Genomic DNA, 72,089 nt, shown 5'->3' on the forward strand with positions numbered 1-72,089 from the left:
CCTCTGCCCTTCTGCTCTCAGACCTCTGCGGCTTTTCCCCATCGCTCAGTGCAGCCATTATATGTAATAAGGATCATTCTTGTCCGGCTTTCATTCCGCCCAGCTGACAAGATAATAAACATGTGAGGTGGAAGGTTCACAATTATTAGATGTGTTGTGAAAAGTCTCCACAGCAAATTCAGAGAAAACTGCAGGGTGACCGCTTGTGAAACCAGCACAAAATCCAGCGGACAGCGCCTCCCTGCCCCCCGCCGGTCTCTGTATCCTGGCATTCAGCTATTCCATTTGGTGCTTATTCAGGGAGGAAAACAAAAATGTGATGTTCTTACACAGACGCCTGAAGACGCGACGTTCGCTGCTGTGACGCCCAGCTGCGCTTGGTATCACAGATCCTATAAGTGTGCATTGATGGATTCCTCCACAAGACGCCCTCATAAGCATTCACACACCTCCACCTTCCACCTCAGACCACCAGAGGCAGCCCGTTAGGGATATATAAAGGGAAGGTGGAGCCAGGCAGCCCAGAAAGTGATTCAGCAGTTTCCTGCTCAGACACAGAAGGACTCAGTGCAGTCGAGCCAGAGCCTAGCAGTTCCTGCAGAAAGAGTTCAGTACAGTCTGTAGAGTGATTCCAGACTAGAACTCAGCTCAGGATAGAGAGCTAGGAGTGTGCCGACGCTCTGAGAGCGGCGAAGAAGAGCAGTGTCCCGGCTGCAGTGTGTGTTGCCTAGTGAGGGCCCGAGCGGGACCAAAGGTGAGTGGAGAGTGAATACATAGGGGGCAGAGGAGCTTAATTAGCTCACCCCGAAGAATTTACCGGACACCAGGTCTGAAGCTTAGCGGGATCTCTACGACCCAGTAAGACATAACCGGAATCCCTGGAGAACTACAGGTCCCAGGATCGTTAGAGTGCTGATACGTAACAGAGCCGGGAGACACATAGGCCCCGCAAGCTGAGGAGCGTGTACTCCAAGAAACGGCCCTACCACAAGGTCAGCCAGCGCAGGACAGAGACAAAGTTAGGCCTAGCTCCAGGCAGGTCAGAAACTTACTATGCAGAGGCAAGAAACAGGAGGCCCTACACCCGCTCATTGGGGAGGATCCTGATATGCACCCTTCACCCTACAGTGCTCCGGGATGTGCCTGACTTTCCATCAGTAAAAGGTACTGAAGTGACTACCGTGTCCGTCCCCGTTCTTGCTCTGACCCGGCTGGGTCTCGCCTGTCCTGCATTCCCCTTGCATACGCTGCCCAGAGGCCTAGCTCCGCCTGTGGGGAGCTATACCATCGAGCAACCTTATCACCGGCCTCAGTGGACTGCCGCAGCGCTGGTGATTATCATCAGAAACCACAGGTGGCGTCATTAACGTTCATAAAATTAACAAACAACCACCCTTTTAAAGAGTGACCCCAGGGTACGGGCCCGGGAGCCGACCACCGCGACATCCCCAAGGCCAGGCAAAGGCCCGGGTACCGAGTCATCCCCATCCCCTGGGCTGGTCACTGCTTTTCATCATCCATGTTGGGCTGTTGTACGACGTGTGGACTACTCTGCTTGTTGGATTCTTGCATTACCACAAACACTGCCTTTATTTTGTGATTTCTGTGCCGCTTCCCATTTCTATTGGCAGCGTGATATACCAGCACGTGAGGGCTGCCACAATCATGTGTCAATAGGTTATTGATGGAGGCCGTGATACAGAGACTGTCCTGGACCAGGGAGGAGTTGGTACAGAAGCACCTAGAGAGGGGGGTACAGGGGCTTCATTTCAATTTTAAAACTTAGCTGGATTGTGTTTAGGTACAAGAATGGAAAGAAAAATAGAAAAAAAAAATTAAGAGTTTATTATTTGGCAAAATCGTTCATCAGAGGTTTGGCCACTACCAAAAAGTTTTTGATGAACTTACAGTAGCAGCTGGCAAAACCCAAAAAACTTTGTAACACCTTTAAGTCCTGAATATAATAACAATCCAGTACCGTCCGGACTTTTGCCAGATCCATGCAAAAACAGTGAATGATAAGAAATAACCCAAAAAAGGGACCTCTTGATGGAGAACATAAATTATTTGTCAAACCAGAGAAATGTATTATCTTTGAGTATCTGTAAGACCTGCCTGACATGTACCTGATGTGATACGAGGTGAATAAATTAGACTGTGGGGACCCCCAACCAAACCCCGACGCTCAGGCCCCCTACCGCCACCCCTTCCTTAACAATACAATAATGTAACTCTTACAACTGGATGGGTGAGGATAGGTCACAGCTTTATTAACTCTTTAACTCATTCCATTAGAAAGGCATTTTATTTCCAAAAATAATTCCGCTTGTTGCAGCATGCCCTGTGTCTCCACACCGGCAAGTTGGCCAACAAGAGTAACTTTCCAACATGTCCTTTCTATTTCAGGCCAAGGAGGATCCTGCGTACTCGTATGCAGGACTCCGACCCCCACCCATCATCATTAACGCTTGCTCCACTCCGTCCTGGAGTCCTGACAGGAATATGTCCAGTCCAATATCCGTAAAATGAACACCGTCGGGCCGTATGAGGCCAGCTTTATCTCCTTCCAGTTCTCGGTGTCTTATCACTACACCACCTCTTTCCTTTACAAATTTTGCCATCCGAATATTTATTAGCCGCCTTGTCCGTTCGATGGCTGCACTGTCTCGCGCACCTCGCCATACCGTTCTCGGCACAATCTCTAACCATATTATAGTTAGTTTACTAAAAAATGCTCTGAAGCGCTCAGTGTCTAGCTTCATTATTGCCATTAGTTATGCGCTCTTGTAATGACCGAAGTCGTTCCCCCCGGCGTGTATAACTAAGATAACCGGACCTGTTGCTTCTCTCCCTATGTTGATTACCTCCATTAGTACCTGTGGCCATCGCAGGCCTCTAATACCTCTCCAGTTGAAATATGTGTCATGAAACCCCATATTCCTCCCGCCTGGGCGGACTGTCGCCCTTTTTTCTGCCCAGTATATGTACGAGTGTCCTATCACCCACACTGTTGGCTTATCGTCACCTGTAAAAGAAACAAACCACGTTAGGATAACAAGTCCGGTCTTATGTATCTCGCAAAACACACGGATCGCCATCTGCCTATCCTCTGCACTTCCAGACAGTCCTGCTCTAGCTGCTTCCGTGGCCGTGCCTATGCGGAATGAGTGTGTCCCGTAATCTTTGGGGTGGTTCCCTGCTGATGTTAGGCATTTATTAAATATAAATTGGAACTGGTATCTTGATAATGGCGTTCCATCAATGTGTGATAGGAAGAAATTACTTTGTGGCCTGATGGCTGCATATGTTTTTTCTATTGTTACCGGACACAGTGTACTGTTTGTGGGTTTTAGAAGCACCCAAGTGCCCTTGCCCGTTGGGTCTGTTTTGGATTTGCGTATGCGTAGGCGTATTGCATTATTGGCTATGACTACGTCCTGGTGTAATAAGCCTCCACTGGTGGTGATTTTGGATCGAGGGACTAATTCGCTTATGCGTAGTGCCCCGAAAAAGGCGATCACAAATGCAGTAGACAGTAGTGTTGCTTCAAATTGTGAGTGGCATGTTAATGGTGTTAGGGATATGATTTTTGAGAGCAGATTTAGTGACACGGGATGTCTGCACTCCTGACTTGTCTGACCTCTTTTCCACCCTTTTAAGGCTTGACTGATGATGAATCTTTTTGTCACATCTCCCCAATTCAGTAGTTGGAAATGAAATGCTACTCCGGTCCGCCACCGCTGCGCTGACGCCCCTGATATTCCCCTCATTATTAGCTGGTGGAGAAATTCTATGGTTACATCTAGTCTGGCTTGTTCACATTGGTCAACCAGTCTGCCTGCTACTAGTCGTGTCCAGTCTTCCCATGCCTTACCGTATGCTTTCCACATTGACGGGGCGACTGACGCTCTGATTAATGGCATCAGCTGTTCGCCACTAGATCCCATGGGGAGGGTGGGCAACTGGTGCCCGACGGGTGGGCTTTGGGGAGGCGCTCTCTGAAAACCTGCCAATTGAATTGTGATAAAGCGTTAGCAGCAGCGTTAGATCCCCCCTCCACATTGTGGCTAGCGCGGACCCATACATTGTGTTTTAGGCACAGGAATGCTAGCCGGCGTAGTAGGCCTAGCACTGGGAGAAACGATGATGCCATCTTATTAATGCAGTGCGCTAGGCTGGTGTTATTTGTTATGAAGCGTATATTTTTGTTCGCTAGGTACGTGCCCGATATTTCTATGGCTACCACTATTGGGAAAAGTTCCAGGAGTGTCTGTTTTTTTGTTAACCCTTGTTCAGACCAATACAGAGGCCATAAGCCTGTGCACCACTGGTTATCTAGTATCGCTGCATATCCGCCCACTTCTGCTGCCCCTGTGAATAATGTTAGTTCAATGTTGGACTGTTCTGCTGACATAAATAACGTGTGACCATTGAATGATTGTAAGTATGTTTTCCACACCTCTAAGTCCGCCCGAAGCTGCCTGCTGATTCTGATTCTATGACTCGGTTTTAATGCACGTTTTGTTGCAAGGTATAAACGACGAGAAAAAACCCTTCCGACTGGCATCACCTGGCTCGCGAACACGAGGAGGCCTAGTAACACTTGCATCTGTTGTAGTGTTACTTTCCGTACTGTGCAAAATCACTCGAGGTGTAGTGTTTTTTGTATTTTTTCTGTTGGGAGGTGGAATAACCTTGCTGTGGTGTCGATTTCGATGCCTAAGAACGATAGCTTTGTTGTGGGGCCTATGGTTTTTGTAGGGCATAATGGGACTCCGAACCGTCGAGAGATGTTTGTGAATTCGTTAAGAAATGATTGGCATTGATATGAGTCTTTGGGTGCGACGAATAGGAAGTCATCTAGGTAATGTGTGACGGACCTATTGCCGGTTTCATACCTCAACACCCATTCTAGGAAGGAACTGAATAGTTCGATGTAATAACAAGATATTGAACAACCCATTGGGAGGCAAGTGTCGTAGAAGTATTCATCGTCCACTTGGCATCCCAGCAGGTGGTAGCAATCTGGGTGCACCGGTAGTAGGCGAAAGGCGGATTCTATGTCGGATTTAGCGAGCAGCGCTCCGGGCCCCGCATCGCGTACTAACATTACTGCTCTGTCGAACGACGCGTAGGAGACCGAGGCGTCTTCAGACGAAATACCGTCATTTACAGACTCTCCTTTTGGGTAAGATAAATGATGGATAAGCCGGAATGAACCTGGCTCTTTTTTGGGGATTATTCCCAGAGGGGAAACTCTTAGGTTACTGAATGGTGGTGTTGGGAAAGGGCCCGCCACTCTGCCTAGAGCTACTTCTTTTTGTATTTTTTGCCTAAGTATTTCAGGGTGCTCTTTTGCAGATTTAAGGTTATTTGCAAAGGTGGGCGATTTATTAAGTTTGAAAGGGATGAAAAATACCGTATGTGAAACCAAAACGTAACTGTCCCGCTGCGTCTTTCTTAGGATATTGGTCTAGCCAGGGGCCCATCGCGTTTACGCTCACCGGGGTCCTTGGATTCTGACTGTGGGAGTTTAATTGATAATTTGCTTGTGGGACGAGAACATCTTGCCGCGGGGTGGGCTGCACCGCAGGCTGAGCATTCATGTTTGTATCTGCATAAGGCGTAGAAACGACAGTGTCCCTCATTGTACTGCCAGCTGGCCCCTGGTCTACGTACTACCACTGAATTTTGGCCTGCTGTTGTCTGTTGTCCAGTAGCCGTTGTTGGAAAGGGATGGTGTTTCTGTGACAGCATTCATCGCAACCATACGTCTGTAGCTTTTACCCCCCAGCCTAACTGTGGTTGCAGGGCCAACCACCTCCGGAACTCTTCATCGTAGCGCCACCATGCTGAACCGCCGTGGGCTTTGTACGAGTTATACACCCTATCCTGGTATATGAATAGTTCCGAGCAGCGTTCCGGATGCTTTTGGCCCATGATGAACCCAGCACAGAAAACGCCTGTAACCAGTTACTCATCGTCATTGCAACCTTTTGTCTGTTTCTGTCGAATGGTCTGTCGGCTATCCTTTTCTCTTTGTCTATAGTATGTTGGTCAGCGGTTACAAGTGACCAAATGTCGATGCAGTCATTATTCCATATTTTAATTCTGGTTTCCTCGTCTATGTGTGAGCCCAATGGGCTTTTCCCGCAAAAGAATGTGTCCTTGTGTATGCTGGCTAATGGTGGAGTTCTTTTAGTAGAATTATGTATAGCGCCTGGTGGCGCGGATAGTTGTTCGACTATGGCCTTAAGGGCCGCTATTAAGTTGGTGTTACTATTTCCCATTTCAGTTATACTTATATTGCACGCACCCATTCCTGCGGCTGGAGGAGGGACTCCGATGTGTGGAGGGACTCTGACACCTGTCTCGCTCGGGGTGAGCGGCGTGCCTGTGCTCGTAGACCTGCGTGAAATCGTTGTATCGTGCAGACTGTAAGCTCTGGAGGGTGCTATTGTATAGTTTCTGTCCCCGGGAGGACGGGATCGGTGCAAGCGGCTGTTGGGGCTCGACGATGCGCTCGACATCTCTGATGCAGAGGATGGTGAGCGCCACCTTGAGGACTGCGACCTGTGACCCCTCCTGTGGGATGCCGATCTCCGCTTTGCTTGAGATGTCCGCTTCCTTCGCCGGTGACTTGTGTGCGATGGCATAGATCTGTCGTCGGAGGAACTACAGCGAGTTCGCCTAGAGTGAGTACGCCTGGAGTCTCTGTGTCCCTGAGGGTGTATGGGGGGTTCTGCGCAGTTTACATGTGTCCCACCGGGACATGTCGGTGCTATTTGTGGCCAGGGCAATGCTATAGCGGTGTCAAGCGCGTGCGTCGCTGCGCTATTATAGGGGTATATGGGGGAGGCGAGGATGGTCGCTGAAGTGTTTAGGCTCCGTATCGTGTCCATCAGTGGGGTATTGATACTGTGACTGGGCGCTGGATGGGCTGCGGTGATTACAGGGCCGCAATGTCCCCTGGATGTGTAGTGTCACGTGTTCTGTTTTGGGAACTTTTTCTTTTATTTTTAATAGGAGTTTTTCTGTGGGGGATTGTTTGGGGGGGAGGCAGAGCACAGCCCCCGGCAGAGGATTCCTGTCTGGAGCTCTGCTCTGCCACAGCCCCTGCTGTGTGTTGAGGGGGCGGGGAATGGTTACTAAGTGGCCCGCAGCTTCTTCTGTGAGGCTGCGGGGTGCTGTGCCTAAAGCGCTCTGGAGGACGGGAGTGCCTGCTGGACCTCCGCCCTCCAGGGCGCTCCTCGGCAGGATGCGGGACGGGAGTGTTAACAGGGGTGGGGAACAACAGGCTCTATGCTGTCTCCAGCGCCGGCGGCAGGCAGGAGACCTGAATCCCCTCTGTGCCCGCCGCCGACATGGAAGACAGCCCGCACTCATTTATTAGTGCAGTGGAGCCCTGCGCCCGCTGTGAGTGAGGCGCAGGGTCCACTGCCGCACTAGCTTCAGCTTCCTGCTCCGCCCCGCAGCTTTCTGGACTGGGGGGCGTGACCTGCGGGGTCACGTGAGGCGGACATGCGCCCCGCACATGCGCATCGAGCGCTTCCTGCCCTCCAGCTCCGCCTCCCCCAACATGCCTCTTCGGCCTAGTGGAGTCGCGCGCCCGCTTCCGGACCGCCACGTCTGCCCGCTTCCCCGAGTCAGCGCGCGCCTGCAGCACTACCGCAGCCACCTGCCGTCCCGTGCCGGGTTGAGTGGCCCGATGAACACTGTAAAGTTGTGCGGATGCGGCGGTCAGGTGAGGATGGGGATCGGGACCAGGCCGCGGAAGTAATGCAGCCCCCCGTTCCAGATGACCCGACCGCCGTGGAGGGGACCGTTGTATCGTGGGCAATTGGAGTGAGTAGGCCCAAGTGGTGAGGGGACTGGGGAATATGATGTTCCCATAAGGGGTTGAGGGCCAGGGGCAGGGTGATCTGGGGATTTAGAGCTTGGGGCCAGGGGGATGAGCGCTGAGCCCCGACATGAGAGCCTGTAACCAGCGCTCGCCCCCCTGTGCAAACCCAGCCTGGAGGGCCTCAGCAATCTGACCTGATCCTGAAATCTCCATGACATTCGACTCCGGGACCAGCAAAGAAAGGAAGTAACGTGGGATGTCCCGGTGTTTATGTATCCAGGGGACGGCTTGCAGCAGCCGTCCCTTTCGCTTCATTGGATCCTTCCGGGGGCTTCAGGATCACTGGTCAGTAAGGGGCAGAGAAGGGGGGGTCACCAATCGCCACGGCCCAGGGAGGGGCCACCACAGTCAGTGACTCCCTCCTTATTTAGTATGGAGTCTACCATTATGTCATCAAGATGGGTTTGTTGTGATCTACCTGCCAGATGAGTAAAAATGGGAGCATTAGTCAACCCAAATGCCATCACAAGGTTTTCATAGTGCCCCTCAGGAGTATTGAAGGCCGTCTTCCACTCATCTCCTCAATGTGAATGAGATTATAAGCCACCCTGAGGTCTAGTTTAATCAAATTGTAGGAGCCAAATGGTTTTCTAAAGAGGTCTGGGATGAGAGGGAGAGGATATGCATCCCAGACCTTAATCTGATTAAACTCGCAAAAATCAAGGCAGGGGCACAACCCCTAGTTTGTTTGTTTTTTGACAAAGAAAAACCCCACTGCAACGGGAGATGAAGAAAGTCTTATGGCCCTTTGGTAGACTTTCAGTGATCTAGTTTTTCATGGCCTGCCTCTCTGAACCAGAGATATTATATAACCTGTTTTTTTGGTAGCTTGGCCCCAGGAATAATATTGCCGACGCAATCATAAGGATGATGGGGAGGAAGTTCTTGACTCCCCTGTTCAGAAAACACATTCCTAAAATCAGACCCACCGTGGCTATCCGAGTGACCAAGCAGTGTTCTTGGCAATACTCGCTCCATTTTACCACCTCCCGAGTCTGCCAGTCTACGGCTAAGTGCCCACGATGCAGAAATGCTCTGGATTTTTCCTGAGCGTTTCTGCATCTCCCTGGCAGAAAAAAATGCATGCGGATTTTACATGTGTTTTTCCTGCCAGGGACAAGTGTAAGTGAAGTGTTTTTTCACATGCATTTCCGCATGCGGGTTGTCAAGCGCTTTCCAAGCGATTTTAGCATCACTTGGAAAGTGCTTGACAACTTGGTCACACTATATAAATACGTGCAACCAGCATGGATTTATATAGTGTGACCAAGTTAATAGTTGAAGAAAAAAGATTAAAAATGGTAAAAAAAACAAAAAACAAAAACATTTTACTTACCTTCTGATGGCCCCTGGTCTCTTGTACGGCTCACGGTGGTGTGAAAGGACCTTCCATGACGTCATTTAGTCATGTGACAGATCACGCGACCGCTGACGAGCCGTACAAGAGACTGGGCGCAGCGGAGAAAAGACAGGGGGCCATCAGAAGGTAAGAATAATGTATTTTTTTCTTTTCTTTTTTTTTTTTTTTACTACAGGTACCATGGTACCCGGGTCTTGAGGAGAGTCTCTTCTTCTCCAGACCCGGGTACCATCCACACGTTGAATCGCTTAATATCCGCATGTGCACATGTAGTCATGCGGATATTAAGCCATTCAATGGAGGCGAAAACGTTGCGATTACGCAAAATAATTGGTAGTGCTGCGGATTTTTCCGCACTGATAATGCGCAGCGGAAATTTCCGCAGCATGTGCACAGCACATGGGGATTATCATTGGGGAACATTGCAGACCTTCTACCAAGCGTTTAAGCGTTTCTGCAATGGAATTGCCGCTGCGGAAACGCTTAAAAGACGCATAGTGGGCACACAACCTACCACAGGATTGTGCAGCGTAAACCAAGGTAGTCCAAGGACCACAGGAGAGGGCAAGCCCTCTAGCACATAACAGTCAATAAATTTAGAGTGCAAGGCCCCTACCTGCAGATGTAGCACACGAGCGACAAGAGTAAAATACCCCTAGCTCAAGGGTGCAGAGTCAATGGCGATTATGGGTGTTGAGCCAGAAAATTTATGAGGTTTGAGGTCCTGATCGAACCTAGCGTCGATCAAAATAAACCCCGCCCCAATGTCCAGAAAGGCAGAAATTACCACCATACTTTTGCCAAGATGGATCTTGGACGGTAAAAAAAAAAATTGTGACCTACCCACAGAGGAAATAAGTACACCCCCGAGTTGCCAATTCACCCCGCAACTCGCGGGCGCCTTAGTTTTCCGGTGGGTGTTTAGGAATTTAGGAAAGACACACACACACACGTGCAACATCCCCCCAGAATACCCAGAACATGCCCCCACCAGCCCCACAGACCACCCAAAGCAAGCAGCATCCCCCAGAGCCCAGCACTGACCTCCTCCTGAAGCTTCACCGTATCACTTTCTGCATGAATCTCTGGCGTCTGGTGCTAAACTAGAACACGCCCATAATGCAGTCAGGACACGCCCCCGCAAACTACGTCATACCTGGAAGGAGCCCATACATTCTAACGTTTACCAGGGAGGAGGCTGCAGAGCGAGTTGTGGGTGGTGAGGCTGCTGAGTATTGGGGAGACATGGCGGATGACTGCGCACCCCACACTGAGCTCCCGGGGGGGCAGTCTCAGTCCGGGGGGGGCACCCTGGCTTCCTGTGGATGTGGTTAGTCCCCTGCAGCAATGGTCGGTGACGGGTCAGAGCCGGGGATTACAGGGGGCCGCAGCCTCTCACCTGTCAGCAGTTGGACTATAAACCAGGTTTCCAGTCACTGACAGTATGGCTGGAGCTGCGCCCATTATGCACTGTTAGAACTTGGCGATGTCTGCCATGTTTGGAGGTTCCTGGATTCTGTATTTTTCTGCACAGGGTTTGTCCATGAGAAAAAGGAACACAGAGCGCCAGTCCTGGCCCCAGGTTGTGTCTGGTACTACAGCTCCGGTCTAGTGACGTGACAGGTGCTGAGCTGTAATGCCACACACAGCCTGTACCTAGGGGTGGCGCTGTAATCCAACAGCTCTGGCTTTCTACTCTGGGACAACTTCTGTAAGGCTGAATTCACACATCTGTGCTCCACGGAGCGAGCTCAGATCTGACAACCGCTGGGTCACCAGTGCTGATCTGTGATTACCTCCTAGGAATAGATGTGGCACTGATCAGGTCCGGAGAGCCGGGCCGGGTCCTCGGATCCCACCACGGATGTGTGAATTCCTCCTTAAGTTAATATCTTAGTGTTAGAGTTCTCCTTTAGAATTTGTGTTCACATGAGAGTAATTTATTATAGTTTATTGTGTAACTTTCGAAAAACGTATCGATTACTAATCCTGAGTTACAGCCAGTGATAGTCTAGAGCTGCGTTCAGAGATCTGCAGGCTTCTGAGCTGAAATCTCCCAGCAGTCCTTGCTGAGATTACTATTGTTAGCGTTGCAATGTTAAGGCAGGTGCAGATAGCAGTGTTTTCGGTCGGAGTGCGATCTGACAAAACATTGAATCGCACTGTGACCAGTGTTTGTCCAAGGAGAAAAATCGCACATGTGCACGGCCCCATAGACAGTCTGTCCGAGGACAAAAATCACTATGCTTGAGTTTCATCTAATATTCGGATCACGTTCGGCCATGCAAGTTAATGAGTCCTTCGAAAAGATCGCACTGCACTCAGATGACATCTGAGTGCAGTCCCATTTTTCACGGATTGACGGAACGAAGAAGATGGAGAATTTTTTTTGACCTATGTCTTGTATCTTGTTTTGTGTCACTTTATGTACAGTTCTGGCCAAAAGTCTTGTGACTGATACAAATTTTGGTGTTCACTTCAGTGTTTTTAGATCTTTTAGTCAGATGTTTCTGTGGTTACTGTAGTACAATTATCAGCATTTTATAAGTTTTACACTTTTATTGACAAATACATCAAGTTTATGGAAAGATTCAATATTCAGTGTTGACCCTTATTTTTCAAGACTCGTTCCCTTCGCCTTGGCAGCTGGATATCGGCTGCTGGGCCAAATCCTGACTGACGACGGACAATTTTTGTCTAATCAGTGCTAGGAGCTCACTACATACATTTCTGTTTGTCCACCCGCTTTTTGAGGAGTGACCACAATCGAATTGAGATCTGGAGAGTTTACTGGCCATGAACCCAAAATGTCAATGTTACCCAGACACTTAGTTGTCACTTTTGCCTTGTGACATATTCTCCGTCATGCTCATATATGCATTGTTAATCACCAAAAATGCTCCTGCAGTGTTCTTAGGCAAAATTGTGAGTGAGCCCACTCCCTTTTGATGATGGATAACTCCACACATGACTCGTCTCGGGTGCTTTACTGTTGGCATAACACAGGACTCAAAGTAGCACTCAGCTTTTCTTCTCCGGACATTCATTCTTCCATATGTCCCTAACAGTTTGAAGGGGGCCTTCATCAGGGAAATAACTTTACCCCAGTCCTCTGTAATCCAATCACTGTAGTTTACTGCATTTTATAATCCTGTTCTTCATCTTTTTCATGGAGAAAAGTGGTTTCTTTGCTGCCCTACTTGACACCAGCACAGCCTCCAAAATCCTTCTCCTCACGGTGTGTACAGATGCACTGACGCCCGCCTGCTGCCATTCTTGAGCAAGCTCTGCACTGGTGTTGAACCAATTCCATAGCTGAATCCTATGTAGGAAGTGATACAGGGACTTGCTGGACTTTTTTCGGAGTCCTGAAGTCTCCACAGCAAATTAACCTCCCCCTATTAAGTTATTATTTTTTATAGTGCCATTTATTACATGGAGCTTTACATGTGAAAAGGGATATACATAGCAAAAAACAAGTACAATAATCTTGAACAAAAACGAATCACCGACTGGTACAGGAGGAGCGAGGACCCTGCCCGCGAGGGCTTACAGTCTACAATGAATGGGTGAGGATACAGTAGGTGAGGGTAGAGCTGGTCGTGCAGTGGTATGATGGAGCGGTGGTTACTGCAGATTGTAGGCTTGTCAGAAGAAGTGGATCTTCAGCTTCCTTTTGAAGGTTTCCACGGTTGGCAACAGTCTGATATATTGGGGTAGAGAGTTCTAGAGTAGGGGGATGCATGGGAGAAATCTTGCGTGCGATTGTGGGAAGAGGAGATAAGAGGGGAGTAGAGAAGGAGATCTTGTGAGGATTGGAGGTTGCGTGCAGGTAAGTACCAGGACACTAAGTCACAGTTATATGGAGGAGACAGGTTGTGGATGGCTTGGTATGTCATGGTTAGGGTTTTCATCTGGAGTCTCTGGATAATGGGGAGCCAGTGAAGGGATTGACAGAGGGGAGAGGCCAGGGAATAGTGGGGGGGACAGGTGGATTAGTCGGGCAGCAGAGTACAGTTATCTGACAGGAGAAAACAAACTCCTTTGCCATGCTTGCCGATGGGGCGAGGGGTGTGGGAAAGGTGGAATCCAACGTATGAAAGTGCAGCTGGAGAGGCCATGTCAGAGGGGGTGAGTCAGGTACCATTGATGCCAAGGAAGGAAAGTTTGTTAGTAATGAAAAGTTTGTTGCAGACGGAGAGAGCATTCCATAGAGCTCCTGTTAGTGGGATTGGGGAAGCTGGGGATGGGCAATGGGTATAGGGTTAGAAATGTTGCGGAAATTTGATAGATTGTGGATGAGAGGTAGAAGTGACTGTGGGGATGTGGTGAGGAGGGCCATGATTTGGAGAGATATCGCCAGCAGTGAGGAGCAGAAGGAGCGAGCGTGAGGTGGCTGTCTGTGTTTAGAGACAGAGGATTGTATGTTGAGGAACAGATCTGAGGAGGAGGTGAGATGGAGGGAGAGATGACCAGTTCATTACTAGGTGTAGGGATTAGAAGGGTTAGTAGAACGTGTAGGACTATAGGGGTGAGAGTGAAAACAAAGAGAAACATTTTTTACTCTGGCTGTGCAGTTACCTTCAGGTATCTTCTGGTTCATTTCTGGTCTAACTCAGTGCAGCACACTGTAAGGTGGCTGCCAGACAGGTCGTGGATGGGAGGTATGTGTCCCCGAAGTACCAAACTTCGGTGATGTAGGACATGGAGAAGCAGGCTCCAGAACACATAGTGCTGGGAGGGAGTTAATGGGCCCGGATTAAAGGGCCGGGTTTTAAGAGCAGCTGAAAGAGTTGGGGGGAAATAGCTGCTCACTTACCTCCAGTCCAGGTCTTGGAAGGCCTGATTTAAGACAGCTGCGCCTGTCTCAGTGGTGCTGTGTGTTGTGCAAGGTGAGCAAACCTTGCATGTGCTGCTCAGTCTGCTGGAGGCCGAGAAAAGCACTACATTTAAACGGCTGATGCCGTGCTGTATGGACTGGTTATTTTTAGTTTTGTTCTGTTATAGCAGTGTTTCCCAAACCTCATCCTTACGGACCCCCATAGGTCATGTTTTCAGAATCTCCTTAGTATTACACAGGTGAGAGAATTCCTGATGCCTTGATGATACTTCAGTCACCTGTGTAATACTAAGGAAATCCTGAAAATACGACCTGTGGGGTCTGTGAGGATGGGGTTTGGGAAACACTGCGTTATACCTTTTGTGTATCTATTGTATGGTGGCAGAAGGTGCCAAGCCCCCCCCCTGCTTTGGGCAGAGGGGGGGTATGTAAGGTTGCTGCCGGACAGGTCGTGGACGGGAGGTATGTGTCCCCGAAGTGCCAAGCTTTGGTGATGTAGGACCCGGAGAAGCAGGCTACAGCACACATAGTGTAGTGATAGGGTTTTGTGGTTAAGTAATTTCTTTGGGAAAAAATTAATATGCATTTTTTTTTTTTTTAACAATTCATCTGATCATTCTTCATAACAATCTACAGTTAATGCAAATTGACACTATAAAAACTGAAGCAGCAAACTTTATGAAAGCCAGAATGTGTTTCAGTCTCCAAACTTGCCGACTGTGTATTATTGTGTTACCTCTTTTGTATATTATTGTGTCACCTCTTATCTTGTGTATCGCTTCTCTTTTCAGTTTGTTAGCCACATGCTGCCAGGCGAGAGCTTGTGGGCACAATCATGCGGCTGGTGATTCTTGATGACTATGCCCTGGCCAGCGAATGGGCAGCAAAATACCTAAGTAATCGCATCGCCCAGTTCAATCCTGGACCTGACAATTACTTCACACTTGGGCTACCCACAGGTAATGTGCCTTTTATCTATCTTTATCCAGTTTTCCACGAGTTGGTTCCAGCGTTTTAGTTGTGGATTGAACTATTTTTGCACATGTGAATTACGAGAAGTCCTCAGGAGTAAGTCAGATGTGTACGGCAAAGCTTCATAGAGGAGGGAGACTCCAAGTTCACTGCTGAACATCTGCTCTCTCCATGTTTCGTTGCGATCTACCAGTGTATCCGTAAGATTTGGCCATTCTCTACTGTTATATGCAAGAGTGTGCCAATTTTCCAAAGAAACAAGGAGACTGAGTAGCTCAACAGCCTCTTGCCACTGATCGGCAAACAAATTTGGAGAAAATAATTGGACAAAGCCTGAAGGACGCGGTAATGCAGGGTTGTGTTCTGGGGGATCGATGAAGACATAAGAAGCATGATCTGTGCTGAACAGTATGGATGGTAATCCAAAGCCTCCATAACCAAGCTTGGCGTGGAAGGCACTCGGGAAATAGGAGTGTGAGTTGGGGGTCTCCCAGTGGTAATACAGTTGGAATCACTGCCTTATTAATACAACGGGGAACTGTTTTTATTTCAATTAACAATTTAAAGGGGTTGTCCGCACCCTACACTGATTTAATCCTAAATCTCTATTTAATTTAATAATCTACCGTATTTTTCAGACTATAAGACGCACTTTTTTCCTCCAAAATTTTGGTGGAAAATGGGGGGTGCATCTTATAGTCCGAATGTTGGGGGGGTGTGTGTATATATATATATATATATATATATATGTGGGGTGTGGGGGTAGCGGTGGAGGAGCGGGGCACAGGAGGCAGCAGCCGCCCGCTGCAGCCTACACTGTCCCCGCTGCTACAGCAAATTAATATTCACTGCTCCCCACGCCCATGGGGCATGGGGAGCACTGAATATTCATGCTCCTTAATAGCAGCACACAGTGTAGCCGCGCTGCGGCTCCTGCTGCTGCCGGAATCGCCTGTGCCCGCTATTAAAGGGCTTGAATATTCAACCTCTCTCCACGCCCATGGGCGTGGGGAGGGGGTGAATATTCATGTCCTTTAATAAGCGGGCACACGCTATAGCCCGGCAGCAGCAGGAGCCGCAGCACGGCTAAGCTGTGTGCCGGCTATGAAGGAGAGTGAAGTCACTGCTCCCCGCACACACAGACCCGGCATGGGAGTGACTTCCGGGAGCTGATCTTTCCATGTCAGCCGCGCATGGCAGTGACGTCATGCGCGGCTGTAAAATAATACTCTTTCTGTATTATTTTTTCTACTGAGGACTTCTCAAAGTATCAATATCACGATATTCTTATAAAAAAATGTATCTATTTATTCTTGGATTGTCCATTAAAAAGAATCAGATTGCAGCAGGTACATACAATAATTAGTTATAAAGTAATTGTCCATTTGTCCATAATTAGCTTAATTGTTGAGATTCACCCATCTTTCCTTGGATCCTGGCTGGTAAATCATGTCTTTATCCAGCACGTGTCCAGGCCTACATGTCAGATACTTCTCAGCATGAAGATTCTGTGTCTTGTGGGGTGGGAAGAGCAAGAGAGCCCCCCCTTTCTATACCATGGGCTTTTATAGCCAGTCGTATGGACACCTGTTCTACATATGGTGGTGAACCAAAAATACACACACAAATAGCGCATGTCAACTAGACACGATGGCTGATGCATAGAACTCAGATTTAAGAAAAATGATTATCGATTATTAATTATTTAACATTCCCCCCTTTTTGAGGATAAAAAGGACTGAAAAATCCTCAAAAGAAGACAGGTTTATCATTAGGATAACAATCATTTTTTCTTTCCTTCTTCCTTGGCAATATCATTAAATTTCCATAATAATAATAATAATAATATCAATATCTGATTATTGTTATATAATGATGTGAATTCATGTTATGGTAAGCCGTGACTAATATTCATTTAATATGTATAATTATACTTCCCTATATCTAAATTGAAGTAATCGCGGGTCCAATCGTCATCATCTGATGTCATCGGGTCGTCGTCTCGTCTTCTTCTTGGTTCTTTTATAACACGGTCTTTAGATGAAAACTCCTTTGAAATAAATGACAGCGTGTAGATATTGTACAGTCCATAATTGTATTCATCATTGTGCAGTCCATAAACTGTACTCTTTATTAGAAAGATCATGTGTCAACTGATAAGAAAACAAAGTCTATGGATGAAATGTAGCTTTAATATCTGTGCGATGTCACCTGGACTGACGTTGGATATTCTGGAATCTTCCCCGTGTCATCTGCACTGGTCTCATGTCACTTTTGGAACAGATGTGACGTCTTTGGTCAGTAAAGCAAGGGTTAACTTGACACTTCCCTGCTTTATATAGCCCCATAACCAGTACTCAGTCCTTTATATACAGGACACATATGCCAGTTATTACCTGTTCACCAGCTTTCATTGAAGCGTTGCAGGTGATAGGAAACCACTGGAACGTGATGAAACTTGAACACAACACAGTTCATATAGGATCATCGTCCTCTGCCGTCCCGGTGATCAGTGGTGTGAATTGTATTGTATGTAATGGACACAGTCTATGATCACTCAGCATTCACACCTGTTACCTTCTGAGACCTCCGGATATCGGTTGCGTCTTCTTGTAACCTTTGAGAGTCTCTTTGATTTATAAATATGAAAAGTCTTTATTAAGATAGAATTCATAATTGCGATGTCTTGATTGAAGTCTTCATTCCCTAATCTGATACCAAATCTGGCAACTTTCCTAACCTATAATATCACAGCGTACCATAGCAATCAATAATATCCATCTAATTATTATCAAAATATTAAAATAAATTATGTTTGGAATAATAAACAATAATAGATAATAATTCATTATTAATCAAGTTCTTCATGTGATAGAACATTTTTATGTCATAGGTGTAATTGCCTTTTCCAACCCATAGGTGTCAGTGTGTTTTGAAACAACAAGTGTTTATATCTTTATTAAACCAATAATACCAAAGAATGTATACTGCTGAACTAAAATGAATAAATATATGAATGTAAGAATGAATGAATGAATTGTTGTGTTTACTCAGAAAATGTAAACATTTTTCTTATATTAATTCATATCATCATTATATTTAATGAAGCAATATTCTTTGTACTAGACATTACCCCATTAAATATTAATGTGTTTTCTCAGTTGAAATATTGAACTGAATTAAAATCAAAAATTGAAAATTAAAACTGAAAAATGGAAAAATAAGAAAATAAGTAAGAATAAAAATGTAAAAATGAAAATAAAAATAAGGCCTTCATATGTTAATGACAAATGAAGAGTAATTATATTCTCCATAAAAAATACCTTTATATTTCCATTATCTGGATGATTTCATATTTGTCATAACCTTGTATCACCAAAAAATTATTAAACTATGCAACTTTGCATGTAATACCCTTCTTAATTATACCATTGTACCTTATAACTTTTTGACAGTTAGGGTGATTAATGAGTGGAACAGGCTGCCACGAGAGGTGGTGAGTTCCCCTTCAATGGACGTCTTCAAACAGAGGCTGGACAGACATCTGTCTGAGATGATCTAGTGAATCCTGCTTTGAGCAGGGGGTTGGACCAGATGACCCAGGAGGTCCCCTCCAACTCTACCATTCTATGATTCTATGATTCTATTATTGTTTCTTCTTTATTAAAATGTGTGAAAAAATAAGTATTGATCAAAAGTGATTATGTAATCAGGATCAAAAACACATTTTCCCCCTTAATACCAAAAAATATTATTTTGTAAAATTTATGTATATATCAGAACCAAATTAAAAATAATTATTCTTCTATGAACATTTTGCATAAATTTCATATCGATGAGTAGCATAGATTTGTCTACAGAGAGGTGTGTACCTATTTAGGTAACCATTAAAAATAATATCATAGTTATTCAAGAATATTATCATGTGGAAAATTATTCTAAATATAAATTTGCTTTGTAAACCATTTTGATGTGTGGTTGCTCTTATCCACTATTAGTTAAATCAAGAAATAATAATTATTAAAGAAATATAGAAGTATATATATATGTAGATAATACCTAATTATGTATTATAATTTTTTTTCAGAATTAAATATATTTTTGTACCTTCACATAAAGAAACATTTTTTTTTTCCAAACATACAAACGTACGAGGCCTCTGTCACATCAATCACACTTAGCAGCTGCTGATTTACTCATCTGTCACCTTCACTCTGACATTCACAGATCTGTTCAACTCAAACATTCCACATATGAAGTTTTAGATATATATATATTTAACCCAAAATTGTTGTATCCCAATTTATTAATGCGCATTGTCATATCAATTAAATATCTTAATATTCTTTGAATATTCCCCAAGTACATATTATATAATATGAGAGTAAGTTGCTGAAATTTCAGATACTTGAAAAAAAAACCTCTTGTTTGGCTATGTGCACACGATGCAGAAATGAAGCAGAAAATTTCTGCATCATTTCTGCATCTCCCTGGCAGAAAAAACGCATGCAGAAATGCGTTTTTCCTGCAGAATACATGCGGATCCACATGCAGATTCACATGCGTTTCCGCATGCAGATTGACAAGCGCTTTACTGGTGATTTTAGCATCTCTTGGAAAGTGCTTGACAACTAGGTCACACTATATAAATCCATGCAAACAGCATGGATTTATACAGTGTGACCCTAGAGAGTGTATATACTTACCTCCGATGGCCCGCGCTGTCCTGCTCACTCCGTTCTCCCGGCTGCCGGCAACTTTGAATTGAAAGACCTGCCGACGTCAGCGTCACGTGACCCGTCACATGACTCTGACGTCACCGCAGGTCCTACAACTCACTGCAAGTGCCGGGAAGCAAGCAGGAGCGCTGCGCGGGCCGACAGATGGTAAGTATATATATATTTTTTATTTTATTCTTGTTTTTACAGCTTTTTTAATGGTACCTGGGTGTGGATGAGACTCTCCTCTCCTCCACACCCGGGTACCATCCGCATATTAGAACGCACCAATTACGCAAGTACAGATGCAGTCTTGCGGAATTGGCGCGTTCTAATGCAAGTCAATGGCGGCGAAAACGCCGCGTTTCCGCAAAATTAAATGACATGCTGCGGATTTTTGAGCGCAGCGTTTACGCTGCGGAAAAATCCGCATCATGGGCACAGTACATGCGGATTTCAATTGGGGAACATTGCTTCCCTTCTACCATGCGTTTTTCATGCGTTTCCGCGGCGTTTACGCAACTGCAAAAACGCTGCGGAAACACATGAAATACGCATCGTGTGAACTCAGCCTTATAGATTCTTTTTTCACTGGCTGCCCGGTCTTAAGTTACATCAGCTGAAAATAGAATGAATAGGATCTATACTATTAGCTCAAAGTTCAAAGGCCGCAGCTGTCACACGTCATGCTGTAAAGCTACTTTAATTTGCACGAACACTTCATGCACAGAAAATATTAATTAATTAATGTTACACATAAATCATGCAATTTTCAGCTTCCTGTGTGAATAAAGAAATAAATCCATTTTAGAGTTGTTTGATCAAATCCTGCTTTGGAATGAAAACTCTAAGGAAATATAAGAAAATAAAATTAAATATCAAATTCATACAGAAACAGAATTATTTAAATATCTTATACATATATTGGTTGGTTCTAATGTAATTCAAAATATTGTTACTTAAATTTATATATGAAGTTCTAATTTATTAATTAATATATATATATATTTTATAAACATATATATAAATACAATTATACACAATCTCTACTTAGACAAGTGTATATATATATACATACATGAACTACTACCGTGTTTCCCCGAAAGTAAGGCCCTGTCTTACATTAATTTTACCCCCAAAAGTCCCACCCTGCCTTACTTTCGGGGGAGGCCTTACATTGGGAAAAAAAATGACGACAATTTTTTTTAACAATAAAATTAACATTTATTAACAGTCCGGCAACCCTCCCCATCCTCCCCCCTGCAGCATCCCCATACAGTGGTTCTGCCCCCCACTCTGCCACCACACATACTGACACATACGGTACCGGTACAGCCCCACACGGCACCCACACACATATCGTACCGGTACCGTACACACACTGACACATACAGCCCCATACGGCACCCATACACATACCGTACACATACCGTACACACACACACACACACACAGACACACACACACACACACACAGAGAGAGTTTCGGAACTTACCGTTACTTTCCTTCTGTTTCGATCTCCTCTGCGGTGCCGGGCTGACGATTCGGATGCCGGGGAAGCTGGACCAATCGGAGCGAGCCTGTAGGCGGTGACGTCGCAGCTGATTCGGCCAATCAGCTGCGAGCCGGCTGACTGGCCAATCACAGCTCGGGCTGGTGGCCAGCAGGGACTACGGTACGGAGCCTGTGACGAACAGGCTGATCGGCCAATCAGCCTTACATTCCCCGCCCCCCCGCCGCTACCCTGCCTTACAATCGGGGGGTGCCTTACATTGGCGGACCCCCCGAAACCCCCCACCCTGCCTTACTTTCGGGGGGGCCTTACTTTCGGGGAAACACGGTAGAAACTATGTAACTACAATTTTACTGTATAAGATTATAAATAAATATTGAGACATTGTAACACTTCTATGCTACATTATAATTACAGTTTTTCCTTAGCCACTCCCTAAACCAAATCTTCTGTCTCTCTCAAATATCTCCAGGAACGCCCTATTTAGGAAAGACATTTTTCTATCCTTCAAAACCTCAGAGAACTGCCTGTCCTTCTGTCCACATTCCATGACGTCACTGTGAGCCGGTCGTCTCACCTGACTCTGTCCATCAGTTTCGGCCATTTTCCTTTTTAGAGAATCACAGTTCTGACTGAGAATTAACTCATTCTGTGAAGAGATGGACCTTTGCACTGGCTGATATGGCTTATAACAGATATGAAATCTCCTGCGTATTTGATAGAGTTCACTATGGGGATGACTCAGTCTAGGAGAGTTTGATATTGGCTTTTGATAAGATTTTACCTTTCCTGGTTTTATAAAATTAACTTGATTTTTTTCCTTTTCACGATTCTCATGTTTCCTAACAGAATCCAGCAACTGCACACATTTGAATAGGGATTCTTTTTGTGACGCTATAACTCTAGATACTGGATCTAGGAATTTGAATTTTTGTACAAAACTTTTTATCATATGTTGTACTTTTCCATTTTTGATGAGAGCTTTGTACAACCGTTCAAATATGGACATGAATGTATATGTACATTCCTTCCTACCAATCCTTAGTTTCTGCAGATCTTCTATGTTGGGAAAATCCTTTGTGACACAATAAATCAAATATCTTAATCTGTCCGAATCATTTTCCCATCCATTAGGAGAGTCATTTTCACAGGGCATTAAATGTAAACGTCTGGACAATGTCACAGGAATCCATATTTTAAATAATTGATTCCTCTCCTCATTGGATAAATCAAACTTATCAGAGAAGCTCTCAAATGTCTCTGAATTTCTACAGGCATGGATTTTGACATCATATTTTGGCATGATTTTGTATAATTTCAGCAAATTTTTCCTCATTTTAATTTGCAGTTGAGCCTGGGTAATTCCTGAATTCTCTGATATTTTTAGTGGCTCTTGTACGTCCGCTCCTCCTACGTCACTCACGTCTCCTCCCACATCACCTAGTATGTCGGTTTCTCGTATGTCAGTCATGTCTCCTCCCATGTCAGGTTTCTGTATGTCCATCTCTTGGTCAGACCCAAGGTCACCTTCAGTTACAGACACGTGTCTTATTTCTTGTTTATTTTCCACATTACAGTCAGAATCAGTATCACCATCTGACATTTCTACACTATTTTTCTGCTTAGAAATCTCTAACACAAGACTATGAAAAAAATCTACCAAATGTAGAATATTTCTCAATTTCTGTTTGTCTCTATTTACCAATTTAGAAGTGAACTGTAAATTCTGCAATTCACATTCTTTGTATAAACTGAGCCACAAAACTTCTATATCATCTCCTACATTAACTTTGAAATTAATATTACTTTGTTTAGCAAAAGAAGAAATTATATCCATATTTTGCTTACCTTAAGATTCCTTAGCTTCTCTTTATCAGCACATCCTGTCTTCAGTTCGTCTGATTCTTTTCCTGTGTGATTCTGTTCCTTGTTAGTACCTCAGTCTATAGATCCTTTCTGCTTCTCGTGACAAATTAGTGAATTTACTGACACGTGAACAACAGCTGTTCAGCTCGTCAGGACTTCCCCCCTTGTTCACGGAAGAAATTCACTTAATTAAAAAAAAAACGAAAAACAGGACTGGCTGGCTCACCATTGTAAAATAATACTCTTCTCTGTATTATTTTTCCTACTGAGGACTTCTCAAAGTATCAATATCACGATATTCTTATAAAAAAATGTATCGATTTATTCTTGGATTGTCCATTAAAAAGAATCAGATTGCAGCAGGTACATACAATAATTAGTTATAAAGTAATTGTCCATTTGTCCATAATTAGCTTAATGGTTGAGATTCACCCATCTTTCCTTGGATCCTGGCTGGTAAATCATGTCTTTGTCCAGCACGTGTCCAAGCCTACATGTCATCTGCTTCTCAGCATGAAGATTCTTCTTGTGGGGTGGGAAGAGCAAGAGAGCCCCCCTTTCTGTACCATGGGCTTTTATAGCCAGTCGTATGGCACACCTGTTCTACATATGGTAGTGAACTAAAAATACACACACAAATAGCGCATGTCAACTAGACACGATGGCTGAGGCATAGAACTCAGATTTAAGAAAAATGATTATCGATTATTAATTATTTAACATTCCAAATGAATTTCCATAATTAACCATTTAACAATGATAGGGCAGCTTCAGATGGAATGGCTCCCCACAGGTGGAGCAGGCCTCAGGGCAGTGTAGAATAAATGGAGGTGCGCTGGGCGTTGTAGTGCAGGGAGGCAAATGGCACCGGCGAAAGAAAGGAGCGGAGGCAGCTCAGTGCAGTCATCCAAGATTTACTCACAGTTCTTAGACAGTCCACAGGTGCACTGTACTGGTGCAAGCCTCCCGCGTCGCGCCGCGTTCACCGGGCAGGGGTTCCATCTTTCCTCAGGCAGTTTGGGTGTACCTGGCAGAACCCCACTTTCTTATGTACCTCTCTAGACTGACTTCACGCTGGGTCTTACTCCCTCCTGCCCTGCGCTTCCCACTGTGAATCCTGTTCGGGTGGCTGCGAGGTCCGCCCTGTCCGTCGGAGTTGCACAGACCTGCTTGACCTTACTCGGATTGAAGTGGGGGTTTGGCTCCTGGCTATAGAAGTCAGAAGCCTCAGGTTTTTCCAGCCGAGGCCTGAAGCTGCATGACTGGGCCAGGGGCCGGTCCCCTTCTTGCAGCCTAGATCCTCCTGACACTTGGCAGGTTCGGGGTGTACGGGTGGCGCCTGCACTCGCCGTACTCCCCTAGGATCCCTTCTACAGAACAGAGCTTACTCCCTGCTCCCCTCCTGGGCCTCAGTCCTGGGCCCTTGAAGTGGAGCGGAGCTCCTACAGAGACTCTGCTCCCAGACTGTTCCTCTGAACCACACTCCTCAACTTCCTGCTCTTGTTAAGATGTCTACCTTTTTATATATCTACTGTATGAGTGCTCCCATAAACTACTTCCTTCACCCACACCCACTACTGGTTCCCCCTAACTTTGGGTTCCCCCCACCCCAGCCAGGGTCAGGGCTCAGCAGAAAACTACATTGCGTCTTGCCCCTCCTGCTGGCCTGGGGTAGTGTAGTGTTGGATGTAGGTGTTGGGGTTCCATGCAGCACTCCCTCCTTACCTGAGAGAAGGGAGACACCACACCTCTGGGTGAGGAGCAGTACCTCTGTGGCGACCAAACCCTCAGGGGCGCCACACTACTACATGGATGACTATGGAGATGCATTATACTTTATGGATGACTATGGGGCTGCATTATAGTACATGGATGATTATGGGCTGTGCATTATAATTTATGGATGACTATAGGGTGCATTATGTTTTATGGATGACTATGGGGTGCATTATATTTTATGGATGACTATGGGGGTGCATTATAGTACATGGATGACTATGGGCTGTGCATTATACGTTATGAATGACTATGGATTGTGCAATATCCTTATTGAAAAAAAACACCATCCTTATTGAAAAAATGACCAAGTATGCAATGGACCAGGCAACTGTTAGGTGGATTCATAACTGGCTTAGTGATCGGACTCAAAGGGTGGTTGTAAATGGCTTCACATCCAGCTGGATGAATGTCTCAAGTGGGGTACCACAGGGCTCCGTCCTGGGACCTGTATTGTTCAACATCTTTATCAATGATTTAGATGAAGGAATTGAGGGTAAACTGATTAAATTTGCTGATGACACAAAGCTAGGAGGGATAGCTAATACTAGAGAAGAGAGAGGGAAGATTCAAAAAGACCTAAATAAATTGGAGCAGTGGGCAGCAACCAACAGAATGGTTTTTAACAGGGAAAAATACAAAGTACTACATCTGGGCAATAAAAATGAAAAAAGCATATACAGAATGGGAGGAATAGAGCTAAGCAACAGTACATGTGAAAAAGACTTAGGTATACTAATAGATCATAGACTGAACATGAGTCAACAGTGTGATGCAGCAGCAAAAAAGGCAAATACAATTCTGGGATGTATTAACAGAAGCATACAGTCTAGATCACGTGAAGTCATTATCGGTCTTTACTCCTCTTTGGTCAGACCTCATCTGGAATACTGTGTACAGTTTTGGGCACCACATTTTAAAAAAGACATAGACAAACTGGAGCAAGTTCAGAGAAGAGCGACCAGAATGGTGACTGGTCTGCAAACCATGTCCTATGAGGAACGGTTGCAGGATTTGGGAATGTTTAGCTTGCAAAAAAGAAGACTGAGAGGAGACTTAATAGCTGTCTACAAATATGTCAAGGGCTGTCACATTGTAGAAGGATCATCTTTATTCTCATTTGCACAAGGAAAGACTAGAAGCAATGGGATGAAACTAAATGGGAGGAGACACAGATTAGATATTAGAAAAAACTTTTTGACAGTTAGGGTGATTAATGAGTGGAACAGGCTGCCAGGAGAGGTGTTGAGTTCCCCTTCAATGGACGTCTTCAAACAGAGGCTGGACAGAAATCTGTCTGAGATGATTTAGTGAATCCTGCTTTGAGCAGGGGGTTGGACCAGATGACCCAGGAGGTCCCCTCCAACTCTACCATTCTATGATTCTATGATTCTATATAATTTATGGATGACTATGGGGTGCACTATACTACATGGATGACTATGGGCTGTACATTATACTTTATGGAGGACTAATGGCTGTGTATTATATTATATGAAGGATATGGGCTGTGTATTATACTAATATGGATGACTATGGGCTGTGCAGTGTATTATATGGAGGACTATGGGATGTATTATACAATATAAAGGACTATGAGATGTCCATTATACTTCTTCTTTGGAGCCCCGTGACTTTTATGTACGCCCCTGATGAGCATAGTTTATTTTCTTCTATACATTAAAGAACAGTAGCAGAATGGGGAAAATGTACCAGGATGAGGGATATACTGTATATACCAGAATGGGCCCGGGATAAGGGACATATACCAGAATGGGCGATATAAATACCAGGATGGGGCCAGGATGAGGGACATATATACCAGGATGAGTGATATACAGTATATACCAGGATGGAGGACGCGCATATATATATATATATATATATATATAATATAATATAATATAATATAATAATTTATTCAAGATAGAAGGGGGACCCGGTCCAGATCTTGCACTTGGGCCCATACGACTCTAGTTACGCCACTGCATGCAGCTATAACCAGTCAGTCAAATGGGTACATACAGTACTGTGCAATATTTTTAAACAGGTATGGAAAACTGCTGCAAAACAACATCAAAGCATCAGGTACACTTGCATACAGTTTTGTGAAGGACCTCAACAAGGAGACTGTTCCCAATATCTTGGCTCACTAAAAAATAACCACAGATCTTCTGTGGATGTAGGCTTGGACAAAAATACTTCTGTCTCTCTATGTAATCCAAGACTGACTTGATGATTTTGAGATCAGTGTTCTGTGGGGGCCATATCATCACTTCCAGGTTCGTTGTTCTTTTTTATACTGTAGATAGTACTTAGTCACATTGGCTTTATGTTTGGAGTCATTGTCCTACTTGTTAGGAATTGTGGTTCTGTGCTCCCACCTGAGAATGGATCAAGTCCAGTGCTACGCTACTCCGGTTTGCAGGGGCCACCATTGTCCTGACTCTGCAGGCGAAGCTACTACGCATGCAGGAAAACCGCCTCAATCTTATGGAGCATCGCGCTCTGGAGTAGTAGGATTTGTGAGGACGCGGGATGCCGTATCTCCCGCTGATATAATGCCCGGTTAACATGGGATGCTGTGTTCCCCTGATTGCCAGGCAACACACGATACTGCGGTGTCTGGCACTAGGCAGTGGTGGGATTGGGTCCAAGCTGCTGTGCAAGTTAGCAGGGAGTGGTTGTCTTGGGATGATTGAGAGGTATTCAACACCTGATCATTAGGCGGGCTATTTAAACCTGTTCCCTGCTCAGTCCTTTGCTGTTTATTACAGTTTCAATGTGCTGTGGTGGTGAGGGGTGCTATCATTATTAGCTGTTATCTTTCCAGTGTTTTGTCTTAGGAGTCCTCTCTTTCCCTTTTAATTTTTACTAGGTGTTCTTATAGAGGTACCCACCTGGTTCTTGACTAGGCACCGGCCGTGTCACCAGACCCCAGCTGGCTGGCGACAGTGGGCCTGGGAAGGCTCTGCCAAAGTCCCCCTTCCATCACTGGGAGCTGAGTGAAAAGTGTTCCCGGTCCTAAAGAGCTCACCTAGCTGGGCAGCTTGCGCCAAGTGCGTCTGTCCCTGCGGATTTGCTGGTTTGGTGCCAGTCTTCCTGGGTCTTTCTGCGTTAGCGCATAACACTGCTGAATAATAAATTTAGAGCCAGTCAGACGCTTAACTGATGGTATTGCATGATGGATAATTATTAGTGTTGAGCGAGTATGTTCTGTTAACCCTTTCGGCGAGTATGCTTGGGCCGAGCACCGAGTAGTTACAGCTGCTCGGTGTTATGTTTAAATCACTCCCGTGTGCATAATTTGCGACTGTTTGACAGCTTTAGTACATGTAAGGAATGTCTATTTATTACACATTCCTCACATGTATTAAAGTTGTCATACTCGCCAAAAGTGTTAACAGGACATACTCGCTCAACACTAATAATTATCTGCTATATTTCTCTGCATTGAAGACACCATTCATGATGACCAAATCCCCAACTCCATTTGTTGAACTGGAGTTCCAAATATGCTAGGTCCCTCTGTAATGGTGTAGAACAGGGGTCCTCAAGCTACGGCCCGCGGGCCACATGCGGCCCGCGGAGGACTTTTATCCGGCCCGCCGGGCTGTGGGCAGAGGAGAGCGGTGTCAGCGCCCGCCCTTCCTCCCGCTTGCTCAGAGCCCCGGCAGCCCGATACTTACCTCTCCCCGTGCCTCCGCAGATCCGCTGTCTTCCTGGTCTGCGCTCCCTGTGACGTCTCAGGTCAGAGGGTGCGGTGACGTCTTTACACCGCGCCCTCCCCTGAGCCGTCACAGGGAGCGCAGTGCGGGACGTCACTGCCGCGACACTGGAGTCCGGACCTGAGCAGCGGCAGCAGGCAAGGAGGGAGGTGAGTATTGGATTTTTTTTTTTAATGTATGGAGGCATGGGACATAATATTAGGGGTGACATCCTGCCTGTGGCATTATATGGGGGGGTGACATCCTGCCTGTGGCATTATATGGGGGGGGGTGACATCCTGAACGGGGCATTATATGGGGGGGGTGACATCCTGAGCGGGGCATTATATGGGGGGGGGTGACATGCTGCATGGGGCATTATATGGGGGGGTGACATGCTGCATGGGGCATTATATGGGGGGGTGACATCCTGAATGGGGCATTATATGGGGGGGTGACATCCTGAATGGGGCATTATATGGGGGGGTGACATGCTGCATGGGGCATTATATGGGGGGTGACATCCAGCATGGGGCATTATATGGGGGAGTGACATCCTGAATGGGGCATTATAAAGACAGGGGGGTGATATCTTGCACGGGGCATTATATGGTGGGAGAAAGGGAAATCCTGCATGGGGCATAATAAGGGGGGAACGGCCTGCATAGGGCATTATAAGGGGGAAACAGCCTGCCTATTGAGGACCTATGCTGCCTATTGGGGACATTTACCTGCCTATTGGGGACCTATGCTGCCTATTTGGGACATTTACCTGCCTATTTGGGACATTTACCTGCCTATTGGGGACCTATGTTGCCTATTGGAAACATTTACCTGCCTATTTGGGACATTTACCTGCCTATTGGGGACCTATGCTGGCTATTGGGAACATTTACCTGCCTATTGGGGACATTTACCTGCCTATTGGGGACCTATGCTGCCTATTGGGTACATTTACCTGCCTGTTTGGGACATTTACCTGCCTATTGGGGACCTATGCTGGCTATTGGGAACATTTACCTGCCTATTGGGGACATTTACCTGCCTATTGGGGACCTATGCTGCCTATTGGGTACATTTACCTGCCTGTTTGGGACATTTACCTGCCTATTGGGGACCTATGCTGCCTATTGGAATCATTTACCTGCCTATTTGGGACATTTACCTGCCTATTGGGGACCTATGCTGCCTATTGGGAACATTTACCTGCCTATTGGGGACATTTACCTGCCTATTGGGGACCTATGCTGGCTATTGGGTACATTTACCTGCCTATTGGGGACCTATGCTGCCTATTGGGGATATTTACCTGCCTATTGGGGATATTTACCTGCCTATTGAGGACCTATGCTGCCTATTGGGGACATTTACCTGCCTATTGGGGACCTATGCTGCTTATTGGGGATATTTACCTGCCTATTGGGGACCTATGCTGCCTATTGGGGACATTTACCTGCCTATTGGGGACCTATGCTGCTTATTGGGGATATTTACCTGCCTATTGAGGACCTATGCTGCCTATTGGGGACATTTACATGCCTATTGAGGACCTATGCTGCCTATTGGGCACAGTTACCTACCTATTGAAATACCGGTTGATTTAACTTTACTTGTTCTTCATTTAAATATTGTATTTGTTCCTGTATTGTTTTTTAACTACAAAATAAGATATGTGCAGTGTGCATAGTAATTTGTTCATAGTTTTTTTTAAAAACTATATTCCGGCCCTCCAATGGTCTGAGGGACCGTGAACTGGCCCCCTGTTTAAAAAGTTTGAGGACCCCTGGTGTAAAAGATGTCTGAACACCCTCTCTGAAGACTCCTGACTGTATAGTTAGTGTGACCTGTGGTTTTATGTGTTTTATCCTTATGTAGGCTCCAGTTTTCCTCTGTACAGGGGTGGACATGGTTAACTGTAGGGCCAGCCCATAGTTTGGGGAGGAGTAAGTGGGCACCAGGAGTTAGTTCCTGTTTTAATAGAGAGTCTGAGTAGAGCTGCAGAGAAGAAAGGACAACTTCAATCGGATCTAGCCATAATTTTGCGTTTGCGAAGAGCAAATGTGACACCCCAGGGGTCTGGTTGCCACAGTGATAGAGATATTACGTCTGAGAGCAGGTGGGAGGTCTCTTGGTCAGGGATCCTATGCATGCCACACCTCCTGCCCAGTCCTGGGAGGGGAAGAACTTCCCCTATATAAACCTGGGGCTGAGGCAGGGTTAGTGAGTAGAGAAGAAGCAGAGAAAAGAAGCAAATATAGGAAGAAACAACAGGAGCTCTGTGGGAGCAGTGTACAAGGAGTCAGGGGCTGGCAGCTGCAGAGCTCGCCCTGACCGAGAAGATTTCTTACCGGACCCGGAGTCCGAGGCTGTGGGGACTAACTCCTGCCCAGCAGCAGAATCCGTCAGGCAGGGGATTCCAGGTCCTCTGGCCAAGAAACCTGAAGGCACGGTCACACGCATGGGACCAGCACCGCCATCGTGGAGCGGAAGCTACTAGAAGGCCCCGAGTCACCGGCCATACGGGTGAGCACCACACGGCACACTCAGGGACGTGGGCTACTTTTACCCGCCTCTAGCAAGGTAGCCAGAAGAGTACAGTTAGTTTGGGAGGCCTACAACTCCGCCTGGCCAGGGGAGATTCCATCTGCTCAAGGACTGACCAGGCCCCAATCGCTAGCCAGTACTCCAGGAGGGTCTATCTTTGTCACCAGTAAAGACCCTGAACTACACAGTACCGTCTCCGAGTGGTTCCTGCTACCCCCATCATCCACGTCGGCTGCCCTGAGGCCATACCCCTCCCGTTGGGGGTTATACTATCACGCTGCACAATCCTACCACCGGCCTCAGCGGTCTGCCCTGCAGCAGCAGCTCCCTGGCTGCACTCAACGGGTGGCGTAGTCATCTAACATCTACTGCTAAAACATCGCCGCTTAGTCTGACTCCCTGGGCACGGACCGGATCACCGCCACGAGACTACAACCCTCAACAGATCCGGCTCCGGGTAAGCTCCCGCGTGCGCAACGCTGCGCGACACAGGCCCAGGGGCGCGTCAACTTTGGCGTAGTCGGCAGGATCTCGTGCCCGCAACCACCGGGTACTGCGTGCCTGAAAAAGAGACTTTTCAAACTTACCTTCCGGCGCCATCTTCAGCCTTCTTCCCGCCATCGGTGAAGTTTCCCGCCATCCGGCGCCATCTTCTGCCTTCTTCCCGCCATCCGTGGAGTTTTCCCGCCATTGGACGCCATCTTGAGGACGCCGTGCGGGAAGAAGAGGGGGCGTGGACTCCGAAAGCGCGCGAGAACTGAAGCCCCGCCTCACGTCCGGACGTTGCGTAAGGTCCTGGAAGGAGCCCAGCAGACGCCGACGTCACAAGAGCGCGACGGAAGGTCCTCAACCCTGACGATCCACTGCGGAGCCGCGGCCTACGGAAGAGGATCATCGCAAGGTAGGCCACGGTCCACTAGGGGGGAGGAAGATGTCGGATACGGAGGAGAGCTTCACTGCCTCAACCCCTGCCAGCGCTACCGCTGCTGCAGTTATGCCCTTCACCATGCCCTATATCCCGGGAGCAGCTTGGCTACCCCAGTACTCAGGGGAGTCACATACCCTGCATGACTTTAGAGAAAAGCTGGATAGCCTCTTCCAGGTGTACCCCCTCACAGAAGAGCAAAAAGTGAGCATCCTGGTGGCCCAACTAACCGGGGCAGCCAAAAGGGAAGTAAAATCCTGGCCACCTGGGAGGAATACTGTCGCAGGGATACTAACCCGGCTGAAGGACACCTTTGATACCCGCACCTCAGCCGAGATTAAGCTTAGATTCTACGGGTGCAAGCAGCGAGCGCATGAGAGTATAAGGGACTATGCACTAAACCTACAAGAGGCCCTGAGGGCCATTAAGCAGACCGACCCTGATGGAGTGGGAAACGAGGACAGGCTGTTGACCGAACAGTTTATAGAGGGACTATATTGTAATACCCACCGAACCCAGTTGCGGGCAATGGCCTTACAGGATCCCCATCTGGGCTTTGCACAGTTCAAGGACAGAGCCATCCGGGTGCTCCGAGAACCGGCACCGGGTGGCGTTGTGACCCACAGGCGCCCTGCTATCACTTACCACCAGGAGGCGGCGCCCTTGTCGGCGGGGCCTGTGGGAGCTGATGCGCAGGCTTTGGACAATGACCCGGCTCCAGACCTACACCATCAGGTCCAAGAGCTAGCTAAGAGCGTTGCTGCGCTAACCCGAACTGTGCAGTCTTTACAGGCTTCCACCCCAGGGAAGATCCAGCTGGCATCCGGACCGGAGGACATCCCGTGGCGTCGACCAAGGAGGACCCCACCGGCCAGAGGAAGACCCAGTGACCGATACAGCGAGGACGGACGACCCATCTGCCGCCGCTGCAATCAACCCGGACATATGGCAAGGTACTGTTCTTTAAACGGGCACAACCTGGGGTAGAGGGCCAACCCCCAGGAAAAAGATCACCAGGCCCATCGAACTGGCGCGACAGATATGTGGGAGGACGTCCAGTCTTGCCTGTGGTACTGGATGGCATTCCCATGAGTGCCCTACTGGACACCGGGTCACAGGTCACCACCATCCCGTACGTGCTCTTTAAGCAGTACTGGAATGACTCGGATATTACCCGCTACCCTGACGACGACTTGAGTATCATCGCCAGCAATGGCCAGCCCGTGCCACAGATCGGATTTAAAGAGGTGACCATCAAAATCGGAAGAGTCGAACTGGCAGCACAGGGACTGATCATTGTAGATATTGACAAACATGAGAGTCACCCAAAAATAACTCTGGGAACTAATGTAATTGAAAATTGTCTTGCAGAGGTGATTTTCCTTCTACAGCAGGTTGCCAAGAACGCCAGCGCCGGCGAGCAGCGGGTGCTCCAGAAAGAGATCCGGGCACTGATGCGACGGCAACAGGTGGAACTCTCCGGCGGTGAGATTGGTAGTGTAAGAATGTGTGACCCTTTTCCTATTGCCATGCCCCCAAAAAGTGAAATGATGATTTGGTGCCGGGCAGCTATTGGTCTGAGAGGTAGGGATTACCAGGCAATGGTAGAACCAGTTTACTCAGACAGTAGGCCCACCATTTTGACAGCCCGGGGGGTGGTTGATGTACGCCATGGGAGGGTGCCCGTTCGCATAATAAATATCGGGGAGAGGGAAGTGTACCTGCCCCGGTATGCCACGCTAGCCAAATTATATACCATTAACCAAAATTCTATACAATCTGTGGAACCCTTGCCTCCATCTCACCCGGAGGAAGGTAACGGCTCTAAGAAAAACATGGAGGACTGGTGTCAGCAACTACATCTAGGTACTGACTCCACTCCCTCACACCAGAAACAAGGAGTCTATCGGGTGGTTCAAGAGTACGAGAGAGTGTTCAGTAAACACCCGTTAGACTTCGGGCGAGTCAAGGGGGTAGAACACCACATCCCCACGGGAGACCATCCTCCTATAAAAGAGAGGTATCGACCCGTACCCCCTGCCCACTACCAACACGCTAAGGGGATGCTTAGAGACATGAAGGAGGCTGGGGTGATCAGGGATAGCTGTAGCCCCTGGGCAGCTCCACTAGTCTTAGTCCGAAAGAAAGACAACACCATGAGGATGTGTGTAGATTACCGGAAAATCAACCGTATCACACACAAGGATGCGTACCCCTTACCAAGGATAGAGGAGTCATTGGCTGCTTTAAGATCTGCTAACTTCTTCTCTACCTTGGATCTCACTAGCGGGTACTGGCAGGTTCCTGTAGCAGAGGCGGACCGGGAGAAGACTGCATTCACCACCCCGATGGGACTTAGTGAGTTCACCTGCATGCCGTTCGGACTCTGCAACGCACCAGGAACCTTCCAACGATTAATGGAGTGCTGTCTGGGCCACAGAAACTTCGAGACGGTCCTGTTGTACCTGGACGATGTCATCGTATATTCTAAGACTTATGAGGACCACCTGAAACACCTGGCGGAGGTGTTCGAAGCTCTGGCGAGTTACGGCCTAAAGGTGAAACCCTCCAAGTGTCACCTCCTGAAACCAAAGGTGCAGTACCTGGGACACGTGGTGAGCGCTGACGGAGTGGCTCCCGACCCTGATAAGATCACCGCAATTAAGGAATGGCCAAGCCCCTCCAGCGTAAAAGAAGTGCGGCAGTTCCTCGGGTTGGTAGGCTACTACCGAAGGTTTATTCCCGGTTTCACCAGAAAGGCAGCACCTATGCAGGACCTCCTGATAGGCCAGTCCCGGAAGGCCAAGAACCAGAAGCCGCCCTTCAAATGGGAGGAGCTGGAAGAAGAGTCCTTCCGCCAGCTGAAGATGGCCCTCACGGGGGATGAAATCCTGGCGTACCCGGATTATAGCCAGCCCTTTATCCTCTACACCGACGCCAGTAACATCGGGCTAGGAGCCGTACTGTCCCAGATTCAGCAGGGGAAAGAACGAGTAATCGCCTACGCCAGCTGAAAACTGCGACCCACCGAAAGGAACCCCGAGAATTACAGCTCATTTAAGCTAGAGTTCCTGGCCGTGGTATGGGCAGTCACCGAGCGCTTTAAGCATTACCTCGCTTCTTCCCGGTTCACCGTGTACACGGATAACAACCCGTTGACACACCTGGACACGGCAAGACTCGGTGCCCTGGAGCAGAGGTGGATGGCCCGTCTGTCCAACTACGAGTTCACAATCAAATACCGGGCAGGACGCTCCAATACCAACACGGACGCCCTGTCCAGGATGCCCAACCTGCCGGACGGAGGAGAAGATCCGGAGGGACTGGAAGAAGTTGAACTCCCTGCGTTCCACCGTCATGGGACTATCCAGTATTCCCACCGGGTAAGGAGTAAGCAGGCTGCTACGTTGAACCCCTTACCCCACTACAACTGGGCAGAAACGCAAGACAGCGACCCTGCCGTCCGACTGGTGAAGGAGATGCTGACTCGGCCGGAGGCTCGCCTTGAATCAGACGCTCCGGAGGAAGCCAAACAACTATGGGCAGAGAAGAGTCGACTGTTCCTTTACAAAGGGAAGTTGTGCCGCAGAATGGTTAACTCCCGGACGCATGAATTACTCTGGCAAGTAGTGGTGCCACGAAGAGACGCAGCCATGGTGATGGAGGCATACCACGACGGAGCTGGACACTTCGGGTGGAAGAAGCTGGAGTTCCTGCTGCGCGAGCGGTTCCACTGGGTAGGCATGAGGGGAACCATCGAGAAGTGGTGCAGAGACTGTGGCCCGTGCAACCTGAGAAGGAAGGACCGTGCCAGCCAGAAGACTCCCCTGCAGTCCATCGTCACCCGGCAACCGTTGGAACTGGTAGCCTTGGATCATGTAAAGCTGACCCCAAGCAGAAGTGGCTTCGTCTACGCGTTAACCATCGTGGATCATTACTCCCGGTTCTTGGTTGTCGTCCCCGTCAAGGACTTAACGGCTCAAACAGCAGCTAGAGCCTTCCAGCAGCACTTCTGCCGTCCACACGGGTACCCGGACCAAGTGCTGACGGACCAGGGACCTGCCTTTGAAGCGGAGGTCTTCCAGGAATTTTGCAATCTGTATGGCTGCCGGAAGATAAGGACGACACCCTACCATCCGCAAACTAATGGACTTTGTGAAAAAATGAACCAGGTGGTAATGGATCTTCTAAAAACGTTGCCTCTGGAAGAACGCAGTCTGTGGCCTGAGAAGTTGCCCGATCTGGTGGACCTATACAACCACATCCCGGTAGGTTCCACCAACTGTACCCCGGCTTACCTAATGAGGGCGAGACCTGGTAAGTTACCTGTTGACCTGGAAATGGGAGTCCTGACACCCGAGGACACTTCACCAGAACCGGAAAGTACAGGAGAGCGTGGAGCGAAGTCTCTGTCAGGCTAGGGAAAGACAAGAGAAAACTTACAACCAATATGCTCCCGCCGTTCCCCTGGTACCCGGAGAGCAGGTCTTAAAGAGGAAAAGACGGCTCCACAAGTTGGACGACCAGTGGGAGAAGGACCCGTACACCGTACTGCCCTCAAGCCACGATAACCCGAAGGTCTGTACCATCAGTAAAGACGGAGGGGAAACCACAGCCATTGTATCCCGGGACCACCTGAAGAAGTGTCCCGAACAACTGAGGAACCCTGAAGAGGAACAAGAAGACCATCGACCCGTAGAGGAAAGGGAAGATATGGTTAGTACTGTGCTCGGGGACTTCCCTCGGTCTTGGACTCAAGTCAATGGTGCAGTTGTGGTACCCGTACTCACCTTCCTCCAACCGTCATCCCAAGCACCTACGGAGCAACGGGTAGAGCTGGAAGAACAGCCGGTCCAGGAGGCAGAAGACCCCACACCCGCAGACCAGGAGGATCAATCCTCTGCTTGCAGTGAGCCTGCCATATCCCTAGTGAGCCAGGGAACTCGTAGACAGCTGCCCAGTTTACCCTTGACAGCTCCTACACCCTGTAGTTCGGGGCCAGACAGTCAGCTCCGTAGGTCCACCAGAGCCACTAGAGGCCAGTTACCCGCACGCTGGAGGATTTAAAGTGTATAAATTGTTTTATTTATGTTTACCTGTGTATTGTTGCTTGTGTATAATTTTGTGTTTCTAGTTATTTTTAGGAGTCCTTGGTGGATCTTCCGGGAATCCTTGTACAATTAGTTGGAGCGTAACCCAGGATGGACTAGAGACTGTTAAGGACTCGGGGCAAGACAGACCCCTACCTGGTTACGTCTCCCTGTTTTGGTGAAATGGACACCTTTGTTTTCTTCAAAACTGCACCCGGTTGCGGACACGCCGTAACCATCTTTATGTGTTTTTCTTATTGTATTATTATTGTTTATACCTTGTTATGTTTTTCTAAAAATATGTTTAGTCCCGGAGTACTAAATTTCACTAGGGGGGAATGTGACACCCCAGGGGTCTGGTTGCCACAGTGATAGAGATATTACGTCTGAGAGCAGGTGGGAGGTCTCTTGGTCAGGGATCCTATGCATGCCACACCTCCTGCCCAGTCCTGGGAGGGGAAGAACTTCCCCTATATAAACCTGGGGCTGAGGCAGGGTTAGTGAGTAGAGAAGAAGCAGAGAAAAGAAGCAAATATAGGAAGAAACAACAGGAGCTCTGTGGGAGCAGTGTACAAGGAGTCAGGGGCTGGCAGCTGCAGAGCTCGCCCTGACTGAGAAGATTTCTTACCGGACCCGGAGTCCGAGGCTGTGGGGACTAACTCCTGCCCAGCAGCAGAATCCGTCAGGCAGGGGATTCCAGGTCCTCTGGCCAAGAAACCTGAAGGCACGGTCACACGCATGGGACCAGCACCGCCATCGTGGAGCGGAAGCTACTAGAAGGCCCCGAGTCACCGGCCATACGGGTGAGCACCACACGGCACACTCAGGGACGTGGGCTACTTTTACCCGCCTCTAGCAAGGTAGCCAGAAGAGTACAGTTAGTTTGGGAGGCCTACAACTCCGCCTGGCCAGGGGAGATCCCATCTGCTCAAGGACTGACCAGGCCCCAATCGCTAGCCAGTACTCCGGGAGGGTCTATCTTTGTCACCAGTAAAGACCCTGAACTACACAGTACCGTCTCCGAGTGGTTCCTGCTACCCCCATCATCCACGTCGGCTGCCCTGAGGCCATACCCCTCCCGTTGGGGGTTATACTATCACGCTGCACAATCCTACCACCGGCCTCAGCGGTCTGCCCTGCAGCAGCAGCTCCCTGGCTGCACTCAACGGGTGGCGTAGTCATCTAACATCTACTGCTAAAACATCGCCGCTTAGTCTGACTCCCTGGGCACGGACCGGATCACCGCCACGAGACTACAACCCTCAACAGATCCGGCTCCGGGTAAGCTCCCGCGTGCGCAACGCTGCGCGACACAGGCCCAGGGGCGCGTCACAGACATACTAGGGAATACATTTCAGCATTCAAGTAACAGTGGCAGCAGTACTCCATACCAAAGGCAAGTTGGGGCACCCACTGAAAAATAAATCATTTTAAAGCTAGTCTCAGTGTTAGCCAGACCTGGAGGTCTTTGTGAAGAAATATGGGATCAGTCAGGCTGGTACAATGGTCACAGCGCAATACATCGACCCATGTAGCCCTGTACTGGGAATATGAAGGCCCTCGGTGGAGCTTGTTGTTCATTTGCAAAGTTCTACACAAGTATTGCGCCACCGTCCTCAACCATCAAATGTGAACCTCTGTCATACTATACAGATGAAAGTTTAAAGCATTATTCCTGCTACCCATTGTACATTTTTTCCAGACCTAGTAAATGAGAGTTTATTTTCGGAAACATGTCTGTCTTCTTCTTTGCGGAGTTAAAGAGTCCCAGTGTCTCACCAACTGTGGCAGAACATAGTCTGAAGGTGCCATCAGCTGAATCCGTAACATGTGCACACAACGAGGAACCCCTTGTCTCGTCCCTTACACCTTCACCATACTTCATTGTTGCTTGCAGACCCTCTATATTGTTCCACTCTCCAGCCCTTTGACAAACTAACTGTCTTCTGTGAACGGCAAATATTTCACATTTTTGCTCATTAGTCCATAGCCAAGGCTGACATTTTTCGGCACCCTTGTTTCTATGACTAAGATATTGTTTTTGATTACAATTCTTCCTTGAAGACCACTTCTGGCCAGAACTTTGGATGGGATGGGAGCATTTTTGTGCCAGCTCTGTGCTCAGGCTTGGACTGGCCGACAGGAGAATCCTCCAGTGGACCCCTGTGCAGAGTGGCCACCACCCTTTTATATGAGCAGTACTTGGCACAATAAACTTTACTCACTATGTGCAGACAAAGGTAGCATCTTATTCATTTACCAATCTACCCAGTTCATGGTTATATAAATTTGTGATTGAGGATAATGTCACATTTGCATGTAGTTGAGAAGTGGGGCCCTAAAGTTGGACAGTGGGGGTCTCTGGCACCAGTCAGACACTGCTTGTGTCTCTTGTATTCGGTGTCTCTGTGTCCCGGTCTTCAGTCTTCAAGCAGGTAGTTTGTTGTGTAGGACATACACTATTTTAGTGCCCTTCCCCCATCACAGAGATTGGTCTCCATAAGGATGTGTGCCCACGATGCATTTTTAAACTTTTCCGCAGCAGCAAAAACGCTGCAGAAACGCTTAAAAAACGCATGGTAGAAGGCCTGCCATGGTCCCCAATGATAATCCGCATGTGCTGTGCACATGCTGCGGAAATTTCCACTGCGGATTATCATTGCGGAAAAAAACGCAGCACTACCAATTATTTTGCGGAAGTGCTGCGTTTTCGCCGCCATTTACTTGCATTAGATCGCATGGATTACGCATCACTGTATATGTAGATGCGCATTCCATGCGTTCTAATGTGTGGATCGTACCCAGGTCTAGAGAAGAGGAGACTCTCCTCCGGACCCTTGTACCATAGAAAATTGTAAAAAAAAATGAATAAAATAAGTATATATTTATTTTTTACCTTCTGGCGGCCCCCGATGAGCTCCTCCTCTCATGCCGGCAGTTCGATGGACTGAAGGAATTGCGCTGACGTCATAGTCATGTGACGGGTCACGCGACACTGACGTCGGCAGGTCCTTCAGTGTAACATGATCTGCCGGCAGCCGGGACGGTGAAGCTAGACACCGGGGGCCATCAGAAGGTAAGTAAATATTTATTTTTTGACATTCTCTTGGGTCACACTATATAAATCCATGCTGGTTGCATGGATTTATATAGTGTGACCAAGTTGTCAAGCACTTTCCAAGTGATGCTAAAATCGCTTGGAAAGCACTTGTCAAACCGCATGCGGAAATGCATGTGAAGAACGCTTCACATCCGCATGTCCCTGGCAGGAAAAACGCATGTACAATCCGCATGTACAATCCGCATGTACAATCCGCACGTACAATCCACATGCGTTTTTTCTGCCAGGGGAGATGCAGAAACGCTCAGGAAAAATCCGGAGCATTTCTGCATCGTGGGCACATTGTTAGAACCCTCCTGTTAGTTTTTGCTATCTTGTGTTTTGCAGTCACGTGACGATCTACCTATATATTCCAGCTCCTCCCTTCTGGCTTTGCTGGACTTCAGTGTTGTTTGACTGTTTTGCTAGCCTGGTGCTTCTGTGCCTTTCTCTGTTTGCTTGGTCCTCTTGGACCTCTAGTACTTTTTGTCAGTTTGTCTTTTGTGTTCTACAACAATTTCTGTTTAGGAGGTGTCCCATTTTTGTCCCAGTCCTTAGTTCTTTAGGGACCCCTACCTTAATTCTATAGGTCTTCGTTCAGACTAGCCGAGGACGAAGGTGGGTCTGTTCACTAGGAACAGGCAGCCCGCTACATCGTAGGGATTCAGCTTAGTCTTACTGTAGGGACAGCTTTCCCCTATCTTTCCTTAGTTCTTCTTGCAGATCACAACAGTAAGTCCAGCCCAAAAAAAAAACTAAAAGGAAAGAAATTCAGGGATCAGTATGGTTTCCGTCCAGGAGTTGGCTCAACGCGTGCAAGGATTGTCTCTGGAGGTGGCCGAGCTTCAGCAACACGTGAGTAGCTGTCCTGGAGCGCATTTTGTGGAACCAAAGGTAGGACTGCCTGATGTTTTTTATGGTAAACAGCAAGATTTTTTTCCTTTAAAAATGCTTATTTGTTATATTTTCGTTTGAGACCAAGTTCCTCTGGGAATGAATCACAGCGCATTGGTTTTATTATGTCACTTTTGCGCAAAGAACCACAGGGTTGGGCCTTTTCCCTCCAGCCTAATGATCCGTGTTTAAATTCTGTTGAAGAATTTTTTTCTGCTATGGGGCTATTATATGACGATCCTGATCGAATCTCATCTGCTGAATCAGAACTTAGACGTTTGAATCAGGGGTCTGATGATGTTGAAAATTATTTCACACACATCAGGAGATGGGCTTCAGAAGTTAAGTGGAATGATTCGGCGCTTAGATGTTTATTTCTTGCTGGTCTGAGTGAAAGGGTTAAGGATTTGCTAATTGCATTCCCTGCACCTGAGACTCTGCAGGAGGCTATGCAGTTAGCTGTTCGTATAGACAGGAGACTGAGGTGCAGGCTCAATGACGTAAAGACTCCTGTAATGTCAGGTCCTAGTCCCCAGAAAATCTGCACTGACGGCGGGGAACCGATGGAGGTTGGGGAGATGTCACTCCACTCTCAGGAAAAAGACTGGAGATTCGCTGAGGGATTGTGTCTTTATTGTGGTAAAGGTGACCATTTGATTAAGTATTGTGAGCGTCATTTAAGTAAAGAAAAAAAAAGGTCAGTTACGCCCGTATAGCTTGTTTATGCTCTGCAAGAGTATTTCTTTCTGGGAGTACTACTCTGCAGGGAGATTTGATTGAATTTCAGGTATTTGTGGATTGTGGTTCAGCACTTAATGTGATTGATAAAGGGTTTTTGGAAAACCTTAAATTGAAATCCAAACCTTTGTCATCACTTATTTCTGTGGTTGCAATTGATAACACTCCTTTGAACTGTATTACTCACAAGGTTGCAGTATTTTCTCGCACTATCAATGGAGTTCACCAAGAAATTTTGGACTTGGTTGTTTTGGATAATTTACCCTCTCCAGTTGTTCTAGGATTGCCTTGGTTAAAACTGCACAATCCTTTATTGGACTGGTCTACTAATGTGATTAAGTTTTGGAGTCCGAAGTGCTATGATAAATGTTGTAATGGTCGCTCTGCGGCTGTGGAAAAAGTGGAATTACCTGTACCTATTCAAGATTTTTGGAGGGTTTTTTTGGAGGAGTCGCAAGTTTTACCTCCTCATAGGGATTATGATTGCGCCATTGAGTTTGTTCTGGGTGCTACTCTTCCCAAAAGTCGCTTGTTTAAACTGACTATCCCTGAAAGAAAGGCCTTGGAGGAGTACAAAGAGACTAGCCTGGTTGCTAGTCACATTAGACCTTCTAAGTCGCCTGTGGCAGTCGGATTCTTCTTTGTTAAAAAAAAGGACGGCGGTTTATGTCCATGTCTGGATTTTCGTGAAATAAGATTACCGTACGCAATTCCTACCCGTTACCGTTAATTCCTGACTTGTTTAACCAGTTAGTGGGAGACAAGTGGTTCTCCAAAATTGATCTCCGGGGGGCATACAATTTGTTACGTGTGAAGGAGGGTGATGAATGGAAAACTGCTTTTAACACTCCGGTAGGTCATTTTGAAAATCTGGTGATACCTTTTGGTCTTACCAATGCACCTGCATTTTTTCAGAACCCTATTAATGACATCCTGAGACCTCTGATTGGTAAGAATGTGGTTGTGTATTTGGATGACATTTTGATTTATTCACCAGATCTGGAGTCCCATTGGCAGAGTGTACGTGAAGTTTTGCAGTTATTGGGTGATATTTCACTCTTTGCTAATCTGGAGAAATGTGAGTTTGCTGTGCAGAAAATTTGTTTTTTGGGCTACATTGTCTCCAGCGATTGCTTTGAGATGGACCCTGTGAAGGTTCAGGCTGTGCAGGAATGGCCTAGGCCTATTGGTTTGAAATCTATACAGAGATTTTTGGGTTTTGCCAATTATTACAGGAAATTCATTAAGAATTTTTCTGTAATTGTTAAACCTCTAACCGATCTCACCAGGAAAGGTGCGAATACGGCCCAGTGGACTACTGAGGCCATTGAAGTTTTTGAGTATCTCAAAGAGAGGTTCAGTTCTGCCCCTATCCTTATGCAGCCTGATGAGACCAAGCCTTTTTTGGTCGAGGTCGATGCTTCATCGGTGGGGGTCGGAGCAGTTTTGTCTCAGGAGAACAAGGGTGGAGTACATCCTTGTGCCTTCTTTTCGAAAATTTTTTCGGAAACCGAACTGAATTATGATGTTGGAAATCGGGAGCTGCTGGCTATTAAACTCGCGTTTGAACATTGGCGTCATTTTTTGGAAGGCGCTAGATTTCCTATTCAGGTTTTCACAGATCATAAGAATTTGATTTATCTGGATGCTGCCAAGCGCTTGAATGCCCGTCAAGCTAGGTGGGCACTTTTTTTTTCTCGGTTTCATTTTTCTGTTACCTATTTCCCTGGTACTAAGAATGTTAAAGCCAATGCTTTATCTCGCAGCTTCTCTCCTACGGTCGGTGCCGAGGAGGAGGAGAGCATTTTACAGAAAGGAGTTGTGGTGGCGGCTTTGGACTCTGTTTTGGAGAATGGGATTCTGAAAGCTCAAGATGATGCTCCATCTAACACTCCCCATGGGAGGTTGTTCGTGCCTGGAGCCTTTAGGAGAGATTTGTTTGTGGAGTGTCATGAGTCTCTGTTGGCAGGTCATCCAGGAATTTCGGAGACTAAGAGACTGATCAGTCGCAGTTTTTGGTGGCCTGGATGGCAGAAGGAAGTCATCAAGTGAGTGTGTCAGTGTACTGTGTGCGCTAGGTCAAAGGCTTCACATACTCCTGCTGCGGGGTTGCTTTGCCTTCTGGATGTTCCTAGTGCGCCTTGGACGCATCTCACTATGGATTTTATTACTGATCTTCCTGTGTCCGAGGGTTTTACTGTCATCTGGGTGGTCGTGGACCGTTTTAGTAAGATGTGTCATTTGGTTCCATTCATTAAGTTGCCCTGCGCCAAGACACTCGCTAAGGCATTTGTTAAGGAGATTGTCAAGCTCCATGGTGTTCCCACGGATATTGTTTCTGATAGAGGACCTCAGTTTGTGGCTTGCTTTTGGCGTGCTTTTTGTGCAGGTTGGGAGTCCATTTGTCATTTTCGTCTGGTTATCATCCTGAGTCTAATGGACAGACTGAAAGAAAGAACCAGGATGTTGAGCAGTTTTTGTGTTGCTTTGTGGCGGACAATCAAGAGGTGTGGTCGGAGTTTCTGCTTCTCGCAGAATTTGCTCTTAACAGTCATACATCCTCCTCTGCTGGGTGTTCTCCTTTTTTTTTGTTGTACTGGGAGACATCCGTCTTTTGGTTCTTTCTCCAAATTGGGGTCGGCGGTGCCGGAGGAGGAGAATTTTTCCGGTGATTTAGAGAGAGTTTGGACTAATGTACGTTGTAACCTTCAAGAGGCTAACAAAAAGTCCAAGAAGTATTTTGACAGGAAACGTAAAGAGGTTTTGTTTACTGTGGGTGACATGGTTTGGTTGTCCTTGAAGAACCTGCGTTTGAGGATTCCCTCTAAAAAACTGGGTCCTAAGTTTGTGGGTCCATTTAAAGTGCTTCAGGTTGTTAACCCACCTGCTGTTAGGTTGGATGTCCCTACTTCCTGGAAGATTAATCCTGTATTTCATGTTTCCTTCTTGAAAAAGGCTGACGTATCTAATAGGGACGCCACTGTCACAGTTCCTCCTGTGGTGGAAGACGGCGAATATGAAATTTCTCGTATTTTGAATTCTAGATGGCATAGAGGGAAATTACAGTATCTTGTCTCCTGGAAGGGTTTCGGTCCCGAAGACTACTCCTGGGTAAGGACGGATGATGTCTCTGCTCCTAGGCTAGTTAAAGCTTTCCACAGGAGGTTTCCTCAAAGGCCTGGGCCTGGAGGATCAGGAGGATCCTCATAGAAGAGGGGGTTCTGTTAGAACCCTCCTGTTAGTTTTTGCTATCTTGTGTTTTGTGGCCACGTGACCACCTGCCTATATATTCCAGCTCTGCCCTTCTGGCTTTGCTGGACTTCAGTGTTGTTTGACTGTTTTGCTAGCCTGGTGCTTCGGTGCCTAGCTCTGTCAGTTTGCTTGGTCCTCTTGGACCTCTAGTACTTTTTGTCAATTTGTCTTTTGTGTTCTACAACAATTTCTGTTTAGGAAGTGTCCCATTTTTGTCCCAGTCCTTAGTTCTTTAGGAGCCCTTCCTTAATTCTATAGGTCTTCGTTCAGACTAGCCGAAGAAAAAAGTGGGTCTGTTGACTAGGAACAGGCAGCCCGCTACATCGTAGGGATTCAGCTTAGTCTTACTGTAGGGACAGCTTTCCCCTATCTTTCCTTATTTCTTCTTGCAGATCATAACACACATAGCCTTACTTTGTTATTTAGATAGACAGATAGATAGAGGGCTGCCACCAGGAATTTCAGGGCCCAATATTGGCAACATTTTCAAGCTCCCTTGAGACTCCGCCCAGGCTCCACCCCAGCTCCACCTCCACCCCTCGAAACTTCCACAGTCCCACCACCAAATATTGGAAAAACTCCACTTCTGCACCACGCCCTCACCAATCACAGATTTACAGTTCCCACTCAACCATATATCACATACATAGCCAGCAACTTTTGTTTTGGCCAAAAGATTTTTTTAATCAACCACCACGACAAGTTAGACTCTTTTGGCTGGGCCCTACTTTACTCTAACCTATTAAACCTTTCTTAAAATATCCAATACTCTTTTTAGGTATATTTTTATTTCTTTTTCTTTAAAGGAATGTGTCACATACATTTTTTAAAATGACTAATAATATCACATTCAAGGAACAAAAACCATCACACCATAGCCGGACCACAATTTACCATCACATAGTCACCAAATAATACCACATACAAGGTATACTGCCACACCATGACCAGACCACATATTACCACCACATAGTGATCAAATAATAGCACATACAAGGAAAAAATACCGCCACACCATGGCCAGACCACATATTACCACCACATAGTGATCAAATAATACCACATACAAGGAAAAAATACCGCCACACCATGGCCAGACCACATATTACCACCAAATGGTCACCAAATAATACCACATATACACTGTGTGCAGAATTATTAGGCAAATAAGTATTTTGATCACATGATAATTTTTATACATGTTGTCCTACTCCAAGCTGCATAGGCTTGAGAGCCAACTACCAATTAAGTAAATCTGGTGATGTGCATCTCTGTAATGAGGAGAGGTGTTGACTAATGACATCAACACCCTATATAAGGTGTGCTTAATTATTAGGCAACTTCCTTTCCTTTGGCAAAATGGGTCAGAAGAGAGATTTGACGGGCTCTGAAAAGTCCAAAATTGTGAGATGTCTTGCAGAGGGATGCAGCAATCTTGAAATTTCCATACTTTTGAAGCGTGATCACCGAACAATCAAGCGTTTCATGGCAAATAGCCAACAGGGTCGCAAGAAGCGTGTTGGCCAAAAAAGGCGCAAAATAACTGCCCATGAATTGACGAAAATCAAGCGTGAAGCTGCCAAGATGCCATTCGCCACCAGCTTTGCCATATTTCAGAGCTGCAACGTTACTGGAGTATCAAAAAGCACAAGGTGTGCGATACTCAGGGACATGGCCAAGGTAAGGAAGGCTGAAAAACGACCACCTTTGAACAAGAAACATAAGATAAAATGTCAAGAATGGGCCAAGAAATATCTTAAGACTGATTTTTCAAAGGTTTTATGGACTGATGAAATGAGAGTGACTCTTGATGGGCCAGATGGATGGGCCAGAGGCTGGATCAGTAAAGGGCAGAGAGCTCCACTTCGACTCAGACGCCAGCAAGGTGGAGGTGGGGTACTGGTATGGGCTGATATAATCAAAGATGAACTTATGGGACCTTTTCGGGTTGAGGATGGAGTGAAGCTCAACTCTCAGACCTACTGCCACTTTCTGGAAGACAACTTCTTCAAGCAGTGGTACAGGAAGAAGTCGGTATCGTTCAAAAAAAACATGATTTAAATGCAGGACAATGCTCCCTCACATGCATCCAACTACTCCACAGCGTGGCTGGCCAGTAAAGGTCTAAAAGAAGAAAAAATAATGACATGGCCCCCTTGTTCATCTGATCTGAACCCCATAGAGAACCTGTGGTCCATCATAAAATGTGAGATCTACAGGGAGTGAAAACAGTACACCTCTCGGAACAGTGTCTGGGAGGCTGTGGTGGCTGCTGCACGCAATGTTGATCGAAAACATATCAAGCAACAGACAGAATCTATGGATGGAAGGCTGTTGAGTGTCATCATAAAGAAAGGTGGCTATAATGATCACTAATTTTTTGGGTTTTTGTTTTTGCATGTCAGAAATGTTTATTTCTAAATTTTGTGCACTGATATTGGTTTACCTGGTGAAAATAAACAACTGACATAGGATTATATTTGGTTTTTATTAAGTTGCCTAATAATTCTGCACAGTAATAGTTACCTGCACACACAGATATCCTCCTAAGATAGCCAAATCTAAAAAAAAAACACTCCAACTTCCAAAAATATTAAGCTTGGATATTTATGAGTCTTTTGGGTTGATTGAGAACATAGTTGTTGATCAATAATAAAAATAATCCTCTAAAATACAACTTGCCTAATAATTCTGCACACAGTGTAAGGGACAAATACCGCCACACCATGACCGGACCACATATTACCACCACATAGTGACCAAATAATACAATACTGATCATTAATAAAAAAAAAAAAAAATGCTAATATTACCATAAGTGCCATTATACACAGGAGCTCTCTACATAGTAGACGGTGTACAGTGATCACCAGTGACATTATACACAGGAGCTCTGTATATAGTGTCAGTGTACAGGTAATACAGTGATCACCAGTGACATTATACATAGGAGCTGTGTATATAGTGTACAGGTAATACAGTGATCACCAGTGACATTATACACAGGAGCTCTGTATATAGTGTCAGTGTACAGGTAATACAGTGATCACCAGTGACATTATACATAGGAGCTGTGTATATAGTGTACAGGTAATACAGTGATCACCAGTGACATTATGCACAGGAGCTCTCCATATAGTGTATAGTGTACAGGTAATACAGTGATCACCAGTGACATACACAGGAGCTCTGCACATTAGTATATAGTGTCATTGTACAGAGAACACACTGACTCACAAGTGACGTCTCTAGTTGAAGTCCTTCATCTTCGCTTTTTTTCACTTTCATCCAGCGCAGACCGACCTCACTTCTTCCAGCCAGGACTCGTCTCTGCATAAAATAGCACACAGTTATCTAGAGCACATTCCCCAATTTCTACATTACGCAGCTGAATACAGATGTGCACCCACCATTAATATATAATTAGTTATTATGCAACCCACCATTCCAAATACAAATTGTAATCCACCACGGCCCCCCCCACTAACTGTAAATAGCCACTTTCTCCACCCAATAAATATATAAATTAAATAGCACCTGTACTCTTTCCCAATTCATTACCAGTCACACTCCTGCATCCTCAACACCCCCCACTCTGTACCTTCCGCTCCCCCAATTCATTATATTTACATGAACCCCTCCACTCCAATTCATTATGTCATGTTCATGCTCTCTCCCAACCTGTATTCATAATCATTTATTCTCCCCCACTCCCAATTCATCATTTGCTCTCCCCCACTCCCAATTCATTATTTGCTCTCCCCCACTCCCAATTCACCATTAGCTCTCCCCACCCCCCATTCAACATTTGCTCTCCCCACTCCAAATTCACCATTAGCTCTCCCCACTCCAAATTCACCACTAGCTCTCCCCACCCCCCACTCCCAATTCACCATTTGCTCCCCCCATCCCCACTCCCCATTCACCATTTGCTCTCCCCACTCCCAACTCATCATTTGCTCTCCCCACTCCCAATTCACCATTTGTTCTCCCCACCCTCCACTCCCAATTCACCATTTGCTCACCCCACCCTCCACTCCCAATTCACCATTTGCTCTCCCCACCCGCACTCCTAATTCACCATCTGCTCTCTACCCCCACTTCCAATTCAACGTTTGCTCTCCCCACCCCCCACTCACTATTTGCTCCATTCACCATTAGTTCTCCCCACCCCCTATTCCCAATTCACCATTTGCTCTTCCCACCCCCAATTCATCATGTGCACTCCACACTCCCAATTCACCATTAGCTCTCACTACCGCTCCCTCCCAATTGACCATTTTCTCTCCCCACTCCCAATTTACCATTAGCTCTCCCCACCCCCACTCCCAATGCACCATTTGCTCTCCCCACCCACCACTCCCAATTCACCGTTTGCTCTCCCCACCCCCAATTCACCATTTGCTCTCCCCACCCCCACTTCATCATTTGCTCTCCCCACCCCCAATTCACCATGTGCTCTCCACACTCCCAATTCACAATTTGCTCTCCCCACTCACCTCTCTCAATTAATCATTTGCTCTCCCCAACCACTCCCAATTCATCATTTGCTCTCCTCACCCCCCCATTCAGCATATGCTCTCCCCACCCCCCACTTCCAATTCACCATGTACTCTCCCCACCCCCCAGATCATTATCTGCTCTCCCCACCCCCAATTCACCATGTGCTCTCCCCATCCCCCACTCGCAATTCACCATTTGCTCTCTCCACCCCCCACCTTCAATTCATAATTTGCTCTCCCCACCCACCATGTGCTCTCCCCACCCCCAATTAATAATGTGCTCTATCCACTCCTCACTCCCAATTCACCATGTGCTCTCCCCACCCCCCACTCCCAGTTCACCATGTGCTCTCCCCACCCCTTAATTCCAGTTCACCTTGTGCTCTCCTCACCCCCCACTTCCAATTCTCCATGTGCTCTCCCCACCCCGACTCTCAGTTCATCATGAGCTCTCCCCACCCCCACTCCAAAATCATCATTTGCTCTCCCCACCCCCAATTCACCATGTGCTCTCTCCCCCCCCACTCCCAATTCATCATGTGCTCTCCCCTTCCCCCACTCCCTATTCTCCAAGTGCTTTCCCCAACCTCCACTCCCAGTTCATCATGAGCTCTCCCCCAAGACCATTTAATTAATTCTATTAAAAATAAATAAATTGATACTTACCTCTCATATAATCCCCTGCAGCTGCACTTCTGTACTGGCATCTTGGCCCTCTATGCAGACGCGTACGCGATGATGTCATTGCGTACGCACCTTCACCAGCACGTCCCATAAGAGGCGGAGGGACTGCACGGCCGTTCAGGTTTTATGGCGGTGAGAGCTCCAAGGGTCCCGGCACACGATACCCCAGTGTCGGCATATAAGTAAGCAAAAAAGATGGTAGCACTTAATAGAAAATTACATAAAAAATGGTGTATTTATTGGCCCGTGTGAACAGGTGCCAATGTTTCGGCTCAAAAGCAAGTGGATTTTTAATGCAACCAAACAAGCCTCATCAGGTCTAAGAAATGTATTTATTTTAATAAAATAAACAGTTTGTATTGTGGAGTCTGCTCCACTTCAGAATTATTACATATATTGGGAATAACTCTTTAACCCCTTCCCACTTAAGGTACTTTTTACTTTCCTGACCAAGCCAAATTTTTGAAACTAATATGTGCCATTTTATGTGGTAATAATTTTTTTCTTGACACATTGTAGTTTACGTTCGTGGTAAATTTAGGTCAATATGATAGACATTTATATAAAAAATATCGGAAATTTGATAAATATTTAGAAAAAGTCTCATTTTTGTACTTTGAATTTTGTATGCCAATGAAATGTCCCATCCCTCAGTTTTTCAGGACCATCTACACATTTGAAAAGATTTTGAGGGATCTATATGTCATGTATACTCCTCAAAATATTCAAAACCGTATTCAGAAATTTTGTATAACCCACAGGGCTTCATGCAAAGTTAAATGAAAAATTACTTTTTATTATTATTATTAGCATGTGAAGGTATTTGCAAAGGGGGGTAGCAGAGGAATAGTGAGGCGAGAGATGAACCAGTCGAGCAGCAGAGTTGGGGATGGACTGGAGGGGTGCGAGAGTGTTAGCAGGTAGGCCACGGAGGAGGGTGCTGCAGTAGTCGAGGCGGGAGATGATGAGGGCATGAACAAGCAGTTTAATAGATTGAGGGTTGAGGAAAGGATGGATTCTGGGAATACTTTTGAGCTGGAGGCCACAGGAGGTGGCAAGAGCTTGGATGTGGGGTTTGAAGGACAGGGCAGAGTCAGGGGTTACTCCGGGGACCGGGGAAAGTGTGATGTCATTTATTGTGATAGAAAGATCAGGTGGGGAAGATATGCGAGATGAAGGAAAGATGATGAGTTCAGTGTGCGGAAACAGTTGGCTTATACTCGAGTATATACGGTATATACTTTAAACTGTAAAGTGTTAGTAACAAGGCAAATCAACAGTAGAACTAATAACAGTAAGCTTGGGATAGCAGAGAAAGTCTTTCACTATTTAACGTTAATGTTCTCTTCACAAAGGTGGTGTGCCCAGTCGTGTGAGTTTCCATGTAAGTTCTCTATGAAGCTCTGGCCCTAGCGGGGATCACTGGGTTTTCCGGCTAGGCCGCAAGTCTCTCTCTGATGTTCACTACTAGGACCAACCCTTCTCAATCACTATGTTTCCACAAAGTAAAATAATAGGAGCTATACTCACCTCTGGTGCTGGCACCATTCCAGCTGGATCACTGAGGGGCTCCCGCAGGAACTGAGCAGTCAATGTCTGTGATCCTAGCTGTTATCTTTAATTAACGCCTTTGATGCCGCAACCTATAGTATCAGTGGCATCTAGGTTGTCAAATAAAGGTAGGGGGCTCTTTTAGTCAACCAACTCACACAATGACCCCCACAGCTGTAATTGTAAATCATGCCTCGCAGCATCGTGCAATAAAGCTCAACCAGGTTCACGTTCTGTAAAGGGACTAAAGTAAAAAAAGTAAAAACCAAAACGGTTTATAGAAAAAAATAACAAATCCCAGGTCCCGTTCTTTGATGTGGACTTGGGAACTGAGCCGACAAATGATGGCTGCATTATTCAGCCATCATCTGCCTCTAACAGTTGCGAGTGGAGGGAAGCGACCGTTAACCTGTTATATGCCGCTAACTATCTGTGATGGCAGAATTTACAGCGACTGGTCCAGGTGGGGCACACTGTTCTAACTGTCCCTGCATCATGATTGTGGGGTGCCAAAGGGTTGTCATGACAGCTTGAGGTTTTCTGAACACCCCAGTGCTTGTCATGACAATACTCTGTAGTATCGGTGTCTCTGCGCCTTGACAGGCAGAGACGCCGTCCCTCTTACCGCCGCGCTCCCCTCCCGGCGTCCTCCGGCGCTCCTGCTTCTGCCGGTGCGCAGCTTCCCGGGCATTGTGCTTAGGGCGCCCTCTTAAAGGGGCCGCGCACGCCGTCCTAAGGAGTCCCCGGCCAATGACCGGAGGACCTCTCATATAAAAGGCACCTCCTCCAAGATGGAGGTGCCCATGCAAGGTTGTAGCTTTGTGTGTTAAACTCTGCTTCAGCCCTCAGGTCCTGCTGCCAGCCTGACTACCAGTCCAGCCCGCCAGCTTGACTACAAGTCCAGCCCGCCAGCCTGACTACAAGTCCAGCCCGCCAACCTGACTACAAGTCCAGCCCGCCAGCCTGACTACTAGTCCAGTCCGCCAGCTTGTCTACTCTCCAGCCCGACAGTCTGTCTACAGTCAAGTCCGCCAGTCTGTCTATGGGCCTTGCCCGCCTGCTTACCTGGAAGCACCTGCCTGTTACCTACCGTGCCTACCAGTCAGCTTATCTGGAGGCTCCTGCTTGTTATCTGCCGTGTCTGCCAGTCTGCCTACCCGGATCACCCGTCAGCCTGCCTGCCGTGCTCATCTGCTGTACCGGTCAGTTCCTGCCTTCTGACCCGTGGGAGTCACCTGCTCTCATACAAGGTTGGTCCCAGAGTAGCACCTGGTCTCTCTGCTCGGTCTTCCCTGGTCACGGAGTCGATTGAGCCGCCGTATGACCTTGGTCAGTCCGAGTTGACAGCTACTTACGCCCCTCTGGTCCCTCCTTGCACCGCAGCACAGAGGTTCCACCACCCGGATCCGTAACATACTCCTTTGAACACATGCCTGTGGAGAGTAGGAGACTGTGATTTTTGCTACATACTGAAGCAGGGCTGCCACCAGGAATTTCAGCACCCCATACTGGCAACATTTCCGGGCACCCTTGAGACTCCACACCAGCCCCGCCTCCACCCCTCAAACTTTCCACCGTCCCACCTCCCACTCTTGGAAAAACTCTGCTTCTGCACCTCGGTTTCACCAATCACACATAAACAGTTCCCATCGAACACCATATCACATACACAGCCATCAGCTTTTGTTTTGGCCAAAAGATTTTTTAAGCCTGCCACCACGACAAGGTAGACTCTTTTGGCAGGGCCCTACTCTACTCTAACCTATTAAACATTTCTTAAACTATCCAATATTCTTTTTAGGTATATTTTGCTTATTTTTCTTTAAGGGAATGAGTGACGTACATTTTTTAAACTAATTGAAACCAGATTGTGATAATTTTTTTATAATCTGTATTTCTGACTTCAGATTATTGTATCCTGTTTTCTGTACATTTATGGAAATCTGCTGTCTTGCCTGTTTGGAGATATGAACAATAGACATATGGATGTATATATATCACAAGACAAAATATGGGAGTCTAATTCCTAGGGAGAGTTTTCTATACATGTTCTCATGTTTAGTGACATGCAGATGTCATTGTGCAGGAAAGGGGAAGAGGTGAGCTGTGACACGACCTAATGTGAATGGTGGATTCTGTTATCTCTCATTGTAATCCTGCTGGCTATGATAATGAGGTGACTGCTGAAAAGGAATCTCTTCTGGACGTGTTATTCTATTAGAAAAGCAATTTCTGTTTATTTATTATTTGTGATATAAGGGGTGACAAACTTTAAAGTAAATTCTTCCAAAAAGTTAAACTATGATTAAAAGGATTGGCAATTTTCTGGTTATTCTTTACCAATGTGTTTGAGATGATGATAAGGCACTTAGTATTATGGTCTTTCTTGAACTTCGGCACTAAATACGAAATATGGGAAATAGACTATATTTCTATGTTGAATTTCTGCATTAAGGGCCTTTTAATCATCTCACACACACATTGGTTAAGAATAACCAGAACACGGTCAATGCCCTTAACATAAAAGTTTTGTAAAACATTCCCACTAAACATTTCGCTAATTAAATCTATTTTTCATAAGAGTCATTTAGTTAAATCCTTTGGTCAATTATGTAAAGTGCAAAATTATAATGTAACAAAACAAAGACAAAACGTATAACCAATTAATACAATGAAAATAAGGTCATTTTGTGAGGTCAGAAAACATATTAAAACAACAAACAGTTTTGCACACGATCTAAGGAAATGAACCATAATAATAAAGATGTATTTCCATAAATTCAAGAACAACAAACAATAGTGCGCTCTATCCTAAAAACTGAGCCCTAATATTAAATGGGTATTCCCATCTGGGGTACCGATAGTGCATCGCAGGGTCAGTCAGGTGCAGGTCTCAGAACTGAAACATTACTATCCGATCTGTTACATCTGTCTAATACTAGGACTTTGGGTCAGTAATCCCGCAGTCAGGCTAGGACACTCATCCATAATACAGGGGAACATACATGGCAATAACACACTAATGTAAAACTGGCTACATGTAGAAGATGTGAAGATGCAAATTTACATGTATGGAACAGGCAGTCGTTTTACCTGCTGGTTAGAAAAATCCTTAATCAGGTCTTTAATATTCAGGTGTCTGGCGAGCTCATGTTCAATTGACAGAAGGGCTCGGCTGTTTAACCGTTGTTCCATCATTGTAGAATGCAGATAGTTCTTGAGAGTTTGCTAATGCTATCTCTCCTTCTGCTACTCAAAGTGGTTGGGTGATAAAAATTCTTGCAATACACACCTCTCCAAATCTTGAAGCTCGAATTTGTAGATGGCGTTTAGTAAAGCCAGTGGACCAATGTTTTCTGTAAATGTAGCTTCATAAACTTTCCGAAGACGTTGCTACTCAGAAAGTAACGGTGATGTGAGATCTACCTGCCTTCCCATGGGTTGTTCCATCTCTTGCTATTATTTTGAATTATTTGGTTCTTTCCTAGAATGGGTGGTTAAGTATGAAACAGGTTCCTCCGCTATAATCCATTATCTTGACGATTTTCTTTTTGTGGGACCACCAGATTCCAGGTCCTGTCAATTTTTGCTGGACAATTTTATTTTTTTCGCGTCGTATTTTGGCGTTCCCTTATCCAGTGGAAAAACTTTTGCTACTACTTCGCTATCCTTTTTAGGAATTGAGATTGATTCCGTTGCCATGGTTTTTCGCCTTCCCTCAGAAAAAAATTCAAAATTGCTGTCCCAGATTGAAGGATTTTGTTCTGTCCTCAAAGTAACACTATGTCAAATGCAGTCCATGCTAGGCCTCCTTAACTTTGCTTGCACAGTAATGCCTATGGGGAGAATTTTTCCAGACGTTTATCCCTCTCGACCAAAAGCATCAAGCTTCCCCATCATAGAATTCGGATAAAACCTCCTTTGAAAGCAGACTTGCTGGTTGGGAAGGAGTTCCTCTTGTCCTATAATGGATATACATTCTTTTAGTCATCGGAATTGACTAATGAGGATCTCTCCCTTTTTTCCGATGCCGCTGGATCTACTGGTTTCAGTGTCATTTTTGGAGACCAATGGTGTGCCGAACCTTGGCCGGAATCTTGGCGCACTGAGGGCTGGGTTAAAAACCTTACTTGGTTAGAGTTATTTCCTATCATCACAGCCATTTCTTTATGGGGCCCATCCCTCAGGGATAAACGGATCTGTTATTGGACTGACAATATGAGTATTGTACACGCCATAAATCACTTGTCATCCTCATCTCCCCTGGTTATCAAATTACTCAGATTCCTGGTATTAAAATGCTTACGTTTAAACATCTGGTTTTAAGCCCGCCATGTTCCGGGTACAAATAATGTCATTGCTGATTCTCTTTCTCGTTTCGATTGGCAGAAATTCCGGGAATGTTTCCCCGCAGCCAAACCAGAGGGGCATCCATGCCCATCCCTCATGTGGGAGGTGGTAGAGAAAGATTGATGGAGTTGGTGAGATCTTCAGTGGCCTCATCTACATGGCGTTCTTACGGTAAGGCATGGAATGAGTGGCATAACCTATTTGGGGATAGATCAGCAGCAGCATCCGACGCTGCCCGTCTGGAGGTCACAATCGAATATTTACTTTACTTGCGTAGCATGGGTGTTTCAGGAGCCGTTGCACAGAACCGCCTATCTGATCTCGGTGTTTATTTTCGCCTCTTAGGTTGGAACGATGTTACTAAGGTTTTCATCATTCGGCAGGCTATTATGGATTGGAGGAGGGAGCACACTCGTCAGGAGAACAGACGGCCCATTTCTTTCAGTTTACTTACCCGCCTAATCAACCCACTCCCGCTGTCCGCTCTTCTCCTTTCAAGTCTGCTCTACTCTCTGCCGCTTTTTGACTCGCGTTTTTTGGTTTGGTGCTTTGCGCATTAGTGAATTGGTGTCCCCATCCAAGCGCACTTCAGGAGGACTCCAGTATGATGGTATCACTCCCTGTGACCGAGGTCTCCGTATCCACTTTCGGAAATCGAAAATTGACCCGTCCGGTATTTGTTCATGGGTTCCCCTTCTTACCATCCCCGGTCCTATTTGTCCTTTAACCCTTGTTAATAATTACTTATCATTCTGGCGATCTGGTGACTCCTTTTTCTCACATGAGGATGGTTCTCCTCTTACGGTTTTTCAATTTCAATCTAGTTTTTTTGGAAATGTTTAGCTTTCGTAGGCCTTCCTCTCAAGGTATTTGGTACGTACTCCTTTAGGATAGCAGCTGCTACCGAAGCAGCCCGTGCTGGTTTGCCTAACTCCGAGATCCAGCACATTGGTAGATGGCGTTCCTCCTGTTTTGCAAGATACATCAGACCGAATTTATTGCTTCACTAACTTTATTATCTCTTCATAGATGGTGTAAAACACACAGTGAGGATACTGGGCCACTCTTACATCTTCTGGGCATCCCAAAGAGCAGAACGTCGACCAGGTGGCAGAGGTCTTGGGTTCCACGGCATCAACGTTTTTTTGAGAGGAATAAGAGGCTTGACCTGGCCTCAGGTTCTTCCCGAGGTGGTGCGGATAGCTCAGACTGCTTCCTCTCCCTTAATTCTAGTCCTGCATGCGGGCGGGAATGATCTCTGCTCCTTTCACCTAGCGGAACTCCTCACAATCATGCGCTCCGACGTGGATAAATTCCACAGACTTTTTCCAGAGCTTACTCTGATTTGGTCAGAGGTCATGTCACGTGTTGCATGGCAGGGCGCGAGAGATGTGGCGGCAGTTGAACGTTCTGTGCGCACGCTTAATGCCCGCTTGTCCCGCTTTATCCGTTTTAAGGCCGGAGTGGTCATGAGGCATCACCAACTTGAGGGAGACAATTCCAGTCTTATGCTACCCGATGGAGTCCATCTGACGGAAATAGGGCTGGATATTTTTCTCTCCGGTCTCCAGGATAGCATAGAACAAGCTTTTTACCAAATGGGTGGGGGGCGGAGCGCAGTATAAATACTCCGCTCCTCCTTAGCGGTCATTTTCTCCATCTTGATGTTTTTTTCCGGGACGAAGTCTGACTTGCGCTGGGAGTCCAGCTGTGGCATATGGATTTGCACCCGTTTCAGCTGGCCAATAGTGCCTTAACCGAGTTTTATACCGGTTAAATACTGAGCATGTCCTTTTTGGCTGTGACCGACTTCTACCCATTAAAAGGAGTTTTGGTTAAGATCTGTGTGTTGTCGTTATTCCATGGGACTTTTTGAGGAAATATTGTTGTTGGGTCTCAGCAGTCTGCAGGGCACGTCAATCTTTAATTGAATGCCCCTTGACTGCTGTGCCCTGCTGAAGGGGTTAAATTGTGTGTCCCATGTTCTTTTTCTCCTCTCCTCCTGGCTTTCACCCAATAATCCTCTTCTTCCTCCCTCTTCCCCTCTTTATAAGTCCAGACCCTGTGTGAAGCCCAGCTGTGCTTGGTATCACAGATCCTAGAAGGGTGTATTGACGGATTCCTCCACAAGAGGCCCCCATAACCATTCACACATCTCCACCTTCCACCTCAGACCACCAGAGGGAGCTGTTAGGGATATATAAAGAAGGGAAGGTGGAGCCAGGCAGTCAGTTCCTGCAGAGTGAGACACAGAAACAGGGCAGTCTGCAGTGGAGCTCAGTGACTCCGCAATTCCTCTGGAGAGTTCAGTTAGTGCAAGCCTGAATACAGAGTTGAGCCCGGTTGAGTCGTAGCTCAGAATAGTGAGCTTAGGTGTGCTGGCGCCATAAGATCGGTGAAGCGCGGCAAGCTGCCGTTAGTGCGAGTAGCCTATTGAGGGCCCGAGTAGGCCGAAGGCGAGTAGAGAGAGTTAGTACATAGGGGGCAGAGGAGCTTAACTAGCTCACCCCGAAGAAGAATTTACCGGACACCGGGTCCGAAGCTTACCGGGATATCCACGACCCAGTAAGATATAACCGGAATCCCTGGAGAACTACAAGTCCCAGGATCGCTAAAGGGCTGATACGTACCAGAGCCAGGAGACACATAGGCCCCGTAGGTCGGGAGAGTGCACTCCAAGAGAAGGCCCTACCACAAGGACAGCCAGCGCAGGACAGAGACAAAGTTAGGCCTAGCTTCAGGCAGGTCAGAAACTTACTAAGCAGAGGCAAGGAACAGGAGGCCCAAAACCCGCTCATTGGGGAGGATCCGGACATACACCCTTCACCCTACATTGCTCCGGGGAGTGCCTGAATTTCCATCAGTAAAAGGTACTGAAGTGACTATCGTGTCTGTCCCTGTTCTTGCTCTGACGCGGCTGAGTCTCTCTGTCCTGCATACCCCGTCATACACTGCCCTGAGGCCTAGCTCCATCTGTGGGAGCTATACCATCCAGCTGCCTTATCATTGGCCTCAGTGGACTGCGCAGCGCTGGTGATCCTCACCAGAAGCCACAGGTGGCGTCACGAACTTTTATAAACTTAACATCTATCAACGCCTTTTTAAAGAGAGACCCCAGAGTACGGGCCCGGGAGCCGACCACCGCGACCTCCTTAAGGCTAAAGGCCCGGGTAACCGAGTCTTCCCCCATCCCCTGGGCTAGTCATCTCCAACTGGCGTCACGAACAGGATTACGTGCCCGCTGCAACGACAGAGTGTTGTGCCCGTTGCCACCGGGTACTGTGCGCCTTTATTCTGAACTGTGTACGTAAAGTTGTGGTGAAGGTTGCCGCCATTGTTGGGCCGTTGAGCAAGAAGAAGGGCGTAACCGCGGGAAAATAAGGGGCGTACCTTCAAAAGAGCGCTAAGCCCCGGACACGCCCCACGCCTTGACGTCAAAGCTAGAAGCGCCAGTTCCTGTAAGGAGCATCGCTGAACGCTCTGACGTAGGACGCAAGGTCCTGAAGACAACCGTCACCTGCGGAGCTGCGGCCTACCGGAAGAAAAAAAACAGAAGGTAGGCCACGGTTAACTAGGGGGGTGCCAAGATGTCCGACAAGCAGCAGAACGCCAACCTACCGGTCAACGTCCCTGAAGTTCAGCCCGATGATGAGCAGGCCGAAGCCGCCGCTCCACCAGCAGCGCCTGTAACACCCGTAATTCCTATGACTTTACCGTACATTCCTGGAGCAAAGTGGCTCCCCCAGTACAACGGCAAACCAAATACCCTGTCTGGATTCAAACGGAAGATATGTGGTATCTTGGACATGTACTCCATGACCGGCAAACAAAGAGCCGCCGTTGTATTAGGACAGCTGACCGGTGCTGCGGAGCGGGAAGTGGAAACATGATCGGCCGCAGACCAGGAGTCAGTGTCCGCAATATTTCAAAAACTACAGACTGTCTTTGAGGACCTTACTGAGGCGGACCTCCAGATGAGGTTTTACAGCTGTTCCCAACAACCAGAGGACAATGTTCGGGACTACGCCTGGCGTCTACAGGGGGCCCTGCGGGCTCTAAACCAGGTTAGTCCAACCAGCGTTGAAAATGAGAACAAAATGCTGAAGGAACAGTTTGTCCGGGGACTGAGGTCTCCAGAGGAGAGCAGGACTGTGCGTTGGTGGTCCCTGGATCATCCAGAAGCTACCTTTGACAATCTTAAGGACATGGCTATAAAAGGACTGCAGCCCCTGGAAACAAATGCCATCCAACGTTACCAGGGTGGGGCGACCCCAGTACCTGCAACACCCACCTTTTCCCCGGTGGCTGCTGAAGCTAAAGTTCCAGCAACGTCCCCTAAAGAACTGGACAGTCTGCGCTCTGAGGTGCGTCAGTTGAGTAAAACCTTGACCACTGTGCTGAGTGCTCTGCAGTTGCGGACGGAGCCTGAGGAAGGAGGGAAGATCCTGTTAGCCGATAGCCCTGAGAATGTCCCCTGGATGCGAAGGAGGAGGAGACCAACACCACCCTCGCCGAGGATCAGTGACTAGCGCCGTCCACCAAAGGACCCAGCCTGCTACCGCTGCCGCAAGACCGGACACATCGCCCAGAATTGTCCTTTAAACGAGAAAACCCTGGGTCCGAGGGCCGACACCCAGGAGTAGACTCACCAGGCCCATCAGACTGGTACAACAGGTTCGTCGGAGGAAGACCTTTCCTGTCCATTGTACTGGACGGGATCCCGACGCATGCCCTGCTGGACACAGGATCTCAGGTAACCATCATGCCTGAAGTCCTCTACAAGAGGTTCTGGTCCATGGACGACCTACGTCCGCCAGCTCCAAATCTGTCTGTGTATGCCTCAAATGGACTCCTCCTTAACCTACTCGGGGTTAAGAATGTGACTGTAAAGGTGGGGAGAGTGGAGCTGAAGGACCAGGGACTAATTGTAGTGGAGAATAACCCTGATGACAGCAACCCGTATATGGTATTGGGCACTAACGTTGTTGGTAACTGTTTGGGAGAAGTTGTGTTCTTGCTCCAACAGATCGCCGACACTGCCAGACCGAGAGAGAGGAGGGCACTGCAGAGGGAGATCCGCGTCCTGATGTATCAACAGCAAGTAAAGTTAACAGATGGTGAAATCAGTAACGTGCGGGTAACAGACCCCATACCCATTGTCGTTTCCCCAATGAGTGAAATGCTCATCTGATGAAGAGCTGCCATAGGTCTTAGAGGACAGAGCTACCAGGCGGTAGTAGAACCCCTATGCTCTGAGCACAGACCCACGCTCTTAACTGCCAGGGGAGTGGTAGATGTACGTAATGGGAGGGTGCCCGTCCATCTTCTCAACTTAGGGGAAGATGAGGTCAAACTGCCACGTTATGCCACTGTTGCCAAATTACATGCTGTCAACAACAACTGCATCCATGAGGCGGAGTCCTTAACTTCACCAGAAGAAGTGGAGGATAATGACCCTGCAACCCAGGTGGAGGATTGGTGTCAACCGCTCCCTGTTGGGTCGGACACCACTCCTACCCACCAAAAACAGGGTGTACACTGGGTGGTTCAAGAGTACTCGCAGGTGTTCAGTAAACATCCACTAGACTTCGGAAGGGTTAAGGGGGTTCAACATCATACCCCCACAGGCAACCATTCCCCAATCAAAGAACGTTATAGGCCTATACCCCCAGCTCACTACCAGAAGGAAAAAGAAATGCTGCATGACATGAGGAAGGCGGGAGTGATAAGGGATAGTTGTAGTCCCTGGGCAGCTCCCCTAGTGCTGGTTAGGAACAAGGACGGGAGCATGAGAATGTGTGTAGATTACCGTCAAGTAAATCGCATTACACATAAAGATGCATACCCTTTACCACGCATAGAGGAGTCCCTAGCTGCCTTAAAGTCTGCAAATTACTTTTCCACCCTTGACTTCACTAGTGGGTACTGGCAAGTAGCTGTGGCTGAGGAGGATCGGGAGAAGACGGCCTTCACCACCCCGATGGGACTCTGCGAGTTCAACAGTATGCCGTTTGGACTCTGCAATGCCCCCGGAACATTCCAGAGATTGATGGAGTGCTGCCTGGGACACCGCAACTTCGAGACTGTGTTACTTTACCTGGACGATGTAATTGTGTACTCCAGAACGTACGAGGACCACTTGAAACACCTGGCAGAGGTATTTGAGTCACTGTCCCGGTATGGGATGAAGTTGAAGCCCTCAAAGTGCAACCTACTCTAGAGAAAGGTACAGTACTTGGGGCACATTGTCAGTCCGGAAGGGGAAGCACCAGACCCGGAGAAAGTCACAGCCATCCAGAAGTGGCCAGAGCCGAAGAACCTCAAGGAGGTGCGTCAGTTCTTGGGACTAGTAGGATACTACCGGAGGTTCGTAAAGGACTACACTAAGAGAGCAGCTCCTCTGCAAGACCTCCTGGTAGGACAGTCCCCCAAAGGCAAAAAACCCCCATTCCACTGGGGTAAGGAGCAAGCCGAGTCGTTTCAGGAGATGAAGGAGATCCTGACAGGTGATGAGATCCTAGTCTACCCTGACTACAGCCAACCGTTCCTACTGTATACAGATGCCAGCAACGAAGGCCTGGGTGCTGTTCTAAGTCAGAAGCAGAATGGGCAGGAGAAGGTGATCGCATACGCAAGTAGGAAGCTCCACCCGACTGAGAGGAACCCAGAGAACTATAGCAGCTTCAAGTTGGAGTTCCTGGACTTGGTCTGGGCCATCACTGAAAGATTCAAGCACTATCTGGCTTCCAGCAAGTTCACTGCCTTTACTGATAACAACCCCTTGACCCATCTTGAAACAGCTAAGTTGAGAGCTCCGGAACAACGATGGATGGCTCGGCTGTCAAACTACCAATTTACAATCAAATACCGGGCGGGCCGCAAGAACGCCAAAGCCGATGCCCTGTCTAGGATGCCTCACCAGTCAGACACAGAAGAAGAAGTGGATGACCTGGAAGAGATTGAGCTACCTGCCCTTCATCGAAGTGGGATGATCCATGAGCAACGAGCCTCCAGGAATCAGCGTGGAAAAACGTTAAACCCCCTGTCTCAGCACAGCTGGAAAGAGACCCAGGATAGCGACCCGGTTGTCAGCCGCATCAAACAGCTGATAACTCAAGAAGGTGCCTCCCTGGAGAAAGATGCGTCTCTGCAAGCAAAGCAGCTGTGGAATGAGCGAAGTCGGCTGTTTATCTACCATGAGAAGCTGTGCCGGAGGTGCGTCAATCCAAAGACTCATGAGATGGTATGGCAGATAGTAGTCCCTAAGACAGACATCCAGATGGTATTAGAGGCTTACCACGATCAGGCGGGGCACTTTGGTTGGAAAAAGCTAGAGACCCTGCTGAAATGTCGATTCTACTGGGTAGAAATGCGCAGCTCCATTGAGAGGTGGTGCTGGGACTGTGGACCCTGCGGCCTAAGAAGGAAAGACTTCAGCAGCCAGAAGGCACCCCTGCAACCCATCAAGACGACTCGACCCCTGGAGATCGTGGCCCTGGACCATGTTGAGCTCTCCCCCAGCAGGTCAGGGTACTCCTATGCTCTGACTATGGTGGATCACTACTCACGTTTCTTGGTGGTCGCCCCCGTCAAAGACCTGACGGCAGAGACAGCAGCAAAGACGTTCCAAGCGTATTTCTGCAGACCCCATGGTTACCCTGAGCAGGTGCTGACGGACCAGGGCCCGGCCTTTGAGGCTGAGCTGTTTAAGGAGTTCTGCCATCTCTACGGGTGTAAAAATATAAGAGCTACACCGTATCACCCGCAAACAAACGGTCTCTGCGAAAAGATGAACAACATTATCATCGACCTGCTAAAGACCATACCACTTGAGGAGAGAAACCAGTGGCCAGACCTACTACCTGACCTAGTGGATCTGTAGAATCATATACCAGTGAGTTCCACCAACTGCACTTCGGCATATCTCATGCGGGCAAGGCCAGGAAAGCAGCCCATGGATCTGGAGCTTGGTGTTGTTGAACCTGAAGCTGATATGACCACTGAGGACTGGGACAAAACCAGACAAGAGCAGTACAGAAGGGTACAAGCTTGTGTCAAGGACAGTCTTACTCGGGTGAGAGAAAAGCAGGAAGTTTAATACAACAAAAACGCACCCGCAGAACCTTTCACACCAGGTGAAACAGTGTTAAAAAGAAAAAGAAGTAACCACAAACTTGATGACCAGTGGGAAAAAGACCCCTACACTGTGTTACCGTCACGGTTTAACAACAAAAAGACATGCATAATTAGTCGTGATGGAGGAAGAACATCTGCCACAGTGTCCAGGGACCACCTAAAGTTGTGTCCAGACTTACAGAAACACCAAGAAAAAGTGCCTCTCACAACCCAGGAAGAACCTAAAGAAGCAGTGACCCACACTGACCTAGGAGACTTCCCAGCGGATTGGCCTCAAATAGGAGGTGCAGTAATTATTCCAGTACTCCAATTCTATGAACAGCCAGCAAACCCTCCACAGCAAGTTAAACCTGTAAGTGCTGTAGAAGAGCCAGCTCAAGAAGTATCCCCGGATGAAGGATCCCCGGCAGGAGCAGAGCAACAGGGCCCAGCCAATGGTAGACTTGCCAGTCCAAGAGAGAGGTTAAGGCAGTTTTACAACATGGTTACATGTAGAACTGGTAGAGTAACTGAGGATACAGACACTGACACTCCACCAACCACAGCACTACGCAGGTCAATATGTAGTACAAGAGGTAAACCTCCTGTTAGGTACACTCAGTAGATAGTTAAAAATCTCTGAAAATATATATAGTTACCCCTGGGGTATTGTATATTAAATTGTAATGTACTGCATGACTGTTTATTTTTATGCATGCTTATCCATTTGTGCTTTTTTCTCATTAATTCTTTATTTGCCTAAGAACTTCGTGGCTGAGGACTGTGTGCAGCCCAAAAACTCTTACTATATATAATAGCGCTCCCTGGAGTGCCCTTTAGGTGACCTCAGAAGCAAAACCTGTTTGGAGTGGCTCTTTTGGAGGTCCAACTCGGGATCTTCATGCCCTGCAGCTACCCCAGGGCCAACGTAGAAGGTTTAGGACAGGTCCCTCAAAACTACCAAAGTACTCTACCTTGTGAGATGGACATCCTTGCTGGGAACCTCACCACAGGAGACTTGGATTCTGAGGACACTCTGTAATTGTTTTGTTATGCAACGTTTAAGATTCGTGCCTCCCATAAAGGGAATATTGTTCATGTATTGCTTAAGTTTACTATTGTTATTGTTTTATAAAATGTACTTCAGCTCGGGAGTGCTGAGATTAACTAGGGGGGAATGTGAAGCCCAGCTGTGCTTGGTATGACAGATCCTAGAAGGGTGTATTGACGGATTCCTCCACAAGAGGCCCCCATAACCATTCACACATCTCCACCTTCCATCTCAGACCACCAGAGGGAGCCCGTTAGGGATATATAAAGAAGGGAAGGTGGAGCCAGGCAGTCAGTTCCTGCAGAGTGAGACACAGAAACAGGTCAGTCTGCAGTGGAGCTCAGTGACTCAGCAATTCCTCTGGAGAGTTCAGTTAGTGCAAGCCTGAATACAGAGTTGAGCCCGGTTGAGTCGTAGCTCAGAATAGTGAGCTTAGGTGTGCCGGCGCCATAAGATCAGTGAAGCGCGGCAAGCTGCCGTTAGTGTGAGTAGCCTATTGAGGGCCCGAGTAGGCCGAAGGCGAGAGGAGAGAGTTAGTACATAGGGGGCAGAGGAGCTTAACTAGCTCACCCCGAAGAAGAAATTACCGGACACCGGGTCCGAAGCTTACCGGGATATCCCCGACCCAGTAAGATATAACCGGAATCCCTGGAGAACTACAAGTCCCAGGATCGCTAAAGTGCTGATACGTACCAGAGCCAGGAGACACATAGGCCCCGTAGGTCGGGAGCGTGCACTCCAAGAGAAGGCCCTACCACAAGGACAGCCAGCGCAGGACAGAGACAAAGTTAGGCCTAGCTCCAGGCAGGTCAGAAACTTACTACGCAGAGGCAAGGAACAGGAGGCCCAAAACCCGCTCATTGGGGAGGATCCGGACATACACTCTTCACCCTACAGTGCTCCGGGGAGTGCCTGAATTTCCATCAGTAAAAGGTACTGAAGTGACTATCGTGTCTGTCCCTGTTCTTGCTCTGACGCGGCTGAGTCTCCTTGTCCTGCATACCCCGTCATACACTGCCCTGAGGCCTAGCTCCACCTGTGGGGAGCTATACCATCCAGCTGCCTTATCATCGGCCTCAGTGGACTGCGCAGCGCTGGTGATCCTCACCAGAAGCCACAGGTTGCGTCACGAACTTTTATAAACTTAACATCTATCAACGCCTTTTTAAAGAGAGACCCCAGAGTACGGGCCCGGGAGCCGACCACCGCGACCTCCTTAAGGCTAAAGGCCCGGGTAACCGAGTCTTCCCCCATCCCCTGGGCTAGTCACCTGCCTCTTCCTGCCTCTCTCCACACAAGCATGGGACCTGCAGTCTGCGTTTCCCACCACCCCTCCCCTTTTTTCCCATGTACAGTGTGTTTTGTTGGTATTATTTGGTTGTTCTGTATTTAAGTCACAGCAGCAGTCATTTGCTCTATCTTGATGTTTTTCTCCAGTACGAAGTATGATATGCGCCGGGAGTCCGGCAGTGGAATATGGATTTGTACCCGTTTCAGCTGGCCAATAGTGCCTTAACCGGGTTTTATACCAGTTACGCGCTGAGCACATCCTTTTTGGCTGTGACCGACCTCTAACCATTAAAAGGAGTTTTGGTTAAATTCTGTATGTTGTCGTTATTACATGGGACTTTTTGGGGAAATTTTGTTGTTGGGTCTCAGAAGTCATCTTACTACTGTTAATGGTAAAAATGATCATAGACATGTGCAATGTTGGTTAAAAAAAAATCTGGCCTCCTCCTCCCCTTAATAGCCGGCCATCGCACACCATGTTATTTCTTCTTACCCCAAGACAGCACCAAAGACTGGAGCTGTTATGAGCAAGAGGAAATCCAATTACCAGTTAAGGTAAAATGTTCTGCACATGCCTATGAGTATCATGAAGCGCAGATGTTGTGGCGCTTATACTTGCTGCCAGAATAGGAGTAGATCTGCTGGCATCTCTGTATTTGGTGTCATATATTGGGATCCTCTGTCATTGCTATGCTTATCTTCATTATTAACTGATCATTTTTTAAAAAAAAAAAAAAAATCCGGCCTCCTTCCTCCCCTTAATAGCCGGCCATCACACACCTCTTCCCAACACCCATGACAGCACTTTCATGAGTGTGAGGAAATCTTACTACCGGTAATGGTAAAAATGATCATAGACATGTGCAATGTTAGTTAAAAAAAAAATCCGGCCTCCTTCCTCCCCTTAATAGCCGGCCATCGCACACCATGTTATTTCTTCTTACCCAAGACAGCACCGAAAGATGGAGCTGTCATGAGCAAGAGGAAATCCAATTACCGGTTAGTGTAAAATGTTCTGCACATGTCTATGAGTATAGTGAAGCGCAGATGTTGTGGCGCTTATACTTACTGCCAGCGCATGATTACATTGTCTGGCTTCTTCATCTTTGGGGTCTGTGTTTTGGGTCCCTCAGTGTCGTATCCATGGTCATCTTCATTCCAGCAGTGCTTTCAGATGATCATCAAAGTGATGTCCAATCTTCAGTTCTTCAAGGTCTTCTGGAGGCTGAGGAAGACAGCTGGCTCTGATGACTATGGAGCTGGTGTCTTGTCAAGGGTTTCCAAGTTGACAAAAGAAAATCCCTTGAACATGGCCTGGTCCTTTGCTGATAGAGGTGACTTTTTGGCCTCTGCTGCTTCTAATTTCTCCAGATGGTGTGGTCGAGAACGGTGATGAGCTTTAGATGGCTATAAAACAAACAAAAAAATAATTATTACCAAAATCTCAAACGTTCTGGAGAAGGATGATATGAAATGATCTGGACCATCAGACCAGGACCAGCAGCTCTGGATGATGTTGATTTTCCAATGTTAGGCTGTGTGCCCACGATGCGTTTTTAATGCGTTTCTGCAGCGTTTTTGCAGCGCGGAAACGCATTAAAAACGCATGGTAGAAGGGCAGCAATGATAATCCGCATGTGCTGTGCACATGCTGTGGAAATATCCGCTGAGGATTATCATTACGGAAAAAAACGCAGCACTACCAATTATTTTGCGGAAATGCTGCGTTTATCGCCGCCATTGACTTGCATTAGAACGCGCCAATTCCGCAAGACTGCATCTGTACTTGCGTAATTGGTGCGTTCTAATGTGTGGATGGTACCCAGGACTAGAGGAGAGGAGACTCTCCTCCAGACCCAGGCACCATTAAAAAATCTGTAAAAAAAGAATAAAATAAAAAATAAATGTATATTTACCTTCCGGCAGCCCGCGCTGCGCTCCTACTTGCTTCCCGGCACTTTGCAGTGGATTGAAGGACCTGCGCTGACGTCAGAGACATGTGACGGGTCATGCGACGCTGACATCGGCAGGTCTTTCAATCCACTGCAAAGTGCCAGCACCGAGCAAAGCAAGCCAGCGCGGGCCATCGGAGGGTAAGTATACATTTGTTTTTTTTATTTTTAACCACTCTCTCGGGTCACACTATATAAATCCATGCAGTTTGCATGGATTTATATAGTGTGACCTAGTTGTCACAAGCACTTTCCAAGTGATGCTAAAATCGCTTGGAAAGCGCTTGTCAATCCGCATGCGGAAATGCATGTGAAGAACGCTTCACATCCGCATGTCCCTGGCAGGAAAAACGCATGTACAATGCGCATGTACAATCTGCATGTATGATCCACATGTACAATCCGCAGGTACGATCCGCAGGTACGATCCGCATGTACAATCCGCATGTACAATCCGCATGTACAATCCGCATGTACAATCCGCATGTACCATCCGCATGTACGATCCGCATGTACGATCCGCATGTACGATCCGCATGTACAATCCGCATGTACGATCCGTATGTACGATCCGCATGTACGATCCGCATGTACAATCCGCATGTACAATCCGCATGTACAATCCGCATGTACGATCCGCATGTACGATCCGCATGTACAATCCGCATGCGGAAATGTCAGTGAATAACGCTCCATTTCCGCATGTCCCCAGCAGGAAAAACGCATGTACAAGCCGCATGTACAATCCACATGTACAATCCGCATGTACAATCCGCATGTACGATCCGCATGTACGATCCGCATGTACGATCCGCATGTACGATCCGCATGTACGATCCGCATGCACGATCCGCATGCACGATCCGCATGTACGATCCGCATGTACGATCCGCATGTACGATCCGCATGTACGATCCGCAAGTACAATCCGCATGTACGATCCGCATGTACAATCCGCGTGCGTTTTTTTCTGCCAGGGAGATGCAGAAACGCTCAGGAAAAAATCCTGAGCATTTCTGCATCGTGGGCACATAGCCTAAGTGTCAGCGCTAACTAATACTTAACAGAGGTGCAATGTGATCTGGTCATATACTTACTACAGGGATGTGAGGTGGAGGCACTTTCAGGGCTTCCACAGAGACCCAATCAATACACTGGAAAAACACGTGCTCTCGGATGTTACCATGGACTCCTAAGCGTCTGGCTGGATCTTTCTGTAGGAGCTAAAAACAATAAAGTAAAACCCATGAAGGTAAGCGGTAGAGGCAATAAAACATTCTCACAACTTCACCATTTAAATGAATATTGTACAACCCATAGTACTAATAACCTGGAATTATACTGACCTGTTTAATGATGTCATCAATGCCGGAGGATGCCTCATCGAGTGTCAGATGGAACGTACACTCACTGGTAACCATATCTTTTAAGATGACGCCAAGAGAATACCAGTCTACTCCGGCGTTATACTCCTCGCCAGCAAAAATCTATCATGGAAGAGAGAACAGAAAGGTCAAAATGTTAACATTCCCATGGACTGTAATTTTAGCGAAAACTAAATAGGAAAGCACTATTATCCCACCTCAGGAGCCATGTAACCTGCAGTCCCAGCGTATTCGGTGGCTGTTCGGTCTCCATGCATGTTGTCAATTGCGAGACCGAAATCTGTGATCTTAATATGGCCCGTTTCAGCCACCAAGATGTTCTCGGGCTTGAGGTCTCTGTGGATGACGCCCTTGGAGTGGAGGTACTGGATTCCACAGACCAGTTCAGCGGCATAGAATCTGACAGAAAGACATGAATGAGTGTAACTTTCCGAGGAGAAGACAAGAAACACAAAGATATTGCTTCCAGCCAATATTATCTACATAGACTGGACGATTAGAACAAGATGACCATATGCAGAACATACAACAAATCCTGCCAGATCCCACTGAAGAATAATGAGGCCACTCAGATTTCTGTCAATGTTCTGGTTAATTTCGCTGCAATCTACAGTATTTTTTATATTAAAAACACCAGAACCCAAAGGCAGATAATACAGCAGGGAAGTGAACGGATGAATGCTAGACATTTCTATACAGTTATGATCAGGTTTGTAGGTAACATAAAATGTACCTTGCGCTGGGGATGTCAAGCCGCCCCTTCTCCAGAAGGAAGGTGTTAAAGTCCCCGCAGCTCACGTATTCCAGACCAAGCAGCACACAGAGCTGGAGCACAGAAATACAGAAGTAGATTTGTATGCAGGTAAAGTGGCCAAAAGATCACAATATCTACACACCTACTACAGAATAGCTCCGTATAACTATAGGCCGCAGGATAAATGGAAGGTGGTCTACATGTCCCATGTAAGAAGGATTACATTTCACATGTCCCATCATTTGTTTCAATGTTCTAGCTGATGACCATGAGACCCCTGTAATGACACCTTAGGGTTCATAGTGATGCTCCTGTGGAGGGTCACTTAAATATGCGGATATGTAGAATGATTTTCTTCAGGGGCATACAGAGATAGAAAGAATTGCTGTACATGTTGTTCAGTTAATGTTCAATGTCCTTTTATGTCAGATATTTATAGGGGTGTCCTGTGATTACTGATGCACAGGGCAGGCATGGTGCCAGTATCTCTTCCCCCGCAGCATCTGGCAGATTTATTATAAAATGATTCTGGTTTATGGTAAAAACACGAGGTCAGACCTTGTACAACACTTTAATAAGTAAAAAATGGAGGCATGTTTTCATGAAACTAGCTTCACGTGGCGAGACTCCTTAGATATGGTGCTCGGATTGAATCATGTTTTTCAAAGCATTTAACTCAGACAAAAGAATGAAATCTTTGTGCCCGGAGTTCTCACTAGTTGTATCAGCAGAATAATATATCATACAGAAAATACTTACACATATCTTACTGACCAACAGTCAGGGAGGCCCGACTGGACTGGACGAGTGTAGACTGCAGTGCACAAAGCATGGTTGTTGTATACCCTAATCCAAGCTACAATAATACCAGGCCATAAAAGTGGTGGTCTGAAGGACATGATGCTCCATCTGTTAACCGGTTCAGGACCGCCCACTGTACCCAGGGTCCTGCAAGCGCTGCGGTTCCGGTGCAGAGAGATAGCTCTGACATGTGACATCATGGGGACCTGATTGGATCAGGTCCCCATAATGTTAACCTGCTCCTATCTTCTAGATGCCGCGATCCATAGCGATCGAGGCGTTTAAAAGATAGTGACAGTCGGTGATCGGGACCCCCACATACCTTAGCAGCGAGGGGATCCCGGTGCTGTGACCTCTGACCTCATCGAGACTTGATTGGCTCAGGTCTCGATGATGTCAGCGTCACACCAGCCAATCAGAGAGATCACTAGGGAAGTTTGTTTTAGCAACAAACT

The 72,089-nt window shown here is 47.1% G+C and overlaps 1 protein-coding gene across 3 annotated transcripts; it reads left to right on the plus strand.

Moving 5' to 3' along the window:
- The first annotated feature begins 7,510 nt into the window (after positions 1-7,510).
- Positions 7,511-58,125, plus strand: LOC141197843 (uncharacterized). 3 transcript variants are annotated; one of them, XM_073662913.1, is made up of 5 exons: positions 7,511-7,845; positions 14,895-15,062; positions 52,779-53,186; positions 56,326-56,457; positions 57,316-58,125. In XM_073662913.1, the coding sequence occupies exons 3-5, from the start codon at positions 52,979-52,981 to the stop codon at positions 57,909-57,911; spliced, it is 936 nt and encodes a 311-aa protein (XP_073519014.1). In that variant the 5' UTR covers positions 7,511-7,845; positions 14,895-15,062; positions 52,779-52,978; the 3' UTR covers positions 57,912-58,125. The 3 variants fall into 3 exon arrangements, 2 of the variants coding, with proteins under 2 accessions (XP_073519014.1, XP_073519013.1); XM_073662912.1 differs by having other exon boundaries at positions 7,518-7,744; XR_012269873.1 differs by lacking the exon at positions 52,779-53,186 and having other exon boundaries at positions 7,528-7,744.
- Positions 58,126-72,089: the final 13,964 nt, after the last annotated feature.

The sequence above is a fragment of the Phyllobates terribilis genome, unplaced genomic scaffold, assembly GCF_046119375.1.
Source record: "Phyllobates terribilis strain yellow unplaced genomic scaffold, ASM4611937v1 Scaffold_92__1_contigs__length_6168646, whole genome shotgun sequence".
Classification (NCBI taxonomy): Eukaryota; Metazoa; Chordata; class Amphibia; order Anura; family Dendrobatidae; genus Phyllobates; species Phyllobates terribilis.

Bases quoted from the DNA above. Each gene is read 5' to 3' on its own strand.
- LOC141197843 (XM_073662913.1), top strand. From the start codon at position 52,979: ATGGGCCTTGCCCGCCTGCTTACCTGGAAGCACCTGCCTGTTACCTAC. The intron at 53,187-56,325 runs GTTGGTCCCAGA...TTCGATTGGCAG, and splicing joins GTCACCTGCTCTCATACAAG to AAATTCCGGGAATGTTTCCC. The intron at 56,458-57,315 runs GTAAGGCATGGA...ATCTCTTCATAG, and splicing joins ATCTACATGGCGTTCTTACG to ATGGTGTAAAACACACAGTG.